Here is a 72,089-nt window from a genome sequence, read left to right on the forward strand (position 1 = left end):
CCAGTCCCCTATAGCCCTTTCCTCCATTCTGCACACCAGCCCAAACTGTTCCTGTGTTACCTGACCTATTGTGAGGATGGAGGACCACTTCCCAGAGAAACCGATCCCGTCTGTGGGATCCTAGGCTCTTCTGGATAATCCGTCTTTCATCGCTTCTGGAGAACTATACATTTCTCTCTCTCTCTCTTTTTTCCCCCTTTACCTTTCTATTTTTTATTTTTTTAAAAGATTTTATTTATTTATTCAACAGAGTTAGAGACAGCCAGCGAGAGAGGGAACACAAGCAGGGGGAGTGGGAGAGGAAGAAGCAGGCTCATAGCGGAGGAGCCTGATGTGGGGCTCGATCCCATAACGCCGGGATCACGCCCTGAGCCGAAGGCAGATGCTTAACCGCTGTGCCACCCAGGCGCCCCCCCTTTACCTTTTTAAAGTATATAATGCTTTTGAGTAGGTTCAACTTCAAAAATGACAAAAGCACAGAGAGTAAAACCGCTGGCTCACCTCTGTTCCTCGTCTGCCCACCTCTTCACTCCTTCCTCATTAGAGAGGTTGGAGTACCCGGGTAGAGCCTGCTTTTCCAGATGGCTGCTCAGTGGTCTCAACTCCATTTTCTCCACGGATTTAAGAGGCTCTCATAATGTCCTGTATATTTGGGTCTGTTTCTGGATTTTGTCTTCTGTTTCACCGTATGTCTATTTCTCTGCCAGGATCACTGAGAAAGGACAGGCAGCAGCTCTTCAAGCCCAGGGGAAGGTGTGTTGCCTTTCTCTTCCTCCCCGTGTTCTTTGGTCCTCCTTTCATACTTAATGCTGATACTAATGATAATTTTCTTCATAGTGATGTCTGCAGTAGATACAGTTCTCCCCATTTGATGGATGAAGACAATGAGGAACGGAGAGGTTGAAGTCACTTCCTCAAGGCCACATAGCTGGTAGGCGGAAGAGTATCGGGAGTCCTGAGACAGACATCTACCTACTAAGCTCTCTGTACTCTTTTTCAGAATATTATTAGTATAATCAATACTAATAGCTACTGTTTGTTACGAGCTATCTCTGGGCATTGTGCTGAATACTTGAATTCTGTGCGTATCGTGTCTCATTGAACTGACTCTCCATAATAACTCCACAAGGTAGATATGACCACCAGATTTGCACACATGGGAAATTGAGGCCCCAAAGGGTTATTGAAGTTGCTAAAGGCCCCCTGGCTGGTATGTGCTGCTCTGGGGACCACTGTCTACAGTTATGCTTTACCGACTCTGGATTTTCACATTCATGATCAAGTGTTCTTTCATATTCCTTTGCCATCACTTTCATATTCCTTTGTCAGTCACCAGACCTCAGGCAGTTTCCGAAGGCACAGAGGAAGGGATGCACAGGTGTGTAGGGCTCCTTACAGCTCTCTCCTCTGAATTCCTGAAGTGGGTCCACTCTCCTCATATTTTTGGACACAATTTTGCTTTCGTAGGCTATGAAACTCTATCAGACAACACACAAACTCTCAGAGCAGGGTCTTTGTGTTCTAAGGAAATCAGTAAATGTGTTGGTGTTGAGAAGGCAGATATGGAAGTCCACTTAGGTTAAAAAAAAAAAAAAAGCTAATGGAGGATCTCAAAACCCCAACAGTGAAATTCAGACTTGATGGCACAGGTAGTGAGGAGCCTTGGAAGATTCCTGAGTGAAGACATCAGACATAAAAGTGGTCATTAAGGGAAAATAGTCAGGGCATAAGCTCTCTGAATAATCCCTGCACAGAAAGTAAAGAACCAGGACAACTAAACCCAGTTAACCTTATTTATAGAGGCTTTGATCTTCAGGGCACTTTGCTTTGTCCATCTGATCCAAACACTGTATCATATGAATGTCCCAATACCCCATTATTTTCCTCTGTGGCTTTGAGGGTCTTTGTGTCCTGAGTCTAGGAGGACAGGGCAAGGCTTTTTCTTTTAGACCAATCTCTTTATCGCAAAGACTGGGAAGAACCTTGGGCAGACTACAGAACCCTTATCTCAGATGACAGTGTCCTTCTCGGTCTGGCTCTTGCCTTATCTCTCTGGCCATCATCTTCCATCTTTTCTTGCTATGCCTGCATCCAAACTGAGCACTTTCAGTCCCCAAATGTGCCATGCCCCATTTTGCTCCTGGAATAGCTTTGCCCTTGCTTGTCTAACTCCTCCTCTTCCTGAAGGCTTGGCTGAGATGCCACCTCCTTACAGACGTTTCCTTGGGCCCTGTAGGGTGGGTTGGGTGCTCCTTCTGTGTCTCCTGACTGCATCCTGCCATTTTCTGGTCATTTCTGCTGCCTCTGTGATGGTTGAATAGCTTACTTGTTCCCCTGGATTCAGAGCTCCTAAGGGGAAAGGGCTGCTTCTCAGTTGTCCCTGGGCCTGGCACATAGCAGCTGTCCAGAAAATCTTGGCACATGAATAATGAAGGAACATTGCCATGGGCCAGCTGTCCCCATCTGTTGCACCAACTGACTAGTTGGTGGCTCTCAGCAACATTAATCTCCTTGTCATCCCAACAGGAAAACCTTTGCTCCTAACTGAGGAGCAAAGGAACTCTTTTCTTCCTAAGAAGACCTTTTCTTCTGCATTCCTGACCTCATGACTTCCTAAGTCCTGGCTTTCCCAAGAGCCCCCATCTCCCTGGCACCACCAGCAGTATCCCTCACAGCCTCCTTTCTGTGGGCCAGAAAATCAAAAAGCAGTACTTCCATTGACCATGTGACTTCCTGAAGATACCAGACTACTCTGAAAAGACTCTGCCTTTGACCAAACCTGAGTTAGGCTCCTATGAGCCCGCCTCTTGACTAAGCCTAGAACTTGGGCTGTGTCCTTGGCCTGCTTAGTCCACTTTTAGCAAGAATCCTGTGGAGCCGGTTTAGCAAAAATCCCCCTACCTTCCTGTCTGATCATCCTTAGTATCTGATCAAGTTCTTTATCCCCCACCTTTGATCTTATCATCCTGGCCTGCCTTCAATAAGAATCCTGTTAGGTGGGTTTAGCAAGGATCTCCCTCACCCTTGATGTTTCCTCTTAGAGCTCTTCCATCCACTGACCCAACCCTGCTGCTTTGCTCTAAATCCCCACTTGTACTTGGTGTTGAGCCCCATCTCCCTCCCCTACTACAAAACCCCTTGCAATGGTCCCTCTTGAAAAAGTTTTCCTTACTGCCTTTACCAAGCATCACGGATCTTTTTTCCTTAGTAGCATCCCCACTCCCCATCCTGACCTTGTAAACCTCTGTTCTTGGGCTTCAGTCTTCTCAGGCCCCGAAAGTCACTTCTTCCTGATGCCCACTGCCCTCACTTCTCCTCCTCCTCATAATAGCACCTCAGACTTTATTCTCCCTCTACCTTAATTACTCCCTTCTTTAACCTCTGTGATCTCTCAGCATTTGTCTTTCCTCCCTTTCTATTTTCTCCCCAAGCTGGGACCTGTCCACCCACTTCTTCAATATAGATTTTTCCAAATTTGCGTTTTTAACCGTCTGCTCCTCTCATTCTGTGCACATTGCCGCTCTGGTGAGTGACTCCCAAGGCCTCAAATGAATATTGTCTCAAGGTGGTTAGAAATGCTTAGAAAATGCTCATGGGTTATCTTGGAGTCCAAACAGGAAGTGTTATCAGGTATCAGCACAGCCTGCCCCCCAACACCAGGATTCCTCATCCCTTGGGGTGGTAGGCTGCACCTCAGGTATCTCCCAGAGTGCGTCTGAATGAATGGAGGGGGGTCTGCTGACATGGCCCACAGTCCTGCTCTGAGCCCATCCACCACTTGCCCCACTCTGGACATCCTTCTGGGCAGCCAGTTACAAGGACCACCACCTCCCATTGAAGGCCTAAGAAGCAGTGGGAAGAGCTGGCATTTCGGGTGCCTAGGTTAGAGTTGGAAGAGTCAGCGTCCCAGGAGCCCAAGGAGCGGGGCTTGCTCTCGAAGGTGTGGGCCAATGTGTCCTGGTGCCACAGCTCCAAGTATCTTCACATATGCTGGATAATTATTCTTGAAGCTTCTACACCCCTGTGGTGACATCCAAGCCAGTTGTAAGCCGATTGTTCTAATAGTTCCTGTACATTTTGAAATAGACATATCATCATTATTTTGAAATACTTGGCATGAAAAATTTGATTGAATTTGGAATTTGTTTATATTACCACAAAAATGTCACAATTACTTGTCAATGAAGGAAGAGTTATTAGATTTATTCCAACATGATTTTTCAATGTAGATTTTTGGATGGTTGTAAAAATGATTTAAAAATTTGTATTACCTCCTTGTGTAAACAGAGTTTCTTGTTGATGGAGATCATCAAGAATTTGAGGGGATTATTATTAAAAAGTGTTCTTCCAGAGTTACACGTAACAGTTTCCAACCTGTTCCCCCCCAAGAGAATGGGCAGAGGTTATGAAAAGTTTGTTGATCGACACAGATTCAAGTGTTTCACTTCAATACTTGAAAACATTTATTTGGAAGTTTTATATAAATTCAGGATTTAATACCTTTCTGAAAATTTTGTATGTCATTTTTCCTATATTTAAATAAACAAAGTGTAAATGACTTTTTTCCCCATTAAAATCTAAATTTCAGTTTAGTCCAGGGCATGATATAAATGCTATCATTTTCTCTGTATGTTCTCAGATAAAAAATGTTGGGAATTTTTAAAAGCAACTTTATTGAGGTATAATTTACATGTTAAACTACTCACCCATTTTAAGTGCGCAACTGATGATTTTTAGTAAATTTACTGAGTTGTGCAACCGTTGGCATCCGTTTTTAGAACATTTCACCCAATAAGATGGGATGCTAGTTTTGAAAGATGGTGAATGAGACCAAAAGGCATTCCTGGGGAGGACAGACCTTTGGGTCCTGAGCAGCCCATGGGCAAGTGTGAGGGTGCCAAATTCCTAGGAGAAGCACCCCCGAAGGACAGGGAAGACCAAGAAAATGGCTTTTGCTCTGGGGGTGGGGGTTGGGGGTGGTTTGTGGCTTAGCTGAAATACTGCTGCCTCCAGCAGGGTGCCCCAGCTCACACAGCAGGCTGCTGCTTCCTTTCCAGGTCTCCAGTGTACACCTTTTACAGCCAAAGTACTGGTGGAATTTTGGTTTGTGGATCTGCTGTCCCTGTTAGATTGTGCGTGTTCCCCAGCCCCACCTTTGTGTCCCCATAACTTAGCCCCATCTCTGGCACAGAGAAGAAACTCACAGTCACTGTTTTCCCAATAAATAAGGGCTCTCCAGCTCTTTATCCTCCCCTCCCAGGTTGCGGGAGCTGACCAGGGGCACATGGGGGAGATTCCCCAGCAAACAGTGACCAGAGCAGCATCAGGCTGTCTCAGCGGGTGGGAGGACAGAGAGCCCGCAGGTCCGGCCGCTGCCGCCCTGGGTTCTTGTCTCGCTCTGCTCTGACCATTTGTCCCTCTGTGCTGTCAGTTGCACCTTTCAGCTGTTTGTCTCCTCCCAGATGAGGCTGCCGGGTGACATGCTGTCTCAGTTGCCTTCCAGCTACAAAGCCGCATGATGGCCATGGTGCATCCTTGCCCTAGTGTCTGTGGAGCTGTCCTCATATGAAGGGGCCATTTTGGGGGAGCAAGGGAGACAATGACAGGGGCTGTAGCCCCTGGCTCTGCCTGGGGACTCGGCACCGTAGCATTTGCTGGAACTGCTACAGCCGGTCTCCAGATGCCAGTGAAGGCAGCACAGAGACAAATTGCCTTTGCCACGTCAAGAAGCAGGTCTACGGGCAAGATGGCTTCTTGGGGCCCAAGGAGAATGAAGAGGTGTAAAGCAAGCACATCAAGCTGTTTTGGGGGGACTTACCAGCTGCCCAGGCCTGCAACCCCCTTTTTAAAAGCAGAGTTACTTTACTAATAATACAGCTCCTTTATTCTTTATCACTGGACTCTCACCTCTACTCCATGTTTCCCTTCGGTGTTCTCCCGCTCACTGACCCATTTATCCTCTCTTAAGAACTTCCACTTGAAGCTGACAGAAAATACGGCTGTGATGCCATGGGAAAGCTTCCTGGTGGAGGCCTGAGCTGGCAGAGCGCTTGCAGCCAGGACAGAGAACCCTCCCTAAACTATTTTTTGTTGACTGGTGCCTCAAGTGGGTTTCTGGGTTGGGGGTGGGAGCTGCTTCTTGGCACCCAGTTGAAGGGATTTTAGGCTTTCTGGTGTCTTCTCCAGGCTCCAGTGCTGGCCCCTTGGTGTTGTGGCAGCAGAGGCAGCCCCAAGGGGAGGCAGTCAGTGTCCCCCCCCTGCCCCCCCGCAGCTCTCTGGGCATTACAGGGCCAGTCTGGGCTTCCTGGGACTGATCAGACCTGACTGTGGTTTTCCTGTCTAATCATGTTGTTAATTAACATCACAAATCTTCGCAGCTGGTGGCTGCTTTTTGTTTCTCATCCCCTCCTCCTCCCTTCTGTACACCAATTAGTGCAAAAGCAGGGAGCAAATCTTTAAGCATTGATTTGCCTTTGTAGTAATGATTATTTTGGGAACAACCCAACCCCCTCCAAGCAGATAAACTCCCCCCACACCCTGAGTTTGAACCACATGCTTCCTTCCTCATAGATTTCTGGCTTTGCTAGGCCAGGACGGAGAACCCAATTATTGAAGAGAATAGTACCACATTTGTGTCCTCTGGTTTTAAAAGACAAATGGGACTGTGAGGAGAGAAGGGGAGAGCACACCTCCAGAGGATGTGGCTCATTTAAAGGTGTTGGCTTGTTTTTTCAAAAAGTCAGTTCCTTGAAGGTGGAAACCTAGTCTGGCCAAATGTCAAGTGAAACAGTGTGAAAAAGCCTCCACTAGCACCTCTCTGTTTATCAAGTGGTTCGTGTCTCAGACGCCTCAGCTCCTGCTGGTGTATCAGACCTTCATGGGTCAGGGACCAGTGCGTGTCTGTGCCGTGAGAATTGTGTGCGGCCCCAGCCTGGAGAGGGATCCAAGGACAGAGGGCAGGTGCCCCTCCAGTGGTCCAGGGACAGGCAGGCCTTGAACCCCGACTCTGGGTCCTCACTAGGGCACTTGCCACAATAGACCTCCATAGTTAGGTAGTCCCCTGGAAAGGCTATAGGGTCACATGGCAAAAGAAAAGGAGTATATGGCCTTGTGCTCACTAGGCAGCGTTTAGAATAGACAGTGGTGTGTTTGAGGGGGTTTCCTCAGTTGTGTCTTTTTACCTCCCCAGTACTCCCTTCCAGCCTTGCGGGATCATCTCCTTGTTTCTCCTCCATGCTCACTCCTTTCCCAAACACACAGACATATGACCTTAATCCTTTCATGCTCTGCCCGTCTCTTCTCACCATGTTCTATCTTGTGGGGGGATTGTGAGGGCCTGGGCTCTGTGTGGGAGCGCATGGTAATCACTTACCATGTCTGCCAGGGTGGGGGTGAGGGCTGCCAGGCAAGTGATGTATTTACCACCCCCATCCTTTTTCGTTTTTAAATTTTTAATTGTGGTAAAATAAACAGAACATAAAATTTATTATCTTCACCATGTTTAAGTGTGCAGTTCGGTGGTGTTAAGTTTAGTCATACTGTCCTACAATCTGTCTCCAGAACTTGATCACCTTGCAAAGCTGAAACTCTGTATCTATTAAACATCCCCTTATCCTCCCCTCCACCAGCCCCTGCTAACCACCGTTCCGCTTTCTGTTTCTATGAGCTCACTATTCCAGATAAGTGGAACCATACAGTATCTGTCTTTTTGTGTCTGGATTATTTTACTTAATGCGGTATTTTCAGGTTTCATCCATGTGATAGCATGTGTCAGAATTTCCTTCCTTCTTAAGGCCTAATGATATTCCGTTCTATGTATATACTACGTTTTATTGATCCACTCATCTATCAGTGGACATATGGGTTACTTCCACCTTTTGGCTATTGTGAATGATGCTGCTGTGAACATGGGTAGACAGATTTTTTCCAACAACTCAGTGATCCAATTTAGTGTTTTTCAACTTTGTTTACAGTAGAACCACTTGCAGAGCTTTTTAAAAATACCGTTCTTTGAACCATCACCCCAATCGAATCAAATGTCGTGAAGAGTCCATAGATCAAAAATCAAAGGTATTTGTTAAAAATGAAGATTCTCTCGGGGCGCCTGGGTGGCGCAGTCATTAAGCATCTGCCTTCGGCTCAGGGCGTGATCCCAGAGTTCTGGGATCGAGCCCCACATCAGGCTCCTCCGCTGTGAGCCTGCTTCTTCCTCTCCCACTCCCCCTGCTTGTGTTGCCTCTCTCACTGGCTGTCTCTATCTCTGTCAAATAAATAAATAAAATCTTAAAAAAAAATGAAGATTCTCTGGAGATTGTGATTCACTTGGTCTGGGATGTGGCCCAGAAATCGGTACTTTTGGGAAAGAGCCTCAGGATATTTTCATGATGGTATTTTAGAAATGACTGTCTAAACCATCAATTAAAGGCTCTTAACCTTCACGTAGACTTATCCCTTGGTCATAAATGGTGTCAGACTGTTCTCTAGTTATCTTATGTATCTTGGTCTTATAGCCCCAACTGGATTGTAAATTCATAAAATTGTAGAATTTCTGAATTCAAAGGGGCCACAGAGACCAGATAATCTGTTCCACCAAGGCTACACCTTAGTTGATTTTAGGACTGGGTCTAGAAGCAGTTTGAAATTCCCTCCACTCAATAGTAATTTAAAATTTTTGTTTTTCCACAGTGCCAGTGCAAGCCAGCATGTTATTTTTAAGAAAGACAGGGTGTGACTACTGTTGTTTTTGTGAAAGTTTGGGTGCTTACATTTATACTTTCTGCTGCTCTGAGCAACCCATCAATCAGTGATTGGGACAGCGTCATGATGTGTAAGGGATTGAGTGAAAACACGATCTCAGTTGCACCTATCATTAGCACATCCTAACTTTTAGGCCGGTTCAAGTCCACATTGGCTTTGAGACCCTGGACCACTATGGACGTAATTTTACTTTCTTCCTTGAGTCATGAAGCATAAGAACTTGCATTAATTGAGCATTGAGTATTCACCAGCTGCTATTCTAGATGGATTCCATGGATTATTTGATAGGCCCGTGAGGAAACGAGAGCTTGGAAAAGTTCAATGGCTTGTACAGAGTGACTTGCTAGCATGTGACAGGACTTGGATTGAAGTCAGGCTGATTTCTCAGCTCATTCTCTTAATCACTGTGCTATTTCACATTGATGGCAAGAGATGAAGTAAGTCAAATGGTTAGCAGGGTGTTTAGTCCATTACGGAAGCTCAGTAAATTGGCCATCATCATCATTATCGCAATAGCAACTAAACCTTATATAGCTCTTGTTATGTGCCAGGCATGTTTTATGCACTTAACACATATCTATTTGCAAAATAATCCTTTGAAGCCATACAATTATAACATTTTATAGATGAGGAAACTGAGGCACAAAAAGTTCTATTAGTAAGTAGCAGAGGTGAGATTGAACTAGAGTATGGCTCCAAACTTAATGCCATAACCAGTACCCTGTGTGCCTTCCATGTGGTAAATGTGAAATACAACTACTACTAATGATTAATAATAAAACCCTCAAATTTCTTTCAACACGGTATTTTTCTACATGCTTTCCTTGTAGGCATTCCCTGAAGATAAAAATAAATATGATAATATAGTCAGGTGTCCTTTTTATGTCTCCCCTTTCTGCCCTTTCAAAGTTCTTATGCAATTCAATCTGATACTATTTCACGGCATCTGATTTCTTAGTTATTTTGGGAATAACCTCTGGGGAAGGGGCATTCATGGGGCCATTACATTTTTTAAGTTGGAAGGAACCTTTGGGCTCTTCTAGGGCAGAAGTCTCTAAAATAGAGTGCTTGCACCCTGCGGGATGCACAAAGTCATCCTTTGGAGTTGGAGAAGAAAATATTAATGTAAAACCAAAGAAATTAAGGGCCGTGGTGATTTTCCTGTCATGAAGTTCAGTGGACACCTACCTGCTAGACGGTAGCGTAGTGACTCTGGCTCCAGCTGTCCCTGCTGACCCTCCTTTCTTGAATATTCACCTCCCTTAGCTGAGTGAGGTCACACTCTTGTCGCTTTTCTCCTCTCTCTCTCTTTCTCTGGCTGCCCCTCAGTCTCCTTTGCAGGTTTCCTATTTCAGGAATTTAAAAAAAATTTTTAAGTTAATATACGGCTTGACATGGCATTCTTACTTGCTCTAGGCACCAGAAGGCCATGGTTCTTGTATAGAATGTACCCTGTCTGAGACAAAGGTGGAGAGTCTATCGCATGGACGAAGCTGGCTTCCCTGTTTTATTTCCTTTCAGCATATTGATGTCTGCTGTTAGAGGTTAAATTGGGTCCCACAAGAAGATTTGTTGAGCTCCTAATCCCCTAGTACCTCAGAAGGTGATTTATTCTGAAATAGGGTCATTGTAGATGCCATTAGTTACATTAGGTGAGGTCGTACTGAATTAGCATGGGCTCTCAATCCAATATGGCTGCCATCCCCATAAGAAGAGAAGACACAGAGAGAGAGAGACATTTGGAGGAAAGACAGCCCCACGTGATGGCAGGGGCATATATTGGAATGAAGCATTTGCAAGCCAAGGAATGCCAGGATTGCCGGCAAACACCAGCAGCTAGAAGATTTAGGGAAAGATTCTCCCCTACAGGTTTCAGAGGGAGTGTGGCACCACTGACACCTTGATTTCAGATTTCCAGCCTCCAGAACTGTGAAAGAATAAATTTCTGTTGTTTCAAGCCATCCAGTTGGTGGAACCTTGTCATGGCAGCTACAGGAGACAAATACATGTGCCCACATAGGTAGATTTATGAATTCTATTTCCCTGTTTAAATGAAACTATCCCTCACCAAATGGACACTCCACAAAGACACCACCATTTGAAGATAACACCTCCGATGCAATGCAGGGGACCACAGGGACAGGGCAGCACTGCCCCCTCCATCAACCGCCATCGTGAGGGAAAAACGAAGACCATTACATTTAACTTGTAAGAAGTCGGCTAAAAATGTCTTGAAATATTAGATATTTGGTCTATAGATTACCATCTACTATAATTATGATAGATCAATCTTACCCCAATTCATATTTGCCTTGAGGTATAGCTAATGATAGTATCAAGTTATTATGATCAATAGGACGTTTAATATTCCTTACTTCATCTTTCTCTCATCCTTTTAAATATTTTACTTTTATGTCTTTTCATAATGTGTGCAGTATTTCTTCATTAAGATGCACATTTCTGCCTTATAAATGAGAGGATAAATAAAAGCGTATATATTGGCAGTATGTATTCGTACCTATTTTTTTATTGATGGGGTACATGATCAATTCAACACCTCCCCCACTTTTATGCCTGATGAAACAGATTCCAGGGTGGTTATGTGAATTGAGTCACCCAAGGTCAGGACCTGAACTGGATTCTTCTGACTCCAGGCCAGGATTAAGCCCCTATACCATTTTCTCTCCTGCAGAGATTTAGAGAGTTGCACACTCTGCCCTATTTCAACATCATGAGGCCTTGAGCCATTTTGAGTAAAATGCTCCTGGTTAGCAAGCCTTGTAGGGAGTAGAGGTGTCCCTGCAGGGTCAGGAAAATGTGGGCTTACATTCTGGCTCTGCCACCCAATAGCTGTGTGACCTGGAGCAAGTACCTTAACCTCTCTGATCTTTACATTCCTCACTGATAAGATGCGGATATTTGTGTTTATGGCATAGGATTGTTTTTAAAGAATAAATTAGATAATGTTTTCAAAGTGTAAATTACATGCTCCTTAAGGTTTAGTTGTAATAGTTGATGTTGCGGTTGAGATTATGAAGATGCAGGAGGGTAGAGTTCTGTCTCGTATATGGGGGGGCGTTCCTGGAGGACCAGTGGATGAGCCCCACGTCCAGATGTGAATCTGCTTTGCCTGGTTAGGCATGCGGCATGGGGTGTAGCAAGCAGCGGAGACCAGTTTCTGTGGTCATCTCTCCTCTTTCCCACTGCTGCTGCCCTCCTCACCTCCATCGGGTCTTCCGGCCTCCATTCACTGGGCACACTTAGCCGTCGCCGCACGCAGTCTCACCAGGGCACTCCACTGCCTGAGCGCTTTCGTGGTTCCCTGTTGCCCTCGGGATTCAGCTGGGCTCTGCCCACCTCTTCAGCCTCATTTCTAGCCTCTTCTCACCATACTTCCAACATTTTGGTCATATGTGGGGAGACCTCTGGTTGATTGTCCAGATGGTATATACTTGGGAGGAAAGAGGATGCCCTCAGTTATTACCCCGGGAAAACAAGAACTCTCTCATGAAAACCGGGAGGTTCAGTCAACCCAAGTCATACTGAACCTTCAGATATGCTTTGTGTTCTTTCATCCGTAGACCCTTGTTTCGACGTCCCCTCTTTGCCTGTTTGCGACCTCCAGCCCCCTGTGCGTTCTTCTAACAGTCTGTACCTTGTCCCTGTAGCATGTAAAGCACTCCATTAAAATTTTTTAAAGCTTTTTTTCTTTAATTGAAGTATAATTGACATACAATATTATATTAGTTGCAGTTGTACAACATAGTGATTTGACATTTATATACATTACAAAATGCTCATCAAAGTTAGTGTGCTTACCATGTGTCACCACACAAAGTCATTACTCTCTTATTGACTATACTCCCACTGCTGTACTTTCTATCCCTGTGACTTATTTCATACCTGGAAATTTGTACCTCTTAGTCCCCTTCACCTGCTTCACCCATCCCCCTACCCCTCACCCTCTGGCAGCCACCAGTTTGTTCTCTGCATCTTGAGTCTTTTTGGTTTTGTTTGCTCCTTTGTTTGTTCATTTGCTTTGGTTTTTAGGTTCCACATATAAGTAAAACCATATGGTGTTTGTCTTCTTCTGACTGACTTACTTCACTTAGAATAATACCCTCTTGGTCCATCCATGTTGTCACAGAATGGCAAGAGTTCCTTCTCATCACTCCATTTTAATTGTCTGTATTTTCAACCTCACCTGAGAGAAAAAATGAAGTCAGTTTGGATTTAATGATTCTACCACTCCCTAAACTGTTTTCTCCTGGACGACCCTGCCCTTTTTGAAATAAGAGACAGTAGGTTTGAGGCTCAGACTCATAGTGTAAGTGACAGAATCTTGCCAGAAAGTTAAAACGTCATGCTATTTTCATTTTATCTATTGATGTTTATCTTCTTTTTATAACAAGTAATGCCGATTTTCTATTTGTGCTAGTGATACAACGTTTTCTTTCAAAATTAACTAATTGAAGTAAAAGAAAATGAGCCAATGGAAATAAAAGCATTAAATTAATAATAGCCCAGTTGATCTATGAATACGGAGAAATTTCATGACAGCCAGTACATCTCCTCAAATACGAACATTCTTCTGTCATAAGACAATAAACACCATTATCACACCTCATGAAATTAGTATAATGCAACGTATGTAACTTCTGATATATTCTAAATATTGACATTTAAAAATAGATCACTTATATTATTCTTATGAAATCACTTATATTATTCTTATGAATTTATCCAATGGAATCTAGATACCATGGGACTTCTATACCTGTTATTGTCTATTTGAGAACACATAAACACACTCTTCCGTAGCATTCGAACATGTTGCATCTTTACTTTCTTTCTTTGAGTTTCTATTCTGCTGACTCCACAAAGTCTTACCGTAATGTAAATTTTTTATGCTTCAAAGTTTTTTATTGAGTGTTCCAGCATGTTCTTGTAAAACCAAAATTTCACTGGCTAAAACTGAATTCTTCCTTTATAGCCTGTGATAATAAAGCCCTAAGTATTAACAAAATCTTCTTGATTAAGTAATCATTATAATTATTAGCAATACACAAATACACCATTAGTATGCTATTGACCATAATATCATGGCAACATCACAATTTCAATATTAGTCATAAAATGTAAAAAAAAATTTGAAACATATCTGCTAAATGATGTAATGGGGTCTTTAACAAATAGTTCATGTATTCCTGGTTGACTATAACTTATTGCCAGAAAGAGACAGGGAAGCATCAGTTCTCTTCCCATTTTTTATAGTTGTAAATCAAATAATTCATATGTTATGGAAGATTTATTATATCAGTTTGAATTTTTGTGCGTATATAACAACAATCAAATAGTGATACAGCACAATACTTCTTCAATGATTTTAGTAATGATATATCATTTGACAATGCAGTTAAGTTTCCTTTCAATTTTATTAAAAGCAAAGAATTGGAGACAGCCTGAATTGCAAAAGATTTCTTATCCAGTTGTTAGACTTATTCACTCTCCTGATTTCTTGGAATTAGAGTGAAAAGTATTAATCCTGATCAAATTATACTTATACTTATTTTTTCAATGAAAGGTATCATCTTTAACCCAATATATTTGTAAATGATTGAGAAAATAAAACATTGGTCAATACAACACAACTTCACCAATGAAACATTTTATATCAAATGCAAAAGCTTTGAATGTATTTATGTGGAACCATAAATTTAATTTATGGAAAAGGTCCACCATGGTCAAGGCCATCCGCCAAATCTATTTGCTTCCAGTCAGAAAACATCGGACTTCATTTTCCGGTTCTGGTAGACATCTCTGTGATCCTGCTCTCACTTCTGGTTTTAATTCCAAGAAAGAGAAGTGGGATCTGAAGGTTTGCTAGGAGTTTACTGCCTGGTGACGTAAGGCCTGTGCCAGATTCTCTGCTTTGCTCCGGGTCTCAGGAGCATTGTTTTCTTTGATGCAAGTGGGGGATAGAAGAGGAGAGGACGTTAAGTAGGGGTTCTGAATAGTTGAATTCAGAACTTCCTAACGTGGCCAAAATACCTTGTTTTTAATGCTACTGTTGGCCCTTAACAGAACATGCCTACCACTGGGGGGAACGAGTGGCCCTGCTGGGTGCCTTGCACTCACATCTCCTACTTTGCCTTTGGTTCGGTCCTGCTCAGGAACACCTGGGCCAAGTCCTGTGGGGGGAGTCAGGCCGGGTGGAAGGGCTGGTGTTCGTAGAGAGCCATGGGTGGCGGTAGCAGGGAGGTGGCAGAGAGGACCAACAGACCGCCAGGAAGCCTCTGCTATAGAAGGGGCCACAGGAGCTCCGTGTTAGCAAGAGTGGAGATTGGGAGTGGGAAATCCAGAATTTGATTTCCTTAAAATTATCCATGGTTGTGGACCCCTTGGAGAGGTTTCTAGTTGCCTCCAAGCTGGGGTGCACTTAACCCCTATGCTCCCTGGAACATACAGAAGTGTCTGTGTCCCCAGCCATGGCTCTTTCTACAACACCCCACTGCCTCAGGGCCATTGCACTTGCCATTCCTTTTGCACATAATGCTGTTCCCAAGCCATATTTGCATGGCATATTCCTGCATCTTCTGTAAGTTTTAACTTAAGTGTCTTGGTGAACCTTTCCCTGCCTATCCCATTTTTAAATTGTACCCACCCACACTTGGTATCTCCTTCTTTGTTGTGTTTTCTTCATTGAACAATTACCTTCCAACATGTTCTATAATTATTTGTTTATTGTCTGTCATCCCACACCAGAATATAAACTCCATGCTGTCAGGGATTTTTCTAAGTTTAGCTAGCCATCATAGGCAATGAGCTAATGTTTTTGGTGAAATGAGCAAACTACCACAATAAATCTTCATCTAGAGGTCACAAATCCAATTTCCCATGAGGAAAAGGCAGGAAGTGTCATGAGTGGAGTGGGGATGATGGCAAACCAGAGAGCTCCTGTCACCATCTAAAGAGCACAGCCACTCCTTGGCATTGCCATGTGACATTGTGGTTTTAATTTTGATTTTTCAAGAAAAACCTGAAATTGAAATTTTGGGGTGGGAAGGTGAAATCTGATTTTTACATCTGAGAAAAAAAATTTTAATTGAAAAATGAGTGTACAGTACAATGTGAACAAATGGTTCAAGTGGCACCTGCTTATGACCTCTCTTGACCCAAACTAGAACATGTCTTGGGGATGGACAGAAGGGAGACATCAGAAGAGTGCCTTCTTGTCCTTCCATGTGTCCCTGCACAGCTGAGAGAGAGGAACATGCTTGGGGTTTACCTCACCTTAAAAGCCAAGAGATTAATCGAAGAGCTGGTTCAGGGAGGTTCAGAATAGATTATTGCACACCAGAAGTTTCCCAAACATAATAGAAAGTCTTGCTCTCCGAAGGAAGCAACTTAGGAGGTGCCTCAACAGGCCTTTTGTGAAAACCACTCCTTCCCCACACAGCCTTGGCCCAATCTCAATGAGGTGTTCATGGTCTGATTAAGGACTTACACATAAGACCTGAAATCATGAAACTTATAGAAGACAAGAGGAAAAAAAACAACCCTCCTTGACCTGGATCTTGGTAATGATTTCTTAGATATGACACCTAAAGCACAAACAACAAAATAAAAAATGAACAGGCAGGACTATGTCAACCCAAAAAGCTTGGGCACAGCAAAGGGAACAACAGTACAATGAGAAGACAACCTTATGGAATGGGAAAAAATACTTGTGAACCGTATGTCTGATAAGTGTTTGGTGATCACTGTCCCCGCTCTGAGCCTCACTTCTTCATATGAAAAAGCCAAGTTTGAGCAAGGTGATTTCCAAAGTCCAGCTCAGCTCTAACATCCAGCGGTGCGACAGCAAAACCCTTCTCTTAGGAAAAGCAGGCCAATGCGGTTGCGCTCACGGAAATAGAGAACCTTTTTTATGATTTCTCCGAGGAGAATGGAATTTGAGAAAGCTGGCTTTCCCTCCAGACTTCTCCCAGAAGGGAAAGAAAGTTCGGCTGGGGATTGACAGCGGAAGCGTGCACACTCTTGCTCTCTGTGGGCTGAATTTCCGATGTACCCGGGTGCAGATGGGTCAGAAATGAATGGAATTGGCAGAGTTGATTGCTATCTTTTTTATTACTGTTCAGTGTTTGATTTCTGCTATGACCCCGGCAGATGACAACAGATCGCCGGGCTTGACCAGGAGTAGATTATTTCTTATCTGATCATTCTTTGTGTGTATTTCGGGTGACTGAAGGTTTTTAATATTGAAAAGTCAAACAGCATGGACTGTTTCATCCACTGTCAGCTTAGCCTGTTATTTATAGGCCCATTCCCTTAAGTTTTCAATTCTTAAAAAAAAAAAAATCAGCCATCAGCAGCTCAGCCTGATAATGTCAGAAGATGGAACTTGGAGATAAATGTACACCCTCCATGGTGCTGGGGTAGCTTCTGGGCAGCACTGGGTTTGACACACAGTCTAATTTTTGTGCCTTATGTGGTCTTCATGAGAAACATCCATCACCAGGGGCAAGTGTGATTGGACCATGTCATGCCAAGGGTTTGGCCCTAGCAGGGAACTAAGTGCCTGGAGGGATTTGTTCCACAACTAGAAAGTTCTTAAAAATGTGTAGAGCGTTATTTTTGAGATTTCCATGACTTAGTTGGAAGTGTTAAAAATATTTCTGTTTTCTGGGGGATGATTGGGAGCTAAGGACCCAGCGTTTACATTCAGGAGGTAGGCTGGAGATGTCGCCGGGGAAGGTGGCAACAAAGGGGGAAAAGATATCAAGGTGAAGGGTCTGGGATTTTACCCGACTTACTAGCCTGCTGCGGTTTTATGGATGCTGGTGGACTCCTGGTTCAGAGACAAAGGAGTTTGTTGCCTCACACAATAGCGGTAGCCTGAGTATCACGGTTGTGCCAGTTTCCTGAACCCCATTCCCACCGGGTGATATGGAGAGGCCCAGGTGACACCCACAGATGCAGGGAATTTTGTTACAGGAGAGGCACCCTGAGTTTAGGGGGCCTGAATCTTTTATAGTGGGAAACAAGCCTGCTCGCCCTTAGCTCTGGAGGGAGACATTATCTACGGGCAAGCCAACTTACCCTTTGTTCTGCAGAGACATACTATTGCTGTATTATTTTTCTCCTCGTACTCCTCCTCCTCCTCCTTCTTCTTTTTCTCCTATCTCTGTTTTCTAAGACTGTTCTCTGTATAAATGTCCTGGAGAAAATAATCTGGGAAAAAAGCAGTCAGTGCCTCCCCTTGCAACATGTGCAGAAACCCAAGAGATGCATGGAAAATTTGCTTCCACCAGGAACAAAGGTCTGTTTTTGCCCTAAGGTTGCAATTTCTCCCTTCCTGCCTCAGGTGAGTTCACCCCTGGCTTTGGATCCTAGTATTTTTTCCTCTCTAGTTTCTAAGTAAATCCGGGCAGACAGATTCCTGCCTAAGCTTAAGGTCTGATTCAAACTCTTTCTGGGGCCAAGACTGAGAACTGTAAAGTCCTGTTTGTTTTATGACCATTGTATCTTTTTTTCTTTTTGTGTTCTTTGCAGTGCAATTGGAAATGTTAATTCCATATCATCTTTGAAGTCGATGGGACTGTGGGTTGTTACCTCAGTCAGTCCGTGTTGATTGAGGCAGATTTTACATTTTAGACCATTAAGTTTCTGAAGAATCAAGTGCCTGGTTCAAAATCGTTCCATAAAGATGTGCTGGAACCATGATTCCAAGTCAGGTCTATGAAAATGGGTAGTCCCTGTCGTTTTCCTCATAATTAGAGTTTAGGGGATATTTTCAGACTGGCTTCACCAAGAAAGGTTGAGAAAAGATGAGTGAGAATATCCTTCTGAAGCTTCAGCAATTTTTTTTAAAAAAGATTATTTATAGATTTATTTATTTGAGAGAGAAAAAGAGAGAGTGGCAGAGGGAGAAGCAGGCTTCCCACTGAGCAGGGAGCCCGATGTAGGGCTCGATCCCAGGACCCAGAGATCATGACCTGAGCTGAAGGCAGACGCTTCACCACCCAAGCCACCCAGGAGCCCCTGGCTTCAGCAATTTTTAAGAAAGCCATGTTGAAAGAGATTGCTGGTTGCCTACTCAGTATCCTTTCTCACCTTTTATGGGATAGGGCTTCTGTATATTTGAACGGGCAATTTGCCCTACTTTATTTTTTATTTTTTTATATTAATTTTTTATTATATTATGTTAGTCACCATACAGAACATCCCTAGTTTTTGATGTAAAGTTCCATGATTCATTACTTGCGTATAACACCCAGTGCACCATGCAATATGTGCCCTCCTTAATACCCATCACCGGCCTATCCCAATCGCCCACCCCCCCTCCCCTCTGAAGCCCTCAGTTTGTTTCTCAGAGTCCATAGTCGCTCATGGTTCATTCCCCCTTCTGTTTACCCTAGCTTTCTTCTTCCCTTTCTTCTCCTACCGATCTTCCTACTTCTTATGTTCCATAAATGAGTGAAACCATATGATAATTGTCTTTCTCTGCTCCACTTAAAAAAAAAAAAACTTCATTTGCTATCTTTCCTGCAGGTTGGGGCGGTCAATGAGGTGTGGGTAGAAGTAACTTCCAGCAGTTTTTTTTAAGAACACTCACTTGCTGTTGGGAGACCCTTCCCTTTTCCCTGTCCCTCTGTCCTACCTGGAACATGGTTGGGATGACTAGAGCCACTGAGATGATCTGTGATCCTAAGGACACCTCATACATGGAAGCATGAGTTAAAGGTAGAGCAGAAGCAGAGCAGGAGCCTGGACCGCTGTGAACGTCATGGAGCCACCCTACCAGCCCTGGAGTCCCTACCTCTGGACCTCCTTATTGTGAGAGAGAATAACTGCCTCCCCCTCCCCCTTTTGGGCCATTGTATTTTTGGATAGCAGAGGCATGTACCTCCTTGCAGATATTAGGTGCTTATTGATCCCTAATTGTAATCTCTGAGTGTTCATTGTATCTCGTCGGGTTTTTTAAGTTACAAGTAACACAAACGTTGGCTAATACTAGCATAAAAAGACTAATCATGTTTTAGGAAGCTTATGGGGTTGCTCTCAAGAGTGAAGTGAGAGCTGAAGAACTGGGCTGGAGCATGTGGGCACCAGATGGCTCTGGAAGACCTTGGTAACAGGTTTTGCTCATTGATCTCGTCAGTGAACCCCAAGTCCTTGCCAGATCTTGTGTCCCTCAACCAAGCTTCAGCATCTGAGGGAGGCAAGTATTTGATCGGCTGAGCCAAGGTGACATGACTGTCCCGGGCGAAGGTCACATGACCACCCTGTACCGCGTTGGTGAGAGGAAGAGCAGAGTGGAGGGAACCTCCAGAGACCCATCCAGCTCCCATTATTGGGGGTTAGGCACCTGGGTTTCTTGTCCCACAGGATTGTATCCAGTGGGGGCAGAGGCCAGTCCCTACAGGGCAGTCAGAGGGCTCCTGGGAAGCACAGAGGATTTAGACTTTCCTGGGATGAGGTGAGTTGGTTAAGATAAAAGGCAAAGATGGTGATGCCATGAAAACCTTGGGGATGAGCAGTTCCTGACAGGTCTGCCCTCCTGAGGGACACAGGCTTACAATAATAGCCCTGCCTCTGAGGAGGCCAAATGCTTCCTGTCGAAGCACAAAGGAGCTCTTTTAATCTCCAGTTTATGTAGCTGTAAGAGCTGTTTCATGGTAAAAACACTAACACATCCATTTCCTTGGCTGCCTGTTCTTTCCTTAATCGGGTTGCAGTTTCTAATTCACACTCATTAACCCACCTGCAGCGATTACAGGTCTTTGCAGATCTCCCTAAGTGGGGGCAAGTCATCCTGTCCACCACCCACCCCGTGGTGGGAAATCAGAACTCTAAAAAGATCAAGTGCTGTTCCCCGAGCCGTGGGGTGTGATGATAGGGCCGTGAGGTAAAAGCAAATTACAGTCTGCCGTTAAGGTGGACGGAGGTCATCAGTTAAGTAATGGTTGCTGAGGAGAGCTGGCCTCTGTGTGAAGGTGTTCATGGATGTGATGCTCTAGCCTCAGAGATTCTAACCATGCATAGAATATTAGTGAAATATAGCTGGAATGAAGAAACTCAGAAACTTGGACTCTTAAGGCCCCCACCAGACTTTGGTTTCTTGTCGCAACCATGTTTAATACATATCACTGTGGAAAGCTATCAGGAGGAAAGCAAAAGCTGAAGTCTCTCCCATGCTTAAAATTCTCCAGTGGCTTCCCAGAGTCAGTCAAATAAAATCCAACCTCCTCATTCTGGCTATGAGATCTTTTATGATCTGACCCTGCCTTCCCATGTGCTCTCCTTTTCCTCTCTGATTCTACCTGCTGCTTCGGTCACTTTAGTGTTCTTTCAAAAGTACTGGAAGTAGGTTCTTGCCCCTTCGCATTTGCTCCCTGGGAATGCTCTGTCCCAGGACTGTGCTTGGCTGACTCCTCCTTGCCATTCAGGTCTCAGCTTAGATGTCATCTGCCCTCTGGGACCCCAGAGCCCTCCTGCCTGGCTTCCATTCTTGGCTCTATCATGTGCTTCCTGTGCCAGATTCAGCAAACACTGAACTGCTCGACATCTGCCCAGCTGCAAACGGGGATGGTGATATCCTTATAAAGTTGTTGTGCCCTTGATAGAAGTTAATATAAAGGAAGCCCTTAAGACATTGCCTGGGGCACAGTCGGTGCTACATGAAGTGTTGGAGTCATTTTTAGAGGACCCTCCACCACTCTGAGTCACTCTGTCACCGAATCTGGTTTGTTTTCTTTGTAGCACTAATCACTGTTTGAAATTACTTTATTTGCCCATTTATAGTCTCTTTCTTCCAGGCTATCGCCAGGGCGAGTAACTGGAACAACACAGAACTCCTTCGGTAAGGGAGGATGGTCAATGGCATTCTCCCATCCGCCCCACCCCCTGGTCCCGGTGTCTCACCCCATGCAGCGAAGCATCGGGACCTCATCAGTAGTTCTCCTGTGTATCCCAGTCACACACGGGGCCTGTGAAAACTAAAGGTGCCAAATAGAACTACTGTATGATTCAGCAATCCCACTTCTGGGTGTTTACCCAAAAGAATTGAAAGTAGGGTCTTAAAGAGATGTTTGCACGCCCGTATTCATAGCAGCATTATTCGCAGTAGCTAAAGGGTAGAAGCAGCCCATCCGTCCACTGACAGGTGAATGGGTGAACAAACTGAGGCATCTACCCACAGTGGAATGTAAGTCAGGCTCCAAGAAGGAAGTGCTGTCACATGCTGCAACAGGAACCAACCTGGAGCGCACTATGCTAAGTGACGTAAGCCAGACCCAAGCAGACAAACACTGCGTGGTTGTATGTATACGAGGTATCTAAAGTAGTGAATATACTTCACTCTGTAAACCGTACACTTAAAAGTGGTTACGGTGGCTCTCATCCCACAACCTGCCCGAGCCTTGAGCATGCACTGTAAACACTAAGAAATCCATGCTCACCTAGTTCAGGCTTTGGAATGATTCCGTAGACGTGAGATAAACTTTCCAGGACATGATTATCTGGAAGGGGTGCTGCCAACTCATCTTCCTCGAAGACCATAATTCTCGTGTCACCTGGAGAAGGACAGCAATTGGGGTTGTTAATGGAGCCACTGAGCTTTCCTAATTCCTGGAAAACAGCAGAGTAGGAACAGTTGTGTTCCAAACTTCCCATGTGTGAACGTATTTCCCTAGGTCACCTTGGCCTGTGGGGCTTTGTATGGTCTCAGTTCTTGTCAGCAAAACAGAAATCTCTCAATAATCCTAACACAGGAAGAATGTCACGTCAGATTTCCCAGTGTCTTCCAGTTGGTACAAGTGGTTCCTGGTGGCCTTCACAAATGTCCCCATTGGTCCCTGGTTTTCAGGGTTAGAACTAGAATATATGGGATCTTTGTGGGAATTAGGAAACATCCCCACGTCTAGATTTACCTAGGCAAAGTGGGTTTTCCTGCAGGCCAGAGTCCTGAGTCAGGACACCTGGCAAGGGAAACAGAACGCAGGCTGCGTGTCCCCTCCCCCACTCATGGGGCTGGTGCAGTTGATAGAAAGGATACTTTCATAACCGGCCGCCCCAGGGGTATAAGTATGCACTATACTTCACGGGATGTTTAAAAAAAATTAGTTAAGGTGGTAAATTTTATGGGATTTGATTTTTATCACAAAAAAATAAATGATGCTTGACCTAGATTTTGGATGAATAGATTGGAGTGGGTGGGGTATTTACATTTTATTTATTTTTTTATTTAATTTTTTTTATTATATTATGTTAGTCATAATATAATGGAGTGGGTGGGGTATTTACATTTTAAAAATCTCCCTGGAAGATTCTGTCTCCCACACCGCACTTTAGTAACTACTGGGCCACGCAGTCATTAAAGATGCGGCTGTGGTGTGTGCACCGTCCCTGGTATAAAGCTCTAATCATATGGAGGAAAAAATGACCCGCAGATCCTCCTCGTGGGTTCTCTTTAATTTTGTCTAATTAGTCTGCCGCTGCTCTGTATTCCCATCCCTTGCAGCCCTCGTGGAGAGTGATAATCCGCCAGCGGAGGGCATTTGGAGCCCGCCCACCGGCGTGCTGTCCCCGCAGTGTCCACAAGGTGGCAGGCCAGGCACTTGGATTGGGGCAGACAGGGGACCGCGTAGCAGGCAGCCTGTCGCGCCCGGGGAGTTCGCTCAGGGGTGTGAGGGATCCCTGCCTTTGCAGGTTTGGGGGTGCCCGGAGGAGGTGTTGGTGGGGTTCCTGCTGATGCCCAGGCTAGAACTGAAGCCGGCGGGTCAGTTTCCCGGAGCCGGCGAGCGTTCGTGCTCAAGGGAAGGTGAGCAAGCCCCCTCCCCCGTCCCTACCCACGTGTCTTCAGGAGAAATTTTCGCAAGCTGTTCTGTTTTTTGTTTTTGTTTTTCTTTCCCTGAAGGAGTGCGATGTTTTGGTGATATTTCCTTTACAATAATTAAAAGGCCTGAGGCAGAGAAGGAGATGTTCTGTGTTTGAAAACTCCTAAGTGATGGGGGGAGGGTGACTCCATTTAACACGCACTATCTGTTGGATATTTAATAGGCATCTTAAAATTATTGATTTGCTGAGCCTTGACCTAGCAGGGGGTCACAGTCCACAGCAGTAAATAACTCAGTGAGTGGTTTGGTGACACATTGAGATGAAAAGTGGAGGACTTCTCCCTGTGATTTTAACGTGCTGTTGGTTCCAATCTTAAGCCAGGACTATGGCTTTCGGCGGGTACAAAGTGTTTGCAAGTGAAGAGAAAAATGACAGGAAGCAGTGCCTGTGCAGCCCCAAAAGTTCAGGCTTGGGGTTCCCTGGCTGTAGGCGTGGGCAGGGATTAGGGGTTTGGGACAAGTCCCTCACCCTGTCTAAGGCTCCTTTCCTCCTGTGTGTCCTGGGGATGAAAAACACTGGCATCATGGGCTGTGGTGAGGAGTCAATGAAGTGCGGATTCACTGGTTCACTCAAGGCCAATGTGCCAGGCACAAACTAGGTACTGAGGCTTCCAAGACAAGACACAGTCCCTTACCTGGGGCCTGGGTGGCTCAGACGGTTAAGCAACTGCCTTTGGCTAGGGTCATGATCCTGGAGTTCCAGGCTGGAGTCCCGAGTCCTGCTCCCTGCTCTATGGGGAGCCTGCTTCTCCCTCTCCCTCTGTCCCCTGGCTTGTGCTCTCTCTATCCCAAATAAATAAATAAAATCTTTAAAAAAAAAAAAAAAGACGCAGTGCCTTACAGTCCATTGGTGGGACGGATATGTCTAGGACTGTCCTCAGTGCAGCAGAAGCACACTAACAGGTTCCCATGGGGTGCCCTGGCTAAAGGGTGTTCCGGAAGGGAGCAGAGAGGGACAGATGTAGCAAGCAGAGGTAGCAGATTTACCATGGGGGTGGGGGGTGGGGGTCCAGCCCAACCACACTTGTAGTTTGGAATGTATAGTGTTTGCCATCACATTTTTTCTAAAAATGGAATTCTCTACCACCGTTTGAAAGTGGAGTGATTTCACTTGGAATTCCATGTTTCCAGCTTCCCTGAGAAGATGAAGATTTGGCTACACTGAACTAGTTTTACGGCACGAAACAGTGATTTAAAATGAAATAGTGGCTGCCTTCTCTCTCTCTTTTTTTTTTAAGATTTTATTTATTTGAGAGAGAGAGTGAGAGCATGAGCAGGGGGAGGGGAGAGAACAGGGGAAGGGGAGGGGCAGAGGGAGAGGGAGAAGCAGACTCCATGCTGAGCAGAGAGCAGGATGCAGGGCTGGATCCTAGGAGTCTGGGATCATGACCTGAGCTGAAGGCAGGTGCCTAACTGAGCCACCCAGGTGCCCCACAAAGTAGCTGCTGCTTTCTTTAGACGGTGTGCCCCACAGTCTCCACCACACCCTATTGCACACCCAACTCAATTCACTTTCTTGTTCACTTTCCATCCCTAATCCTATGGACATGGGAATGGAGTGTGCAAGCTATAGAACAGTGGAACATTTTGGGTACTTAATACCTGCTATTTCCTTTCCTTCTTGAGGGCTGAGCTGGCCTCACAGGCTGTTCCCTCAACAGTGGCAGACCCCTAGGAAGGGCTCAACAAAAGAATGAAGGAAAGAGAACACTTGGAGCCACAGATGTAAAGTCAGGATTTAGTCCACTGGGGTTTCTGTTTTGTTTTGGGGGTCCTGTTACATTCGAAGTGAAGTCCTGGCCATAGGCAGGGGCCCCTGGAATGTCTGGGAGTCCGGCTGAAGTTACAGTTTATGCTCAGGCCTTTGACTGTCAGCCACGCTTGGCTCATTTAAGAGAACCGCATGCAAATCCCTCTCCAAAGTACCATTTCCCCACAAATAATAGAGGCCTATTGTTGGTGGGACTGTCAGCCTGCAGTCCTGTAATAATAGCATTTTCATGAAGGAAAATCACATCCCCACTGTGAGCACAGCTGAGAACATGAAACCTACTATTGAGACATTCTGGTTAAAATGAAGCATTATCCTGTAAGATGTGCCTGCCCGTGGGGGTCTTTGGGAAGCCAGGTGAGAGGTCCTGCTGGAAATGAGTAGGTAAAAAACATGTCCATCTGAAGATGATTAATCGCAATCATTGGGCTGTTAGGAAGCCCTGGCCTCCCCTTCCTGGCAGGAGGTGAGAGTGGATAATTCATGTCACAAAAGAAGGAGCAGAGGGAGACCGGTGGCTGTGCGGGTGGCTAAGAGAAGAGGGGTGGGGGTGGAGGGGGGAGGAGGCTGCATTGTTAGATCCAGACTTGAAAACTCAGGGGAATGGCCACCTTCAGGGGCTCCTTCCTTTTAGGGGCTCGGGGCGGGGGGGCATTTGTAGGGGACAGCGGGTTGANTGTAGGTGACAGCGGGTTGATGCAGGTTCCCACCATCTTTCAGGAACCAAGAGATGCAGAGACAGCTGTGAGCAGGGGGGGACCACGGGGTCCTCTATCCTCAGATGCTTAACTACATTTTATCCTCATTGCATTAAAAAAACACTTTTATTTTGCAAAATGTCAAATACAGTCAAGAATATAGAGAATAGGGACGCCTGGTGGCTCAATTGGTTGAGCATCCAACTCTTGATTTCAGCTCAGGTCCTCATCTCAGGGTCATGGGCTTGAGCCCGCACTCAGCCTGCTCAGCCCGAAGTCTGCTTGTCCCTCTCCATCCCCCTCTGCTCCTCCTCCTCTCCCTCATGCAGGTGCTCTCTCTCTCTTTCAAATAAATAAATAAATAAATAAATAAATAAATAAATAAATAAATAAATAAATAAATAAGAATAAGAATAAGAATCTTAAAAAACAATACAGAGAATAGTATAAGCTCTTGGTTCCTGCATATTGGAGTCATTTAGGGATCTTTTGAAAATCCCAATGCTGAGGCACCCTCCCAGACCATTTAACTCCCTGTCTCGGGTTGGAACGCAGGTATCAGCATTTTTGATGCTCCCTGGCTAGTTCCCATGTACTGACAAGTCTGGGAACCTCTGGTGTCCTTGTCACCTGGCTTCCACAGTTATCAACAGGTGGCCAGTCTCGCCGATCTTGTCCTCCTTGTGTCCTAGATCTCCAATTCCCCATCACCTTCAGGTTATTTTAAAGCAAATACCAGACTTCTGTGATTTCATCTTACATGCTTCAGTATGCATTAAGAACTTAAAAATCCATAGTCGCAAAAACTTTATCACTCCAAAAATGTTAACAGCGATTCCTTAGTATCATCTAATGGTCTCTGTTTGCTCAGTTTAGCTTTTGAGACACTTATTTCTCTCCTTTTGCTTTGATTTTAATTTGATTCCAAAGGGATAAATAATATTTGCCCCCCCCTGCCCACGTCTGTGGGGAGGGGGCGCCCACAGAGGCAGAAATGCTCATATATTCTTTCAGCACTGTGTTAGGTGCTTGGGGACTGGGTCTGTCATTGTCACCTTCTATCCTATTCTGTTTAGCACAGAGCGTGGCACACGGTAGAGAATCAAGATATATTTAGGTCAGCTACAAAAGTGTTCTGTTTTTGTTACCATTGCTGATCTGTTGGCTCCGGATATCCAATACCACTTTTGAATCTCATATGCATAAACTTTCCACGTTGTACCTTTTTACTTGAGGATCTGTGAACATTTTTAAAAATAATTTTCACAATAGCATCATGTGGGTTCCCAAGATGAGAGGAAACAGCATTGCAGAGTTAAATCTCAGTAGCGGAGAGAGCAAAGGCAGCCCCAGTAGTTGAAATGCAAACCTGCATGTGAGCCTCCTTGCAGCTGGGAGGTTCCGCATGCTCTTGCTATTGCATTCTTTCAAAGGTGAGCTAACATGCAGCAGAAATTGACTGGTTTGAAGCTGACCTTCTTTTATTTTCTTTGCTCAGCCTGTAAGTGAAACACTTAGAAACAAAACAATAGAATGTCCAAGAATGCAACTAACATAGCCAGGGAAGAAAGTGAGATCTCTTTGATACACGTATTTTTTAATGGAATATTTTTCAACTTATCACACTAATATATTTGTTACAGAAAATTTGAAGAAAATAGGATAAAAGTATGAAGAAAGGAAAATCACCCATATCTCACCATCCAGAGGTAATTATTGTCTACCAGAGACAACTGACCATTTTGGTGTATTTCCTTCTAATCTTTTTTTTTTTTTTTCTTTTCTATGCCTGTATTTCCTATAGACTCTATTTTCTGATTTGACTGAAGTTATTGTTAACTTCTTTATTTAAATGCATTTAGGACTTTATGCTTTTAAAAGCAATTTTTAATTTGTTTCCTCTTTTGTTTCTCATTATAATTCTATAAAAGATATGGGGAAGATGTTATTCTCTTTACAAGCGAGAAATCAAGGTCCAGAAGGTTAAGTGATTTTCCTCAAGGTCACACAAACGGCCCAGGACTCTCATTTGTAATCCAGGGGTCTTTGTGCCTGATTGCAGACCTCCCTGTGCTTAGAGGCATGACTCATCAGTGCGATAGCCCTAGGATTATTCCTTTTTTTTTTTTTTTTTTAAGATTTCATTTATTTATTTTACAGAGAGAGAGTAAGGGGGGGTGAGGGGCAGAGGGAGAGGAAGATAATCTCTAGCCGACTCCATGCTGAGCTCAGAGCTCAACTCAGGGCTTGATCCCAAGACCCTGAGATAGGGGCCTGAGCCGAAACCGAGAGTCGGTCTATTAATCAACTGACCCATCCAGGTGCCCCTAGCCCTAGGATTATTGATGGTGGGGGACTGACTGTGACCGCTTTCCCGGTCTCCAGAGGACTTAAGTCAGAGGGTAAAGAACCACGCACCCCCTGTACAGTCTAATTGTGGACGCAGGAGGGAGGGTATAGGAGATGACGTGCCATTGCTTGTGGGGCAGTCCAACCCGCATTCCAGATAATGTACTGCGTTAGGCACTTTTTGGCTGTACCATACATCATGACCTTTGACTTCCAAATGATCCACTGTGCACCCTTCTAAGGGAGGCTGCCTGCCATCCCTTCTGCTGCCTCAGCTGCCAGGCTTAGTGCCAGGCCTAGCCTGTGCCCCACCCACCCCGTACCTGTAGCCTGGGCTGGGGCCTGGCACAAGCATGCCCGGGCCACAGTACATTATGATTATCATCTGGCCTAAAAAGATGAGTGAGAGCAACCAGATGTTCTGTCTTGGGAACCTGAGCTCCCAAACGTGAAGAGGATACCAGGGACCTGCTGAGGCAGAGAGCGGGACAGAGCCATGGCCAAAGCCACGTGTAAAATGAGATTATGAGGGAGTGGAAAATGCAAATACATTAGCAGACAGAAAAGAACTGTGTGGGCACACAGTGAATCCAATGCCAGAGAGGAGCCCCCAACTTCCTGTTCTCGGGGTTTCTCAGGTCCAGCCCCTGTGTCTCTGACAATCACTTTCCTCACCCACCCCTTCCCTGGAGGTGACTTGCTTGGCTCTCTTTGGCCTTGCAACTGAAACGAAGCAGCCTGTCCCCCCAGCCACAGATCCACAGCCTGACAGACCGGAAGAGAGCTTTGGGGAGGCCCCCCCTTGCCCTCCCCATTTTGCAGATGGGCGCGCTGACGCTGCAGAGACAGAGAACTTGCCCCTGGCCAGCGGGTCTCCTGACTCCAGTCCGGGTTCCCTTCTGTCTCCAGGCCACATGCTTCCTCGAATTCTCCTTGCATCTCAGACATAACATGAAGCTAGAGGGCTGGGCTCATATGTTTATATGCATGTCTTCCACTTCCTTTTGCTTTGTTGCTGAACACTGAGTATGTGCTCCATAAAAACTTGTTGAATGGAACTGGGGGATACTTGAGGTTTGGGTCAGTGGTGGAGGTGGCCATGGATGAAAGCTCTCCTGACTGAGGGATAGGTGGGTGTCTGGGATAAGTTTGAGCCAGGCCCCCTTGGCTCCTGTGAGGTCACTAGTCTTTCGGGCTGGAGGTGACTCTTTATCCTGTGGATTTGCCACAGCAAAACCGAACAAAGGGGACGGTTTCTTCTGTCTCTGATGGTCGGAATCTGTCACCAGCAACTGTGTATCCAAGAGGAAGCCGGTGCAGAGACTGCGTGCACATCTGATTGGACTGGACAAAATGGACGTGGTGCATTTACTGGTGGTTTGGAGTCCCCAAATCATTTTTTCAACAATATAACCAGGATTTGACTTGAGCGGAGTAGGAGGGATGGGAAGAATAGTTCAAAGTGGTATTTTGAACTGAAGTTGTGTAAGTCTTCATTCTTCAGCAAATATTCGTTGAGTGCCCATTCTCTACTAGGCGTTATTCCAGATGCTGAGAATATGGCAGGAGTCCAGACTTACAAAAATCCTTGCTTTCCTGGAGCTTACATTCTGTTGGCATTACGACGTTGGTTAGAGGAAATGGAGCGCGTCTTAGTTTGTCAGGGCTGCAAAAACAAGGTACCAAAGACCGCGTGCTTACACAACATAAATTTATGGTCTCACAGTCACAGAGGTTAGAAATCCGCAAGCAAGGTGTCAGCAGGATTGGTTCCTTCTGAGGCCTCTCTCCTTGGCTTATAGATGGCCGTGGTCTCTCCTGTGTCTTCATGTTGTCTTTTCTCTGTGTCTCTGTCCAAATTTCCTCTTCTTATTTTTTTTTAATGATTTTTTAAATTATATTATGTTAATCACCATACAGTACATCCCCGGATTCCGATGTAAAGTTCGATGCTTCATTAGTTGCGTATAACACACAGTGCACCATGCAATACGTGCCCTCCTTACTACCCATCACCAGTCTATCCCATTCCCCCACCCCCTCCCCTCTGAAGTCTTCAGTTTGTTTCTCATAGTCCATAGTCTCTCATGTTTCATTCCCCCTTCTGATTACCCCCCTTTTCTTTATCCCTTTCTTCCCCTACCGATCATCCTAGTTCTTATGTTCCATAGATGAGAGAAATCATATGATAATTGTCTTTCTCTGCTTGACTTATTTCACTTAGCATTATCTCCTCCAGTGCCGTCCATGTTGCAGCAAATGTTGAGAATTCGTTCTTTCTGATAGCTGAGTAATATTCCATTGTATATATGGACCACAGCTTCTTAATCCAGTCATCTGTTGAAGGGCATCTCGGCTCCTTCCATGATTTGGCTATTGTGGACAATGCAGCTATGAACATTGGGGTGCATATGGCCCTTCTCTTTACTACGTCTGTATCTTTGGGGTAAACACCCAGTAGTGCAATGGCTGGGTCATAGGGTAGTTCAATTTTTAACTTTTTAAGGGACCTCCACACTGTTTTCCAGAGTGGCTGTACCAACTTGCATTCCCACCAACAATGTAGGAGGGATCCCCTTTCTCCACATCCTCTCCAACAATTGTTGTTTCTTGCCTTGTCTATCTTTGCCATTCTAACTGGCGTAAGGTGGTATCTCAGTGTGGTTTTGATTTGAATTTCCCTGATGGCTAATGATTTTGAACATTTTTTCATGTGTCTGTTAGCCATTTGTATGTCTTCATTGGAAAAGTGTCTGTTCATATCTTCTGCCCATTTTATGATTTGTTTATTTGTTTCTCGTGTATTGAGTTTGAGAAGTTCTTTGTAGATCTTGGATACCAGTCCTTTATCTGTGGTGTCCTTTGCAAATATATTCTCCCATTCCGTGGGCTGTCTCTTAGTTTTTTTGACTGTTTCCTTGGCTGTGCAGAAGCTCTTTATCCTGATAAAGTCCCATAAGTTCATTTTATCTTTTATTTCTCTTGCCTTTGGAGATGTGTCGTGAAAAAGGTTGCTCTGGCCGATGTCATAGAAGTTGTTGCCTATGTTCTCCTCTAGAATTTTGATGGATTCCTGTCTCACATTGAGGTCTTTCATCCATTTGGAGTTTATTTTTGTGTATGGTGTGAGAGAGTGGTCAAGTTTCATTCTTTTGCATGTAGCTGTCCAATTTTCCCAGCACCATTTATTGAAGAGACTGTCTTTTTTCCACCGGATGTTTTTTCCTGCTTTATCAAAGATTAGTTGCCCAAAGAGCCGAGGGTCCATTTCTGGGTTCTCTATTCTGTTCCATTGGTCGATGTGTCTGTTTTTGTGCCAGTACCATGCTGTCTTTGTGATCACAGCTTTGTAGTACAGCTCGAAATCCGGCATTGTGATGCCCCCAGCTTTGTTTTTCCTTTTCAACAGTTCCTTGGAGATTCGGGGCCTTTTCTGGTTCCATACAAATTTAAGGACTATTTGTTCCAGTTCTTTGAAAAATGTCCTCGGTATTTTGATCGGGATAGCATTGAAAGTGTAGATTGCTCTGGGTAGTATGGACATTTTAACTATGTTAATTCTTCCAATCCATGAGCATGGAATATTTTTCCATCTTTTTATGTCTTCCTCAATATCTTTCAAAAGTGATCTATAGTTTCTAGCATATAGGTCCTTTACGTCTCTGGTTAAGTTAATTCCAAGGTAACGCATGGTTTTTGGTGTTATTGTAAATGGGATGGATTCCCTAATTTCTCTTTCTTCAGTCTCGTTATTCGTGTATAGAAATGCAACTGATTTCTGGGCATTGATTTTGTATCCTGCCACCTTACTGAATTGTTCTATAACTTCTAATAGTTTGGGAGTGGATTCCTTTGGGTTTTCCATATAGAGTATCATGTCATCTGCAAAGAGAGACAGTTTGACTTCTTCTTTGCCGATTTGGATACCTTTGATCCCTTTTTGTCTTCTGATTGCTGTTGCAAGGACTTCTAGTACTATGTTGAATAATAGTGGCGAGAGTGGGCATCCTTGTCGTGTTCCTGATCTTAAGGGAAAGGCTTCCAGCTTTTCCCCATTGAGAATAATGCTTGCAGTAGGCTTTTCATAGATGGCTTTTATGAGATTGAGAAATGTACCCTCTATTCCTACACTCTGAAGGGTTTTAATCAGGAAAGGATGCTGTATTTTGTCAAATGCTTTTTCTGCATCAATTGAGAGGATCATATGGTTCTTGAGTCTTTTCTTGTTGATATGATGTATCACATTGATTGATTTGCGAGTGTTGAACCATGCTTGCATCCCAGGTATGAATCCCACTTGGTCATGATGGATAATCCTTTTAATGTACTGTTGGATTCTATTAGCAAGGATCTTGTTGAGGATTTTGGCATCCATATTCATTAGAGAAATCGGTCTGTAATTCTCCTTTTTGAGGGGGTCTTTGCCTGGTTTGGGGATCAAGGTAATATTAGCCTCATAGAATGAGTTTGGTAGCTTTCCTTCTGTTTCTATTTTTTGAAATAGCTTTAGGAGAATAGGTATTATTTCTTCTTTGAATGTTTGGTAGAATTCCCCAGGAAAACCGTCTGGGCCTGGAGTTTTATTATTTGGAAGGTTGTTTATCACTGACTCAATTTCTTCATAGTTAATTGGCCTATTTAAGAAATCTATTTCTTCCTGTTTCAGTCTTGGTAGTTTATAGGTTTCCAGGAAGGCCTCCATCTCTTCCAGATTGTTTAGTTTTTTGGCATATAGCTGTTGATAAAAGTTTCTAATAATCCTTGCAATTTCAATGGTGCTGGTCGTGACCTCTCCCTTTTCAGTCATAATTTTAATAATCTCAGTCCTTTCTCTTTGTTTTTGGACAAGTTTTGCCAGTGGTCTATCAATTTTATGGATTCTCTCAAAGAACCAGCTTCTAGTCCTGTTGATCTGCTCTACTGTGGTTCTGGTCTCTAATTCATTGATTTCTGCTCTAATCTTGGTCAACTCCTTCCTTGTCAGTGGGTTAGGCCTGTCCCTCTGTTGCTGTTCCAGTTTCTTGAGGTGAGAATATAGAAACTGCATTTTAGATTTTTCTATTCTTTTGAGTGAGGCTTGGATGGCTATGTATTTCCCCCTTAGGACTGCCTTTGCAGTATCCCATAGGTTTTGGACCGTTGTGTATTCATTCTCGTTGGTCTCCATAAATTGTTTAATTTGTTTTTTGATTTCCTGGTTTATCGAGTCATTCTTGAGCAGGATGGTTCTTAGCCTCCAAGTGTTTGAGTTTCTTCCAGGTTTTTCCTTGTGGTTGAGTTCCAATTTCAGAGCGTTGTGGTCTGAGAATATGCAGGGGATAATTTCAATCTTTTGGTATTGGCTGAGACCTGTTTTGTGTCCCAGAGCATGATCTATTCTTGAGAATGTTCCATGGGCATTTGAATAGAATGAGTATTCTTTGGTTCTGGGGTGTAGTGTTCTATATATATCTATGAGGTCCAACTCGTCGAGTATGGCATTCAAAGCCTTTGATTCTTTGCTTAGTTTTTGCCAGGGTGTTCTGTCTATTTCTGATAGTGGGGTGTTGAGGTCCCCTACTATTACTGTGTTCTTATCTATATGTCTCTTTATTTTGGTTAAGAGTTGGCTTGTGTATCTTGCTGCTCCCCTGTTGGGGGCATATATATTAATAATTGTCATATCCACTTGTTGAATACTTCCTTTAAGAATAATATAGTGCCCTTCTGTATCTCTCTCTATGGCCTCTAGTTTAAAATCCAGTCTATCTGATATGAGAATTGCTACTCCAGCTTTCTTTTGAGGTCCATTTGCGTGGAAGATGGTACTCCATCCCCTTACTCTAAGTCTGAATGCATCTTTGGGTTCAAAATGAGTCTCTTGTAGACAGCAAATGGATGGGTCATGTCTTTTTATCCAATCTGCAACCCTGTGGCGTTTTATGGGAGAGTTTAAGCCATTTAGATTGATAGAGATTATTGACAGATATGATTTTAATGATGCCATTTCTCTTTAAAGTCTTTGTATCGGTTGTGACTTGCTGCTCTGTATCACTCTTGGGGCCTTTTTACCTTTATAGAGCCCCCCTTAATATCTCCTGTAGGGCTGGTTTCGTGGTTACGAAATTGGTTAATGATTGGCGATTTTGGAACGTCTTTATTTCTCCATCAATTCTGAATGACAGCTTTGCTGGATAAAGGATCCTTGGCTGCATGTTTTTCTCTGAAAGAGCTTTAAAAATGCCCCCCCAAGCCTTTCTCTCATTCCAGGTCTCTGTAGACAGGTCTGACGTAATCCTGATACCTTTGCCTTGGTACGTGAGAAATTTCTTTGCCCTGGCCGCTTTCAATACTGTATCCTTGGATCTAATATTTGCGAATTGCACTATGACATGCCGTGGCGTAGGTTTGTCCTGGTTGAGCTTGGATGGGGTCCTCTCTGCCTCTTGGACACGAATGCTTGTTTCCCTTGCTAGATTAGGGAAGTTTTCAGCTACAATTTGTTCAAATATCTCTTCTAGACCTCTGTTTTTCTCCACCCCTTCAGGGATGCCGATGATTCTGACATTGGATCGTTTCATAGAGTCAGTAATCTCCCGTAATCTACATTCGTGGGCGTGGATTTTTTTAAGACCAGCTTCTATTTTCGTTTTTTCTTCTACTAACCCATCCTCCAATTCGCTAACGCGTTCCTCTGCCTCGGTGACCCTGGCCGTCAGAGCCTCTAGTTTTGACTGTATTTGGCCCACTGAGTTTTTAATTTCTGTCAGATTCGCTCTCATTTCTGCCCTTAGGGATTCTATATTCTCAGCAACGCTTTCTCTGATGCTTTTTTCAAGTTTACTCATCATCTTGACCATTGTTGCTCTGAATTCCATTTCTGATAATTGGGATACATCCATATGTATTAATTCTGTGGCCGAGGCCAATTCTGTGGCAGAGGCCACAGACTCATTATCTTTTCTTTGCTGGGGGGGACTTCTCCTTCTCGTCATTCTGATGAAGAGAGATTGCAGGGTTGTCCAGAGCCCAAGTGTTGACTGGGACCCAGGCCGTGCGCCCTTGTTTTATAGAGATCTTAGGGATGTGGGCTTCTTCCTTAAAGAGTTTATTTATTTATTTGAGAGAGAGAGAGACAGTCAGCAAGAAAGGGAACCCAAGCAGAGGAGTGGGAGAGGAAGAAGCAGGTTCCCGGTGGAGAAGCCCGATGAAGGACTCCTTACGGAGCGTTGTGATCACACCCTAATCCGAAGACAGGTGCTTGGTGACTGCGCCACTCAGGCGCTCCGGGTTGTGGGCTTCTTGATTTTTCAGCCTGCCTTCTGGGGGAGGGGCCTGCCTGCAGGTACTCAGAAAACCCTGTTTGGGTAGAGTCTCTGTGTCCCTTGCGAGGGGGGATGGGGATGGGCACCCTGTGAGCCGGTATTTCCGGGCTTTTGTTCTCTGGCGGCTTTCCCTGGCGGTTTGCTATGCCTCTTCTGAGAGAGCAGCAGCGGCTGAAATTCAGCCTCTGTCTCAGAACAGAGGGATCGCGGATCGTTCTCCACTGATGTTCTGGCCACTTTAACTCTGTTTCTGTTGGTGCTGCTCAACCCTGCAGCATCCCGGGCTGTGCGCCCCACACCCGGCGTCCCAGCCCTCACTTCCAGGGCCGGCACGTCTCTGTCCTTTGTGTTTCCAACCCCGCCCGCCGCCAGCCGCCCCGCGCGGGCTCCCGGAGCTCCCCGTCTCAGTCTGGTGTCTCACGGGTGCTGACCGCGAGTCCGCCTGCTCCCCCGTGCAGGTGGCCCTCCAGCCGCCAGCCGCCCCGCGGACGCTCCCGGAGCTCCCGGTCTCAGCCTCGATCCAGTGAGCACACCGGAGCTCCGGAGCTCCGTGAGATGCTTGGTGGTGCACGCTCCCGGCTCACGGACTCAGTCTGCCGTTTCCAGAGTGCGGGTCCGCGGTCCGCCCGCTCCCCGGTGCAGGTGGCCCGCCAGCCGCCCTGCGCGCGCGCTCCTGGAGCTCGCGTTCTAAGTCTGTTGTCTCGCGGGTGCCGTCCGCGAGTCCGCCTGCTCCCCCGTGCAGGTGGCCCGCCAACCGCCAGCCGTCCCGCGTGCGCTCCCGGAGCTCCCTTCTCAGCCTGCTGTCTCAAGCGTGCGGGTCCGCGGTCTGTCCGCTCCCCCTTGCAGGTGGCTACCGCTTCCCGGCGCCCTGACACGGCGGCTCCCTCCCCCTTCTGTTTAGCTTCCGATATCTGTGCGCGGTTTCACGGCTCCCCGCTTCGTACCTCGATACTCAGCGCTGGAGATGTTCATTTGTAGAGATCCAGATGTATCTTCCTGCGTCTCAGGCTGATTCCGTGGATGTTCCTGCTGGTCTGGTACCTATCCAGCTCAACTCAGGGGACCGGCTGAAAAAGGGGTCCCCTACTCCTCCGCCATCTTAACCTCTCCTTCAAATTTCCTCTTCTTAAAGGGACACTAGTCATATTGGATTAGGGCCCGCTTTGGTGACTCCATTTTTAATTTAATTAGCTCTTTAAAGACACCATCTGCAAATGAAGTCACATTCTGAGTGAGTCACATTTCATCATATAAGTTGAGGGAGGGACACAATTCAGCTCATAACATCTCATAAATAAAAAAGTGATTGATGCAGGATGACTCATTATATTTAAAGCATAAAGATTTGGTGTTGCTTTTCCAAATTGGGGAAGGGTTGCTTGTCCACCCATGATGCCGGTAGCCAGTAAGACTTGGAGGGAAGACTGACTTCAGGAAGCACAGTGATCTGGGCGGTGCACTGAGTTTTCCTACGTGAAACTACAGAGGCCGCATGAGAGTTGAACCACTGACCTGGACTGAATTACCGTGAGAGTCTAAACAACTAAGAAAGAAGCCCCGGCCTTTTGTATATATACATTTTTAGCATAGCTTGCTAGAAATAAGTGAATTTATTTTCATAAATGATGACTCAGGGAAAGGCTGCAATCATTCCACGCGAGAGCATTAAAGCTGTTTGTTTTCCCCCTTAATCACCTCCTATTTTCCTAGTGGGATTGGAGTCTGTGTGATTCCTGCTGTTTTATACACTTTGTTGCCGTGTGGCCGTTGGTTTCCCTTTTCGTTTATGCTTTTGTGGTTTTACTGAACAAACGATGTTATGTGTCATAATGAGTTCCTGGATCTCGACATGCTGAGCATAAATCTGCCAAATCTGGAACTGCTATGGAAGGTTCAGTTTGGCTTTTGACATCAGAAAAAGGTGCTGCAATAGTTGGTCAAGCACATGGGAGGAGGGCTCGGTCCTCTGGGGGCTTTGATGCAACAGATGCCTAGCCCGAGCAGTGGTGTGTGGGCTCGGTCCGTCTGTCAAATCGGAGAAACCATCCCATCTGCCACTCTGACAGCGGGGACTTCTCTCCTGGGCACTCGGGGACTAATTTGTTAGTGAAGAGCTTTGCAGGCCACTGAGTCCCAGGGGGAGTTGGTGGAGTAATAAGAAGGGTGCAGAATCTGTGTCAGGTTTGGGGTTTTTTTGGGGAGGGGGGTTTGTTTTGTTTTTTTTGCCAAAGCAGCCCATTGAAAAATGAAGGATTCAGATAAATAGGCGAAGCTGTTGGGCTGATTAGAGGCAAGGATAGGAAGAGAAGTTGTTTCTTTGTTTTTTTAAGTAGACTCCATGCCCAACCTGGGGCTTGAACTCACAGCCCTGAGATTAAGAGTTGCGTGCTCTACCAACTGAGCCAGCCAGGTGCCCAGGAAGAGAAGTTGTTGTGATTTCTTTGCTCTTCTTTTTTATTGTCTTAAAAAAAAAACAACCTGTAGGAACTTCTATTTTCATTGATCGATTCCCTCGTTCTGTATTTATTAATTTACTGAACATTTTTTGTATAACAGGGGCTGGGGTATAACATGATTCCTTCCTTCCAAAAGCCTCTGTTAGGGAGGTGATGTCGCCAAGATGGTGGCATAGGAGACCCTGCCCTCCATCCCTCCACAAAGATCAACAGACCACTATCCATGAGCAAAACCAGCCCGGGAGTGCTCTGCAGTCCACTTAAGAAACTTCAGCAACACAACACCTGAGAATAACCACACAGAAAGGGAAGGAAGAACAGCTTCATTTTGTCCACATCATCTTAGCCCCCAGGAGGAATCTACTCGGTGCCAAGAGAGAATCCCCACCTAGGAAGAGCTCCCCTCGCTGGAAAAGGGAGAGCAGGGTGTGTGGCCAGCTTCCCTAGGCTTCTAGGGCACTGCCCTGGGATTCACTTCAGTTTCACTCCACACAGACATCAGCAGACCTGAGAGTATAGAGAGAGCTGGGAACAAGGAAAAGGAGCCGAGGCTGCCAGTATCAGCCACAGAGCAGGAGAGACGGAGGTTCCCGGTGACCTGTTCTGAATAGGACCCCAGCAGATTTGCCACTGAAGAAACCAAAAGACCACCTGCAGATTTACTGGTTTTCACCCCACAGGTATTCGTCTTAGCTAAAGCCAGCAGCTGAGTCCCTCCCTGCTCTCTACATCTCCCCACAAGCTCCCATCCTCTGGAGCCTGGCATCTGTCCCAGCAGCCAGCCCCAGCCCCCGTGTTGCTCAAGTGCAAGATGACAGCCTAGACCCCCCTGGCTGACCTCACTGCTATGTGTGTACCTGGGGCTGGATCTTCCAGCCATGCACCTGCATGCTGCAGGCTGGACTCCTGTCACATGCCTTTATTGTTGAGTGCGAACCTGTGACGAGACCATGCCACTGTGAAAGGGCATGCTGACAGCCGAGGCCCCTGCAGCTGCTGAGTGTCTCCGGTTACTGGCCTGCACTATGGGGCTCAGCTGTGGCTAGCCCCCCGGCTCTGCACCTGTATGCCTCCTGTCCAACTCCTGGTACTGGTCTGCATTGCTGTGTACCTGTGGTGGGACCCGACAGCCATAGGAGTGGATACCGACAGTCAGCACCCCCGCAGCTGCTTGTCAGCCTGAAACTGGCCCTGACTCCTGTCACAGGCCTGCACTACTGGGTTCACTTGCAGCTAAGCCCCTTTAGCTGTACACCTGTGCACTGCTGGCCTGATCCTCATCACCAGCCTGCATTGCTGTGCGCACGCCCATGGTGAGAGCTTCCAGCCACAGGAGTACATGCTGACAGCCAGGGTCCTTGCAGCTGCTAGTGCGCCTACAGTTGACCCCTGTCCTTGCTGCCGGCCGCAGCCCTTACCATGATGTGTGTGTCTCTGACCCCTGCCATTATGCAGGCACCTGCAGCTGTCCCCCACAGCTGAGTGTGTGTGCACCACCACGCACAGCTGCTACCACTGCCAGCCATGGTTCCTAGTCGCTGGACCTGGAGGCACTGATGAGGCCCCCAGGAGCCTTTGTAGCCACTGTGGACCCCTACGCATGGGCCAAACACCACACATTTGTCAATGTTATGGATCCCAGGGGCCTGAACTGACAGCACATCTTTCCCGTCTAGACCCAGAGATGCCATGTGCCCTCTCCCCCCACCATCAGTGAAGTTTTAGGATATAAAATCAACATGCAAAAATCAGTAGCATTTCTATACACTAACCATGAACTATCTGAAAAAGAATTTAAAAATCCCGTTTATAATAAATCAAAAGCAATAAAATCCTTAGGAATAAATTGGCCAAGGAAGTGAACGATCTGTACCCTGAAAACTATAAGATGCTGATGAAAGAAATTGAAGGGAAGGTTATTCCATGTTTATGGTTTGAAAGACTTAATGTTAAAATGCCCATACTACCTGAAACCATCTATAGATTCAATGAAATCTCTACGAAATTTCCAATGGCATTTTTCTTTTTCTTTTTTTGTAAAAGATTTTATTTAATTATTTGAGAGAGAGAGAGCACAAAAAGAGAGGGAGAGGGAGAAGCAGACTCCCTGCTGAGCAGGGAGCCCAACGTGGGGCCCGATCCCAGGACCCTGGGATCCTGACCTGAGCCGAAGGAAGACTCTTAACCAACTGAGCCACCCAGACACCCTGGCATTTTTCAAATAAATAGAAAAACAATCCTAAAATTTGTATTGAACACAAAAGACTGAATAGCGAAAGCAATCTTGAGAAAGAACAAGGTGGGAGGTATCACACTTCATGATTTCAATCTATATTACAATACAAAGCTATAGGAATCAAAACAGTAAGGTATGTAAAAACAGACAAAGAGTCTGAAGGAAAGAATCGAGAGTCTAAAACTAAAGCCACACATATCTGGTCATCTAATCCATGACAAGAAGGAGCCAAGAATGCTCATTGGGGAAATGGTAGTCTTTTCAATAAATGATGTTGGTAAAACAGAATATTTACTTTCAAAAGAATGAAATTGGGCAGTTATCTTATGTCACTCATAAAAATTAACTCAAAATGGATTAAGGACTTCAGCGTTGACCTGAACCTGTACAACTCCTAGAAGAAAACATAGGGAAAAGGCTTCGTAACATAGTTCTTGGCAATGATTTTTTTGTGTATGTATAACACCAAAAGCACAAGCAACCAAAGCAAAAATCAGTAAAGAGACTATAGCAAATGAAATAGCATAGCATAGCATGGGGAGCAATCAGCAAAATGAAAAGGCAACCATTGGGTGGGAGAAGATATTTGCAAACCATATATCTGATAAGGGGTTAATATTATAAATATATAAAGGACTCCTGCAACTCAATAGCAAACAAACAAAAGGTGTTCAACATCACTCATCATCAGGGAAATGCAAATCAAAACCACAATGAGATATCACCTCATACCTGTTAGAATGGCTGTTCCAACAAGAGATAAATTCTTTTGAGGATGTTAACAAAAGGAAACCCTTGCACACTGTTGGTGGGAATGTAAATTGGTGCAGCCACTGTGGAAAATAGTATGGAGGTTCCTCAAAAAATTGCAGGATGGTCTAGCTATAGTATGGTCTAGCAATCCCAATTCTGGCAGTATATCCAAAGGAAATGAAATCACCATCTTGAAGAGATATCTGCTCTCCCATGTTCATGTTCACTGCATCATTATTCACAGTAGCCAAGACATGGAAACAATTGTCCATTGACAGAAGAATGGATAAAGAAAATGAGATATATATATATATATATATTCATATATATATATATATCTCAAATGTGATACACACATATGCACACAATGTAATATTATTCAGCCACAAAAAAGAAGGAAATCCCTATCATTTGTGATAATGGGAATGAACCTTGGGGGTATTATACAAAGTGAAATGAATCAGAGAGGGAAAAACAGGTACTTTATGATCCCACTTATATGTGAAATCTAAAAATGTTGATCTTATAGAAACAGATGAGACTGATGGTTATCAGGGACTGGAGCGTGGGAGTCACTAGGAGATGTTGGTCAAAAGGTACAAACTAAGATGGACATATTTTCGGGGATCTAACATACAGCAGGTGACTACAGTTAACACGTCCTATATTGTGTATCAGAAAGTTGCTATGAGCAGCTTTGTCCACAATAGCTAAATCGTGGAAGGAGCAGAGATGCCCTTCAACAGGTGACTGGATTAAGAAGCTGTGGTCCATATATACAATGGAATATTACTCAGCTATCAGAAAGAACGAATTCTCAACGTTTGCTGCAACATGGACGGCACTGGAGGAGATAATGCTAAGTGAAATAAGTCAAGCAGAGAAAGACAATTATCATATGATTTCTCTCATCTATGGAACATAAGAACTAGGATGATCGGCAGGGGAAGAAAGGGATAAAGAAAAGGGGGGTAATCAGAAGGGGGAATGAAACATGAGAGACTATGGCTATGAGAAACAAACTGTGGGCTACAGAGGGGAGGGGGGTGGGGGAATGGGATAAACTGGTGATGGGTAGTAAGGAGGGCACGTATTGCATGGTGCACTGGGTGTTATACACAACTAATGAAGCATCGAACTTTGCATCGGAATCCGGGGATGTACTGTATGGTGACTAACATAATATAAAAAAAAAATCATTATATATATAAAAAAAAAAGAAAGTTGCTATGAGAGTAAAACTTAGATTTTATCCAACTACCACCACAATAAAATAGTAATTATGTTTGAAGGAGGTATTAACTAACCTTATTGGGGTAAACATTCCTAATACAGAAGGATATCAAATAATCACACTGTACATCTTAAACAACACAGTGTTACATGTCAGATATCTCAATACAGCTAGAATTTTTTTTTAATTATACAACAACAAAAAAAGTCTGTGTTAGTCTAGGATAAAGACATAGACCCAAAGCATTATTAGGTTTGCAAAGATTTTATTAGGGCAAATACCTCACCTTTTCAGGTACCACGCTGAGCAATTTTTTTACTCCTCTGTTTCTCACTCAAAAATCCCCGCCGTGAGTCACGAAGTCCTATCATTCTGTGCCAGCTCATCTCTTGTAACCATTCCCCGAAATTCCCCAAGTTCAAGTCTCTTCTCTCTTGCCTGTGTGGTTCAGTAGCTTCCTAACTGGTTTCTGCACCTCTGATATCTTGCCTCTGTAGTTTGGCCTTCTCAGCCAGGCTTATCTTCCTCAAATACAGGTGGGATCCCTCCTCTATCCTCTTCGAATCTTCCCAGGGGCTCCTCATTGCTTGGTGTTTGGATTCCTCTGCCTGTTGATTCCCTTGTTCCCCCGCTGGCCCTGCCCCTTCTTCCATCACACCTGCCCAGACTCTGCCCTTGACAGCTGGGTAGCACGCCTTGTGCCTCTGTGCCTTGGCTCATGAGGCTTCTTCAGTCTGTAAGTCTCTCCCCTGCCTTCTCTCTTATATATTACATTTTTATTCTATAAGCCTTAGTCCAAGCTCCACCATCTTGGTGAAATCTTTGCTATGGAATCAGAATTACCTGTTCTTCTTTACTGTAATCTGTAGCTTTTCTTTAAGTTCTGCTGTGCTGTGGTGCTTACGTTCTTTGTCTCTCCAGACTGCAAGCTGTTGAGTAAAGCAGCTACCATATCTTATTTGTCTCTGTATATAGAATAGTCATGAGTGTGTATTAGCATGTGATTCTGCTCATGTATTAGGTGTTCACTGAGGGTTTACTGGGTGAACAATTATCATCAGACTATTGGATTTCTTTCTTTCTTTCTTTCTTTCTTTCTTTCTTTCTTTCTTTCTTTCTTTTCTTCCCCTCCCTCCCTCCCCTCTTTCCTCCCTCTCTCCTTTCTTTCCTCCCTTCTTTCTTTCTCTTCCTCCTTCCTTCCTTTCTTTTTTCTTTTCTTTCTTTTTCTTCCTTCCTTCCTTTCCTTCCTTCCCTTCCTTCCTTTCCTTCCTTCCCTTCCTTCCTTTCCTTCCTTCTTCCCTCCCTCCCTCCATCCTTTCTTTCTTTCTTTCTTTCTTTCTTTCTTTCTTTCTTTCATTCATTCATTCTTTCCCCTTCCTCCCTTCCTTTTAATGTAGAGTCCACACCCAGCATGGAGCCCAACATGGGGCTTGAACTCATGACCTGTAGATTAAGACCTGAGCTGAGACCAAGAGTTAGCCACTTTACTGACTGAACCAGCACCCCAGCCTATTGGATTTCTTCCCAGGGTGGTCCCACCATCAGCTTTAAGTCCCACCTGTCCAAAACAGAGATCATAATTCTGCCCACCCCAAAGCTGGCTCCGCTTCCCAACTTCCTTAGTCCTGTCAGTTACTATTGAGTACCTGGGACCCCAACACTCAGCCATCTTTGATTTTCTCTCTTTTCTCCTGTGATACCTGTTAATCTCTAGGCCTTGCAGATTTTACCCCAAATATGATAAACATCTGCTTTTTCATGTCTGATAAATCTGTTCCTTATCACTTCATGCTCAATTTATCTTGGTAGAATTTTATGTGGTCTCTTCAGGATTCCATCTTCATAGAAGTGTTTTAGGGTGGGTGTGTGCTGAGCCAGCCATAGAACAAAGAACACAGACAGAGCCCTTGAGGACCACGAAACATGTCTACATTTCAGTGAGCATAGTTAGGGCTTCACTGTCAAAAAGTAGTTTTCATAAATTTTTTTGTCTTATCACAAGAGCAACACGTGCTCAGTGCAGAAAAATTTTAAAATATCATCAGGAGAAAAGGAAGAAAATAAAAATGAGAGACAATCCCAGCACACATACGTTTTGGTGTAGCTCTCATATATATAGATATTTCGGTAGGCATGTATGTGTCGTATGTGTGTGCGAATGTTCCACAGGCTAGGGTTGCATTTAGCTCTAAGTGACAGAAGACCCAGCCACAATGTCTTAAATGAATGGATGTTTATTTGTCTCACCTAGCATGAGTTCCGCAGAGACAGCATAATTGCCAGGTTCAGTGGCTCATGATGTTAGTTCTGGATTCTCTGCAGTTCCCTTGGCCGCTTTTTAAGACCTAATGGTGGTTAAATGGCTGTGGTTCTGGCCATTTCCGCTGCATTTACCGTGGGGAAGGTAGAAGGCAAAAGGCCACACCTGGAGACGTTTGGCTGTGTTTCACCGGCCCGCGCTGTGTCACAGTCCGCTCCTAGCGCAAGCGAGACTGCGAAGGTGAACGTTTAGCTTTGACACCTTTATGGAACGGCAGGCAAACGGGAGAAGCCCGCAATTGGTGTTGGGCGCATTGAACTTCAGTGTCTATGGCAGAGACAAGGATGCGTTCAGTCTCGTTGTCTGTAGTTAGGATGATTTTCTTAGGATAATTTCTAAATGTATGGCTCAAAAGTTATAATCCGAAAAACAGGTTTAAAGAATTACTTCTCAACTGAGCTGATAGCAACGGTGATACATGGCTTTTATTCTGTATTAAACAAACCTGACTTCGGGATATAATCAAAGGTAGCCTTATTTTGTCTCTCATTGCCCCTTTAAATTTTATTGGGTAGGGGTGGGGGGATGAATTTCCCTTGCCTCTGATGACATTTGGGCAAGTCCCTGATTTTTCTGCTCACTCGTAGGCAGCAGACAATCCAACGGTTATGTCAGTTGCAAACATGTTTGAGAAATTAGGAATATCTAGATCCCCAAATTAATCAAATCTCTGAATTTAATGAATATGGGATTGTGTCCTTCCCACAGCTGGACAGTCACTGTGGCGACCCCTTGCCAGAGCAGAGGCATGGCCTTCTTCTTTTGTCTGCTCTTCTGTCTGTACCGTTACTGCCCTTACTGACCCCGGGTGCTCCAGGAAGGACGAGAGGAGGGGAGGGAGGCCAGGAGAGCTCTTCCTTGAACTGCTTTGTGTGTCCCACTCCCAGGCCTGGCAGATATTCTTAGCTGACTCTTTCTCATGGATGCTCTGGTGAGCTGCTTGGGAATGCCTCCTCCTGGGAGCCCCCCTGCTGCTCCCTTGATGCAGACCATGTCATTTCTCCCCTTCTGTGCTGCTCTCATTCTGGTTTTGTGATGTTTCTCCACATTTCTTCTTGCCCTTGGAGGCCTCACCCCCTCCCAGGTATCCTTTGGGGCAGGCTTTAAGGTGGACCCAGCCTGGCTTTCCCATGTGGTCCACATCCTGTTCTTGTAAACCCTGGGGGTGCAGGCCAGTCCCAGCTGTATGCTTTCTCCGGCTGCCACTTGCTCCCCAGTGTTCTCTACAGTACCCAGTGCCCCCCCCAAGTACTGGGATGGTCTTCATTGTCCTCGACTGGCCCCGTGGAAGCCCCCTCCCCAGGCTTGAGCTGACAGAAAGCACGTGGCAGCGGCGTGTGGGGCTCACTGTATCTTAATTGTTTCTTCAAAATACTCGCTTCGCAGATTCCCCCTTTCCTCTCCTCTCTCAAAATTTTAAGTTCCCAAAGCAGATAAAGGCCTCTGGGTGGGGAGCTCAGGAGCGGTGAAGTTGGTTCCTCACCATCTCCTGTCAGTTCTGCATTGGAGCCTTGTCTTCGTCTTTTCGGGCTGTTCCCACGGAATATCACGGACTTAATGGTGTGCAAACAACACAAACTTATATCTCCCAGTTATGAAGGACAGGAAGTGCCACAGTCGAGGTGCCAGCAGATTTAGGATCTGGTGAGGGACTGTGTTCTGGCTTATAGACGCTTGTCCTTTTTCTGTGTTCCCGTGGTGGAAGGGACAGGGGAGCTCTCTGGGGTGTCTTTTATAAGGAAACTAATCTCCTGTGTGTGGGCTCTGCTCTCATGACCTAATCACCTCCCCAAGGCCCCACTTCCCAACACCAGAGCATTATGGGTTAGGATATCAAGATCTGAATTGAGGGGAGACGTACATGTTCAGTCTCTAGCAGGGCTCTCCTACACTCAAGGTACTGTCTGAGATCTGTGATACCAGAGTCTTCAGATGAATGCAAATCTGGACAGCTGGTGAACCTCTCGTCAAGGCCTCCCTAAAGTTGAGACAAAGGAAGTTCTTGCTCTTTCTAGAACTGAAAAAATAAAAAGCCAGCAATTGTCCTGGTAGTCATAAGTATGTATCATGATTTACATAATCCGAATGGCTGGGAGAGCTGAGAACTGGCTCGTACAGGAGGTTAGGCAAATCCGTGCTAAGGAGTATAATGCTGCGAACTGTCACTGGCTATTTAAACTTCACAGGGAGTGCCTTCTGGAAGAGGCAGCTGGAATTGTTAAGTTCCCTCAGAGAATAGAGTGTGATGGCTTCTCACACTTAAGGCTGTCCAAAATGCAAATGCAGTGGCTGCCCGGGGTGGCCTAGTGCTGGAGGGGCTGCTGAAAGCCCAGTAGCAGGTCTCTGCATCACAGAGATGTGATCTGGCCACGACTTGGGTGGCCACGGTGGAATTTGGGGAACTTGCTTCACTGGACAGAAACGCTGCCTGCGGGATTCTGGCTGACTGTGTGCTGGGGACCTGGGGGAAGGGCAGTCTTTGTGGTGGGGGATGAAATGGGCTCCGTGTGGTAGCTCATATCCTGTTCCCTTGCTAGAAATCCTGTCCTGTTCTCCCTCCATCGAGGCGGCCTCGCCATCTTCAGATCCTTGGCTCTGACCCCTTCCTCCAGTAAGCCCTCCTGATCCGTGCCTGCAAACCGCCTCTCCTCGAGGCCCTGCAGCAGCGCTGCTCTTGCCTTCCTTGGTTGTTGCCATGGACCCTGCATGAGGGCATCTCTGCTGCTACCTTACCTGCCTTTTGGGAAGAGCTGACAATGCCCACATGAAAGGCAGGAGCCCAGGGCTCTTTCCTGAGATGCGCATTGTAAGAAGCCTCCCTGGGGCCAGGACCCCCTGCTGTGGGATTTGTCCTTGTTCAAGAATGGAGCCCTGTCCATTTCAGCTGGAAGGCTACTGCTCGTTCCTTTCATTTCTTTGCCTTCAACAGATGTTAACCGAGCACTGTCTATGTGCCAGGCCCATGGCTAGACCCCAGGACACTTTATTTAGAAAGAGTCCAGTTTTGGGGGAAGCCTGGAATGTGTGTAGATGTCATGAGGGGGAGAATTCCGTTCACTCAGGTCTAAGGTGCACTTTCTGTTAAGAGGAGCCCTCAGAGGCTCACGCTGGACTGCTCTCCCCCAGGGGTCGGCTGTGGCAAGGAGGGTCTCTCTCTCAGCTGAAGCAAGAGCGCTGGGGCGGAGAGGGCAGGTATCTTTAGGAATGGACAATATATCAGGGAGGGCGTGACAGCAGAGATTTTTGGCACTGGGAAGCTTTGAGGAGAAGGACGGATGTGCAGAGAGGATTTTTAGGAGCCTTTTCTGTGGATAGTGCAGTGTAATCCTTACCTCCTCCCAGCAGTGTCCTTTAAGGAAAACAGGGCAGATTTGGGGAATGGCGAGTACTTGGTGTGGCTGGGCTCAGAGCCCTTCAAAGTGGCTCTGGGGGTTGAGGTTAAGCAGGTGGCCTGGGCAGCTGGTCTCCACATCACAACCTGTGCTTCTCCCGATAGATAGATATCCTTTGGTTAGAATGTACTTTTAGCAAAATGTATGCATACTCAATAATTTTATTTCACTGTTTAATCTTTTTAATATATTCCATTAGCTGATATTATTTCCCTTTTTTGCTTTTTATCTATAGTTTTGATTGTAGTACTGTTCTTTTATGATGCAATCCTACCGTTTATCTTGGCTGTCTTTTATTGTTCTCACATTTTAAGTGCGTGTGGTTAAACGCCTCAAATTTATTTTCCAGGGGCGCCTGGGTGGCACAGCTGTTAAGCGTCTGCCTTCGGCTCAGGGCGTGATCCTGGCATTATGGGATCGAGCCCCACATCAGGCTCCTCCACTATGAGCCTGCTTCTTCCTCTCCCACTTACCCTGCTTGTGTTCCCTCTCTCGCTGGCTGTCTGTCAAATAAATAAAATCTTTAAAAAAATTATTTTCCAGCATTTTTCAGTTTTGCTGGTATTCACAGCATGTTTTAAGCTAATGTTTACTTATGGCTTTTACTTTTTTACTTTTCCAAGACTGTTTTTGTCCTTTTGGCTTATTTCATCTTATTTCTGTCATCGATAGCTGTGCTGATGTCTGGCCTCATGTCAGACCTGCCCGTTCATTTTCCTGCAGTCCCTGGCAGTGCTGTGGGCAGAGCAGGTGGCCCTAAATCTTTGAGAGAGAGTGCCTGAATGCATGATTCATTCGTGTCTAGTCAATCACCGGGTCCTGGCCATTGTACTTCCTGAACGTTTTAAATCCAGCACTTTATCCTCCCTGCCACCGTGTCAGTATAGGCCACCACAATCTCTCACTTGGGTCCCCATACGGCCTCCTAACGGCTTCCTGTCCCCTCTTCCCTTCTCTCCAATCTGTTCGCCACCCTGCAGCACAGTGGTATTTTTAAAATGTAGAAAGAAAAAAAAAAATACAAACACACTCCCATTTATTTTTGGCTAATGAGTTAGGATATATAACATTTTTTTAAAAATCGCAAGAAGACACGCTTCTGATTTAAAAAAGATTCATGTTCGTTTAAAAAACATTTCCACTCCGGAAAATTTCAGGCCTAGATGAAACGAGAGAGAATAGTATAATGAACGCCCATGTTCCCATCCTCTGACTTCAGCCACTGTCAGCCATTCACCATTTCCTCATCAACCTCCCTTTCTGTTTTTGATTTTGTATTTTGCTTTAGTGGCAACATTTTTGTATTTTTGTCAGTGTGATGATTCTTAAACACAGATGTGTACTTGTCACTGGCCTGCTGAAAGCCTTTCTGTGTCACTTGAGATCTGCGGGCTCAGGCGCTAACACCACAGTCTACACCCACTGGCCTTGGCTTATCAGCAGTCTCCTCTGTTTCCCCTCATCTCCTCCTCACTCCCTTACGGTCCCACGGAAGCCCTTGCTTTCCTCGAACTACCATCCACTCTCTCTGCTGGTAGGCCTGCACCCCTTCATCTGGGGTGTCTAGTTTCTCCCACCCCACCCCATACCCCGTATGGCTCTTGTTTTCTTTTTATATCTGAGATCCAGGCTTCAAGGTCCCGAGCTCCAGGAAGCCATCCTGACTCTCCTTCTCTGACTCTTTCCCCTGCTACCTTTTCCTCCTGCTGGAGAATTAATTCCACTCTTTTATGATTGCCTGTTTACATATTTATTTCCCTCCCAGTCTCTGAGCTCCTTGAGGGTAGAATGTTGATCCCCACCCCCTCACTTTTCATTATAGGAAAGAATGAACGAAGACGTATTTGATCTTGTCTTCCAGGATGTTCTGGCTGCCTGGGATTGGGATGCTCTTGACACCTCTCCGTTACCCATTCGCTGCGCATGTCACCATTCATGGTCATTCACATGTCACTGTGCATTGTGGTCAGCTCAGCCTGGGACAACTTTGGTGAATAGTGAGGGCAAGTCAAGGCATCCGTGGACCCACCCTCTCTGCTTTCCTGCCAGATCAGGGACTTTCTAGGTCATGAGAGTCTGTGCAGCGGCCAAAATGTAGATCTGCTTTGTGCCAGTGCCCCATCCTTGCCCGGGGATCCAGGGCCTGGGGTATATCTGGGTCTGCATACGCTGGGGGTGATGGGCTCTTCATATAATTGTCCAAGGCTGCCCTCTGGAAGTCGATCAGCAAGCCTGACAAGCAGCGCTCGGGGCTCCATGGCATTGCTTTTTGTTAGAGGCATAAACGTCGGACTGCTTGCCTGTTCGGCCTTTGTGTAAGAATAGAGCATGTTTCTTCCGTGGGCTGTATCTTATCCATTCGCCTTGCACACATTTATATCTGGATGGATTAGATGAGCTCAGTGAATGGTCTCTCTGCTTCTTGAAGATAGGGCAGAGTTTTACACCCACACGTAATCTCTGAGAATATTATCCAAAAACTGGGTCATCTATTGTAAAGGAAATAAGGTAGTAATTACATTTAACTGAAGTCCCGTACTGGTGGTTTCATTTTAGAGGGAGTGCGGCGCCCTAATTACTTATTGGTGAGGTTACACTGGCTGTGGGGTTTTGTTTTTTTTTTTTCCCTGAAAGCGGTAGTGGTAGGTTGTATTTAATAAGTTAGATGATGATTTCTGGGCTTGAATTTTTAACTGGCAGAGTCTCACCTTCGAGGGCAAGTTCTGTTTCCTTGTGCCCTTTCCAGGTCCACCTGATGGAAGGCAGTTCCCCTGCACAGTTGTTCAGCTCCGCCACCCAGGGGTAGCTTTTGGCACAAGAACCGTGTAGACAGACAAGACCAGGCTAAGAAAAGAAAGCAGCAATCTGGGGTGGGTTCTTTGCACGTATGCAGTCAGTTGTCACAGCTGGTTGGGATATAAGTGATCCACTGTCTCCCCCACTTTTTATTTTCTGATTGGAAAGGGTACAGAGAAGCAAGGCCTGTGGAAATCCAGCCCACTAATCAGGTGGCAGGGCTGGTAGGAGAACCCAGGTGTCAGGACTCACATTAAGGGAACTGCCACTTGTCACCTTTCCGTAGGGGAGCCTGAGGTCTGGACAGCTGGGGACAGTGGGACTCCAGCTGGAATTGGGTGCCCAGGAAATGCTGCGTGAGTGCATGCTGAGTGACGGGGTTGGAACGGTTTGGCTGCACCCACCATATGTGGATTATATGGCCTTCTCACATTTCTTCTAGACTTGAGATCCATTTAGATCACTCAGAGTGACCAGCCATCCATTTAGATCACCTGGGCAGCAGTCCCAAAGTGCTTGTGGATTACCACTTGGTTTCCACCTGCCCTTTACTCAGAGGTCTTTGACCAGAGGCCTCCTCCCTTACCCCTTCCTCTCCTTCCCCCATCTTCCTCACCCCTCCCTCCCCCTTTCCTTCCTCACTTTTCCCTCTCCCTCCCTCATCTCTCCCTCTTCCTCCCTCAACTCTCCCTCATCCCCCCATCTCTCCCTCACCCCTCCCCTCCCTTACTCCTCCCTCCTCCCTTCCTCCCTCTCCCTTTGCTTATCCAGTCCAGACAAATCAACTAAGTAAAGACCATTAAACTTCCCAGGGGTGCCTGTTCTTGTTTTCCTGTGGCTTCTTCACTGAGGGCTACTGTCATTAGTGTTTGTGAGGAAAACCTACTGTTAAACCTATAGCTTGCTATGTTTCTTTTAAAAAAAATTTTTTTTATTTGTTCGGGGGGCTCACCAATATGGTTCATTGACTTTTTCTTAAGTACTTTTCCTACTGACTGACTCCTCCTCGATGAAGTGGTTCAGGGGACTGGGAAGCCAGCCCGGTGAAGTTGTTGTGTGTCTTTGTGCGGAAGTCGCCAGCTTTGCGGTGGGAACCTTGCCAAGGAGAATGACACCGGGGTTGTGCTTCAAAGCCCCATCTTGGCTTGGTGCATGTGAGGTTCTGGTAAAGCTGGACAATTTTTACGAGCAAGGAAAAAAATCATAAACAGCAAAATAATAGCTCAGCTCTAGAGATTCCTTAAAGAGCAAAGAAGGACCACAGAGCACATCTGAGCTGGTTAATAAGGAAGCCAAGTACAATGGGTCCGTATATAACCTGCTCCCACGTTCTATCAATATATAATTACCACATATTTTCCAGTCTGCCCCTGAGAGATGTGGCAGGTAAAATAGATTGAGAAGAAAATAATGGTGCTTGCTGCACAATATATTAGATTGATACCTGTTAATACTGGAGCGGGCTCCTTGCAGGATGATTGGAAAGCCCGGGATGCTCTCGGTACAGACCGAGGGACTGTTTAAGCTCTTTGTTCTTTTAAATACCTCTGTACACGTGGGTCTGTGTAGCATGCAGAGCATGGAAATTTATTGACTCCCTGTCTTAGGGGTTGGAGGTCTTATCAAACTCAACCAGGGGAAACCTAGGGGTTATGTGGAAAAACGGTTTGTCTCCACTTCCCTCCCCTGCCCCCAGTGCCAGAGGCATTGTTGCAGGTTTTATCTCCTCTGTTGGGGTTGGTGGGGGCCTTGGGAGGGGCCCTGTGGTGCTGGAGTTGGGGTCATGCATTTATCACCAGACCAAAACAGACTCCGAGCTGTTTTTCCCCATTTTCTTCTTTCCTTAAAAAAAGGTGCGGGGGGTGGGGGGCGCCTGAGTGGCTCAGTTGGTTGGGCCGTGATCCTGGGGTCCAGGGATAGAGCCCCACATGGGGCCCCTTACTCAGCCAGGAGTCCACTTCTCCCTCTGCCCTTCCCCCTTGCTTGTGCACTCTCTCTCTCTCTCTCAAATAAATAAAATCTTTAAAAAAAAAAGAATATTTGGAAAATGTAAATACACGAAATACAAGTATAGTCGCCAAAAATCTATTTTTTCTCTTGCATATGACCTTTTGGTCTCATAAAAATAGTAGACATATGTATTTTTATAATTACCATTAGTGTACACATACTTTCTGAAATTTTGATCTTTTCCCCCACGTGCTACGTGACATTTCCCCCCTGCTTTTACCCAGTTTTCACGCTAGTCATCTTAAATTAAGGCTACCTAACCTCTCATCATGATGGTAAGTCAGAATTTAAGTTAGCACAGATATGTCTCATGAGATGCCCAGCACAATGACTCCTGTTTATTAATTCATTTGTTTGTTTCTTCATTTATCAAACTAACACTTATCAGCCATGGGTTCTGTGCCAGCATTAGTAAGACATAGTTCTTGCCTTTAAGGAGTCCCCAGGCTAGAGACAGGCAAACTAAGGATGAGCATTAAAAGAAAACAGTTTTTATACTCACAATACTTCTGACACCAAATGTGTGAGCAGTTTTCCTACACCAATCAGTTTCGGACTCTCTGGACACCAACTGGGTTTCCTACAAATCAATTCTGACACTACCCGGAGTTAGCAGGGACCCCACAGGTTAAGGGCTCCATTCCACAAGACTGCCCCCCCTTCAGATGCCAATCACGCAGGAGAAAGGTCTCCTGCGCTTCTGACCCACTAGCTGTAAATTGAAGGTTCCCCCACTCCCGTTTTCAGGCTGGATAATTTGCTATAATTGCTCACAGAACTCCAGGAAACGCTTTACTTACACTTACCAGTTTATTATAAAGGATACAACTCAGGAAGAGTCAGTTGGAAGAGATGCACAGGGAGAGGTGTGTGGCAAGGACTTGGAATTTGGAGCCCCCGACCCTCTACTGGCATAGCACCTTCCCAGCACCTCAGTGTGTTCACCAACCTGGAAAGCTCTCTGAACCCCGTGGTTTAGAGTTTTTATCGAGGTTCCATTATGTAGGCACAGTTACTTAAATCGGCGTCCACTGGCTCCATCTTTAGCGCTTCTCCCTTCCCCCTTCCCTGGGGATGCGGCTGAAAGTGCCAACCTTCTCATCACCTGGTTGATTCCTCTGGCAAACAGCTCCCAGCTGCCAGGAGTCCCCTCATTAGCATGAACTCAGGTGTTTGAAAGGGGCTTATTATGAATAACAAAGACACAAGTCTTACTGCTACCACTCAGGAAATTTCAAAGTTTTCAGGAGTTCTGAACCAGGGACGGAGACCAAATCTGCTCTTTCTTACTGTGTCACAATATCACAGCCATCCGGGTAGATGGATAGACTTGAGGACAGCGCTCGGTACTCCCTGTAGGCTTGGGTCTGTGGTGTAAAGCGTGGAGGAATTCTCCCACCTGGAGTCCTCAGAGAAGGTCTGGGGTGCTCGAGCTGGGCCTTGGCAGCAAGCGGGGTTTCAGCACACACAGGTCAGGGCAGCCTGTGAAGAGTGAGCGTGGCTCACTCCCACTAGGGTGACTGTGTGCTTTGTGATGCAAACGGGGACGCTCCTGAGGTGAAGGGGGGACAGCGGGTGCAATCCACGCCGGTTCCTGGCAAACCGGATGTGTGGAATCCTCATCAGAACCGAGGTGTGCTAGAGCTGGAGGAAGGGCAGGGTCCTCTTGTAACGTGCAGCGTCAAGGCCGCTGCCCTCCTCCTGACTGGTCAGAGCAGCCTGGGAATATGCATTTTAACAAGTGCCAGGTGTTTCCCTTGCAGTTCACGGGCTACATTCTTTTTAAATTTAGGAGCCTATTTAAGACTTCTCACTGTGGAAATCCTTGAGAGTACATACAAAAGCAGAATAAAGAATCCCATATGTGTTCATTCGGCCCCAATAATTAGCAATACATTTTCGTAATGTTTCATCTTATCTCTGTATCCTTTTTTCTGTGTACAATCTTTTTTAAGTTAGAGTATTTTAAAGCAATTTTCAGACATTATTTCACCCATATCCAACATGGACTTCTTTTTTACACAACCGCAATACCATTATCACACCTAACAAAATTCATGATAATCTTTAACATCCTCTCACACTCCGCTGTTGAAATTTCCCTAATTGTCTCAAAAATGTCTCTTCAGAGTTGGTTTGTTAATATCCAATAAAGACTCTCACTGTTTTTGGTGGTAACGCTTAAGTCTGAGGCTTTTTTTTTCTTCCCCCCCTCCACGTTTTTACTGAAATTCCAGCTAGTTAACGTATAGTGCAATATGAGTTTCAGGTGTCGAGTTTAGTGATTCATCACTTGCATACAACACCTCGTGCTCAGAGACTTTTTATTTTTTATTTATTTTTTTAAAAGATTTTTTAATTTCTTTATTCGACAGAGATAGAGACAGCCAGCGAGAGAGGGAACACAAGCAGGGGCAGTGGGAGAGGAAGAAACAGGCTCATAGAGGAAGAGCCTGACGTGGGGCTCGATCCCATAACGCCAGGATCATGCCCTGAGCCGAAGGCAGATGCTTAACCGCTGTGCCACCCAGGCGCCCCCAGAGACTACTTTTTAAACCTGTTCTGTATACTTATGGAAGAAATGGGCCATGTGTCATGCGCAGTTGCACAGATCACATCTTGAGGAACACGAATTTGGACCTTCTTATCTAAGTTATCAATAGTCTTTATTTCTGGAGAACTCTCCCTTGGACTTGGGGAGCCCCTTGCACAGCCTGGCAGCCATCAGGGGTGAGAGGACTTCGCCATATGGCGAACATTCATTTCATTGTTTATTCATTTTTTTCATCAGATAGTATTCCAATGTGGCGTTCACCCTCCAGGTTCAACGATGTAAAAGAAAGTTCCTGTCTTCCAGGAGTGCCCAAGTGCCATCGAACTGGGTCAGTGAGGACAGTAAGGAGTCCTGGATGCTGGGTCTTACCCACACAGGGGAGAGCAAGAAGGTATGGAGAACTAGATATCCATTCCCCCATCTTTATGTATTTATTACCTTTTGACTTCATCGTGACTTTTAAAACCATTTAAAAATGTTTATGGAAATTAAAATAATACACAGCTGAGTCAGTAGAGAGTTGACATTTTTCCTCCTGTCCCTTTTCATCTCAACTTTGGAAGTCATTGATATCAGCTGTGTGGTGTGTGTCCTTGAGCCACGTCTTGTAAGCGGAGAGGGCCTTCTGCAGGTGGCCACGGGGCGTGAGGGCTTTGGGAGGTTCTGGCTGAGGAGGATTCCCTTGATCCTGGGGGCAGTGGGGAGCCCCTGAAGGACGCCGAGCTGGAAGGAGGCATGCTCAGATGTGTGCTGACAGACCTCTGTGGCCAAGTGTAGCCCAGGAGAGATAAGGAGCACCTGAGCTAGGCAAGTAGCTGTAGGAATGGAGAGGGGACACATGTGACCAAGGGGGTGAGGAGTGTCCTTTCCTTACTGGGCACTCTCATGCTGGCCATCACCTCCCCTTGAGACGTTGTGCTAACCACAGGCGTCCACTTAGTTTGCTCCCGCAGCCCTTGGATGGGTTGGCAGAGGTTACTTAGAAGCACTGCTCTCAGCAGGTTTCTCAGTGGGGTGCAGGCCCAGCAGGGCCCATGATTATTAATTAGTGACAAAGGGGCATGGAGGGGGGAGTGGCAGCTTGTATGTGCCACTCTTGGCCCAGCTGCGGTGAAGGATGGTGGGGGGAGGGCCAGGTAGCTTGTGATACTCCAAGAGCGGAGGCAGCAGCATCAGGGATAAAAGCACAAGCTTTGGAGTTGGAAATATCTGGGTTCGAATTCTGGCTTTACCACCTGCGTGATCTTGGACCAGTGAATGAACTCTTCTGACCTCCAGCTTGTGCGTCTGTGAAGTGGGATGGATGAAACCTGCCTCCTCCAACCCTCAGGATCGCAAAATGAGAGGATATGCCCAGGGCACTTAGCACAGTGCCCGGCATGTAGTGAGGCTGTGTGTTATGGCATTATCTCATGAGTCCCTCCCAAGGCTGTGAAGCAGGATGGTGTTGAGGTCTCATGGCCTCAGAAGGAGCCTGCCAAGTTGTTGAAGGTCAGGTAGCCAGGGGCAGCTGGGAATGGTTCCTGGATAATGCTAACTTTCCTCCTTTCTTACCCCCCCTGATTGGCTGTTGCCCTGCTTTTTTACTTTTTATTCCCTCCATTTGATCTTTGATGTGCGTTTTAATGAAATTTCACCCAGGGCAGGGCCTGGCTGCAAGGCTTGCATTTCATATTTGTCTGCCTGTCAATCCATCAGGCCCGACAGAGATGGACACCCACCATGGGTCCCATTTAGCCCTTGGCCTGTTATGATCTATGCCGTGGTGCCCGAAGGGACACCGTATTTATAGCATCATGTGTGTTTGTCTCCTGACTTAACCTTGAAATGATGGCTTTAACTTATTTCGTTGACCATGCCTGGGGAGCAGTTTGATGATTTTTCACATCCCTTTTCCACCCTGTTCCATTTCTCTGCAAATGATACCTCTCTGTCTCCAGGGAAGAACTCTATCCTCTCCATTCACTCACACCCTGATTGGAAACACAGCCTGTGGGGGTGGCAGGCTATCTGGGAGTAGATGTGCCAGCAGTTCCTGGTCTGTTTTTCCTGAAGCAATTATGTGTGCACGGAATTGGGGACAGGAGGAACCACTAAATTGCCATCTTTTTCCTTGGGAAGGAGGGGTGTCTGCCTGGTAATATTAAATCACTTGCTGTGGCTCCTTGCATGATTTTTTTTTTTTTTGGTGTTCAACCTTTTCTAGGCTATTACATCAGGGTCCTTGTTAGACCTGTCCACTTATATGTTAGGATTTGCTGGGACAGGGTTTGGTGGCCCAGATGTAGTTAAAGGGGAAGATGGAGGGGTTGCACAGCACATTGTTTAGTGGCCTCTTTCTTATATATATTTTTAAGATAATGTGTTGGTATGATGGTTGTTAAGACTATGTTGAAAACACCTTTGGGAAGCAGTGTGAAATAAGCAATTGAAGCATCAATGGGCAGATGGTCAGGTGAGAAAAAGGGTCATCTATGGGAGACACCATTTTTATGTGCTGATTCACCCCACCAACCAAGGGTGCAGGTGTTACTTGCTGCTGGCTCGTGCTCCCCGCCCACCCCTTTGCAAGTAACTGTTCCTTGGTGGTCTTTTACCCGTGTGTTTTTCTAAGTGTTGAGACCCGGTCAGCTGATTTTGCCTTTCCTTTCACAGAAGCTTGACTTGCACCTGACATTTTATGTAATCTTCATGTGCTGGAGATGTACTGATAGACAGGGGGAGGAAGGGCATGGGGGCTGGGAGAGGTGGGAGATCCAGCTCTGAGTATTGACAGTATGATGTGGTGGTCTGTGCACATGGGCCACTACGTTTTGGGATTATATGTTACACGGCAGTGGATAACTATTCCAACGTCGGTTGAATAAGAGGATTTTCAGTCTCAGCCACACACCACCCAAATTCCTTCCTTTTTCAAGGTTGGTTCTCCTTGGCAGTGGGGTGGGTAGTAGTGGTGCTCGATCAGTCAGGATAGGGTAGGTTATGCTGCGGTAACAAATAACTGCTACATTTAAGTGGTATAATAACAAAGGTTAATATCTTTTCTTGCTTAGGCTGTGGGCCCTTGTAGGTCACAGAGATGGCTCTGCTTTTATTGCAAGTACTCAGGGCCCCAAGCTGACCGAGAAGCTGTTGCCTAGAAATGTGTTGGTCGTCACGTCAGAGGGAAAGCATTCTTGAGGATCTTGTACTGGTAATTAAATGGTTCGGCTTAGAAGTGAAGGTGATCACAAAATGCTATCCCCAAATATACTACTTTGGCATGAGGATTATTTTGAGCTCAAGGCACTTGAGAAACCAAAATAGAGGAGGAATTCTCTGCCCTCTCCCTTCCTGCCTGAAAGCAGGCATGCATTTCCCTTTGTGAAGGTATCCGTCTTTTTCTTTTCAACTCCTGAAGAGAGTAACTTTTAATCACTGTAGATGACTCTTCACAACAGAGCTGGTACTGACTCAGTCTGCATAATGGCCTTACTAAAAACACCTCACCTTCAGTTAGTCTTCCCCATATCTTTACCTTATCACAATTTACTATCCCTAAAAGCCCAAACATCCTTTCCTTTGTCTTGTTACTTTTCTACAATCTCTCAGCCTTTGTTAAAATGGTATATATGCTCTCAAGCCCAGTTACTTTTTTGGGTCTTCACTTGTTTTCTGTGCAGCACCTATCTTTGGTCAGTTTAACTTGCAGTCTTCAGGTACTAAACATACGAGGGTAGAGAAAAAATCTTTTTCCTCCCCTGAAGAAGTGACACATATCACGTCACTGACTACAGCTAGTCATATGGCCACACCTTGTGCTCACAAGTTTTACTAAGTGTTTTTTATATGTCAAGCACTATAGCAATTGCTTGGTATAAATTGTCTCCTTTGTCTTACCAACAACCTTATGAAGTAGATATTATTATCATCTCTCCCATTTTACAAAGAGGGAAACTGAAATACACAGAGGTTAAGTAACTTGCTGAAGTTAAGACAGTACGTGGTGGAACCTGGACTCATACCCCAAGCTCCATCGTTGGAGCTCAAGTTCCCGCCACCACAATTTGCTGCCTCTCTGATCGGAGGTAGAGCCATGAGAGTAGAGCCATGAGAATCACCGAAGATGGTCTGAAAACATTGAATCTCAATAGATGTATGGGTCAGCATCACCAAGGAAACTCCTTGGTTTCTGTGCAAACTTGCTGAATTTGTATGGGTCAGCATCACCAAGGGAAGTCCTTGGTTTCTGTGCAGACTTGCTGAATTTTCTGCCCAGAGGCCTTCCAGCTTCACATATAAAGTGGTAAGGGGAGTGTGGTGGGTGCTGGGATGGCCATTATCAAATCCAAAAAATATTTTATGTTGCCAAACTTGAAACAACAGCCTATCACATTTATCTAGGGCCTACTATGCACCATGCTTATTCTAAGTCCATTACATTTATTTAGTCCTCATAACACTCCAGGGACGTGTAGGTGCTATTATTATTCCCATTTTACTGATAGGGAAATGGAGCTGCAGAAAGGATAGGATACTCGCCTAGGATCACATGACTGGTAGGTGGAGGGCCCAGCAAACCTTCTGGAAAGGTATGGCATTGAAGAGTGTTCAGTGGATTAAATCCAGTGAATGGATTTTATTTTCTTGCCTAACCCTGTAACATGGTGTCAGATGATTTTTTGGAGGGGGATCAGCTTTTTTATTAGATGTGTTTGCTAATTTTTTGCTAATTTTTTAATGTAGAGCCTGAGGTACCAGTAAGATGGACAAGGAGGAATTTGGAGATATGGAGGGAAGTAGCCATTGAAGAAGACTCAAATTTTTAATAAAGGACACCTATTCTAGTGTTGAGAGATGGAGTGTTTTGAACATTTGTTGTCAACAAATTTTTTTTTTTTTTGGGTCAACAAATGTTTTTAAGAACTTGAATACATATGGTTCTCTTACATGTGTTAAATGGCCCCTTTCCTATCTTATTTACTTTACTTTGCCCTACCCATTAGGAAGGGGTGTACTGGGCACTGCGCAACCACAGCTGCCTCACTGCCCGGTTATCCTGAATTCTTATTTGATGGCTTTGGAATTAATGAAGTTGTTTATTGAAACATTTCAGAATTAAATAAAACTTGCAAGTACATGACAAAGAACTGTTCTTGTCCTGAACCACTGATAGTAAAGACTCTTTGCCCATGAATACTTGAGTTTGTTTTTCTAAAACAAGAATATTCTATCAGTGGCTCTCAAAGTTGCATCAGTATTTCCTATTAATATGTTAGAGATGCAAATTCTTGAGCCCCATTCCAGGCCCCCTGAATCAGAAATTCTGGAATGGAGTTCAGCTATCAGTATCTTAACAAATCTTCTAGATGATTCTGACCAACATTCAAGATTATATACCACATATTTTGTAGAGTATCCTATATTACCTCATCACAACCATACAAATCAGGGAATTAATACTGGTACATTACCATGATCTACTCCTCGCAGTCCATTTACATTCTGCCAGTGTCCCCAATTTTCATGTCCCTTATAGCGAAAGGATGACACCCAGACTCTCCCATTGCATTTATTTGTCATGTTCATTTAAAATACCCTTCAACTGGGAGTAGTGCCTTAATCTCTTTTGGATTTTCATAATCTTGACACCTTTGGAGATGATAGGCCAGTTATTTTGTAAAGTGTTCCTTGATTTGCATTTGTCTGACATTGCCTCATGATGACTCAGATTATGGACTCTTGCCAGATATCCCAAATGTGATGCTGAGTTTTTCTCATTGCATCCCATTAAGTGGTGCACAATTTCAGTTTATTCTATATCTGATGATGTTTACTCTAGCTACTTGATTAAAGTGATGTCCATCAGACTTCTCCATTATAAAGTTATTTTTTCTTTGTAATTAATAAGTATTTTGTGAAGAAAAATTTTGAGATTAGTTAAATTCACTGCTCTTTTTCAAACCCTTTCTCTCTTTCTTTCCTCCCCCCTCATTCCTTCCTTCCTCTTTCTTTCTTTCTTTCTTTCTTTCTTTCTTTCTTTCTTTCTTTCTTTCTTTCTTTCTTTCTCTTTCTCTCTCTCTCTCTCTCTTTCTTTCTTCCTTTATTTCTCTCTCTCTCTCTCTCTCTCTCTCTCTCTCTCTCTCTCTCCCCATCCATCCATCCATCCATCCATCCATCCATTTGTATGGGTATGGGACTCATAGATTTCTATTTTATTAATGGATTATAATCTATTATTATCTTTATTATGATGATCAAATTATCTTAGATTGGGCCAGTGGAAGCCCTTTCAGGGTCACTTCTTTGTCCTTTTGACACATCCCCATCATTTGTTGAGCCCTTCCATGCTTTCTGGTATAAGATGTTCCAGGCTTATCTTATGTTTTCTTTGCCATGAGCCCTGGAATCAGCCATTTCTCTAAGGAACCCTAGTTTCGTTTTGTTTTCATTTTGCCTTTCCTTGCCTTTCCCTGCCTTGCCTTTTTTCTTTTCCTTTCTTTTCTTTTCTTTTCTTTTCTTTTCTTTTCTTTTCTTTTCTTTTCTTTTCTTTTCCTTTCCTTTCTTTCCTTTCCTTTCCTTTCCTTTCCTTTCCTTTCCTTTCCTTTCCTTTCCTTTCTCTTCTCTTCTCTTCTCTTCTCTTCTCTTCTCTTCTCTTCTCTTCTCTTCTTTTTTTTTTTTTTCTGTGGCAAATAGTATTTAGAAATCAAGATCCGGGTACTAGATGTGCTCATTACTCCTGGGATGTCACTACTTCCAGGCCTACTCACTACACAGACTAGGGATTGTGTGCGTGTGTGTGTGTGCATTTATACTTATGTTTGTTTTAATATCTAGCTATACATACTGAAAACCATGAGTACACATTGATATCTTCAGTTCTAGTCCAACACCTAATTTTATTCTAGTTCTCTCCCTTTCTGTATTTGTAGCTCCTAGCTCTGATGGTGAGAGATCTGATTCCCACTATCTTTACTTTTTTATATATTTGATCAGCTTCCCTGTCTATATGATCAATTTCCCCTCACCACTGCTACCCTACTGCCTACACAGACACCATCCCCATCCTCTTTGGACTTTGACATATGTGTCTATACTTGCTGCTGCTCTAGGATGCACAGATGCCCCTCACCCAATCTGGGCTGTGATCCCCTTGTGGGCCACTTTCCTATACAGATGATCTCTGTACCCAGCTCAGACTCTGATGCTTTGTGCTGGGCTGCCCCTCACAAGTATCCCTGGATGATCTTCTCGCTTAGCTATAGCTCTGACACCCTGTGCTGCTGTCCTTCTTGCCCTACTCAGGCTCTGAAATTACACACTGGGCTGGACCACCAACCCTTCTCCATCTCTTATGAATGCCTTGCTCCTGCACCTGGCTTTCAACAAACCATCTAGGACTGTTTCCCTCCATCTTTTCCATCCTCTTTTCCCTCCCCTCCACATAAAGTTGCTTTCCTTTCCCTGGTAAGGTTCCAATACCTCACTCTGGGCCAGTGCAAGTTCCTCCTTCACCCAGCACTTTTGGATTGAATTGTTCAGAAAGGAATGGGAAGGGGAAGAAGAAGAAAACACACTCAGGTTTAAATGTAGTTTTAAAATCAAGGTTTTTTTTTTTTATCCATAATGCCAGTAGATTTACTTTTAGCATTTGTTTAGGCAGGGTACAAAGGCATTTCCATTTTTCTAAAAAGATTTTATTTATTTATTTTAGAGAAAGAGAGTGTGAGTGCATGAGCCAGGGGAGGGGTAGAGGGAGAGGCAGAGAATCCCAAGCAAACTCTGCACTTAGTGTGGAGCCTGACACAGGCTCAATCTCGCTACTGTGAGATGATGACCTGAGCTGAAACCAAGAGTTGGACACTTAACTGACTGAAGACCCCAAGGCATTTCCATTTTATCATAAAGCTTATGAGCTATATACTTCCTTAAAATAATAATGTCTTTATTATATATATCAGATTTGTAGAGACATTCCAAATGTTTTTCCTGCTCAGGGAAGATTTGGCTAATACGATAGGATAGAAGCTTTTTTTTTTTTTTTGTCTCTGAGAATCTTTGATTTTAAAATCTGTACAGTATTATTACTGTCATTATTTTTGTTGTTGATGTCATAGTTGGATTGTATCTGTGTGTTTCCTGCATGCTTCTCACCCTCACTAGACTCACTACTATCTCTGACTTGTGTCTGGAGAGGTTTTCCCTTCCCCAGTGCTCGGATCTGTGGTCTTCGGTCACCACTTCAGAAGAGGCAGCCACTAAGAGCTTAAAATGCAAAAGAAGCTGCTTATAAAATTGTCTGATGAAAGAGTTAGATGCAAGATTTGGAAGCAGGCTTACTGAATGAATTTTCCCATTTTTATAAGTTATGACTGAAATGGGAGAGAAGCGTGAGTAATTTGAAGGACTGAGGGAAGAGGAAAGAGTGGGAAACCCTCAAGCCTGGTTTGGAGGAGGAGGGATGGCATGACAGGTGGAGAACACCAGGGAATCCTGGGTTTGCTTACTCAGCTATCCATCTTGTTGTTATCATCAATAACCAGTGGTTGGCTTCTTGTAACCATGAATGTCTGGGTCAAAGTGACACTTGTGTGGGCCGTGGAGTTTCAGTCCAGTCTCTTTCCCTGCTGCAACCATAACTTGCTGCTGGTCATGGGCCACTGTATACCTTTGGGGATAGAGACTAGGGAAAATTCAGTCCTTGGGGGGTAGACATGGTGGTATGAAGAGAAACCCTTGTCTCTTGATCAAGATGGGGGCCAAGTGGTGTTTGGACAGAACCAGTGGGAAATTGTCCCTTGGGCCAAGACAGTGGTGAACTTGGACTCCCTGTTATATTATTGCTATTGTAGTACATGTATATAGAAATTAAAATATTAGTACAGAATGGTGTAGCATGAGTAATAAGATTCCCCCAACCTAATTCTGTTAATGTTATGAAAGCATAATTCTAAATAATAAACATAAATAGATGGTCCCTAAATTATGTGGCTTGACTTACGATTCTTTTGGTTTACAATGCTGTGAGAGTGATATGCATTCAGTAGAAACTGCACTTTGAATTTTGAATTTTTATCTTTTCCTGAGCTACTGATATATGTGGTAAGATACTTTCTCACCGTGCTGGACAGCAGCAGCAAACCGCAGCTTCCAGTCTGCCATGATCACCAGGGTAAACAACTGACAGACTTAGAACCATTCTGTACCACACAGCCATTTTGTTTTTCAGTACAGTATTCAATAAATTGTATGAAATATTCAACACTTTATTATAAAACAGGCTTTGTGTTTGATGAGTTTGCCCAGCTGTACACTAACATGAGTATTCTGAGTATGTTTAAGGTAGGCTAGGCTAAACTATGGATGTTTGGTAGGTTAGGTATATTAAATGATTTTTGACATGATATTTTCAATTTATGATGGGTTTATTGGGACGTAACCCCACTGTAAGTCAAGGAAGATCTGTACCTCAATTCATTGATTTATCAACTTTAGGTTGTATTTATTGACACTTTAGTAAAAACAAATGAAGATGAAATTCACTTCTATTATCCTTTTAATCTGATCTTTCTTCCTCCTGATTTCTAAAATGAATTTTCTAATTTCTTTTTTTTTTTAATTTTATTTTATTATATTGTGTTAATCACCATACAGTATATCCCCAGATTCCGATGTAAAGTTTGATGCTTCATTAGTTGCGTATAACACCCAGTGCACCATGCAATACGTGCCCTCCTTACTACCCATCACCAGTCTATCCCATTCCCCCACCCCCTCCCCTCTGAAGTCTTCAGTTTGTTTCTCATAGTCCATAGTCTCTCATGTTTCATTCCCCCTTCTGATTACCCCCCTTTTCTTTATCCCTTTCTTCCCCTACCGATCATCCTAGTTCTTATGTTCCATAGATGAGAGAAATCATATGATAATTGTCTTTCTCTGCTTGACTTATTTCACTTAGCATTATCTCCTCCAGTGCCGTCCATGTTGCAGCAAATGTTGAGAATTCGTTCTTTCTGATAGCTGAGTAATATTCCATTGTATATATGGACCACAGCTTCTTAATCCAGTCATCTGTTGAAGGGCATCTCGGCTCCTTCCATGATTTGGCTATTGTGGACAATGCAGCTATGAACATTGGGGTGCATATGGCCCTTCTCTTTACTACGTCTGTATCTTTGGGGTAAACACCCAGTAGTGCAATGGCTGGGTCATAGGGTAGTTCAATTTTTAACTTTTTAAGGGACCTCCACACTGTTTTCCAGAGTGGCTGTACCAACTTGCATTCCCACCAACAATGTAGGAGGGATCCCCTTTCTCCACATCCTCTCCAACAATTGTTGTTTCTTGCCTTGTCTATCTTTGCCATTCTAACTGGCGTAAGGTGGTATCTCAGTGTGGTTTTGATTTGAATTTCCCTGATGGCTAATGATTTTGAACATTTTTTCATGTGTCTGTTAGCCATTTGTATGTCTTCATTGGAAAAGTGTCTGTTCATATCTTCTGCCCATTTTATGATTTGTTTATTTGTTTCTCGTGTATTGAGTTTGAGAAGTTCTTTGTAGATCTTGGATACCAGTCCTTTATCTGTGGTGTCCTTTGCAAATATATTCTCCCATTCCGTGGGCTGTCTCTTAGTTTTTTTGACTGTTTCCTTGGCTGTGCAGAAGCTCTTTATCCTGATAAAGTCCCATAAGTTCATTTTATCTTTTATTTCTCTTGCCTTTGGCGATGTGTCGTGAAAAAGGTTGCTCTGGCCGATGTCATAGAAGTTGTTGCCTATGTTCTCCTCTAGAATTTTGATGGATTCCTGTCTCACATTGAGGTCTTTCATCCATTTGGAGTTTATTTTTGTGTATGGTGTGAGAGAGTGGTCAAGTTTCATTCTTTTGCATGTAGCTGTCCAATTTTCCCAGCACCATTTATTGAAGAGACTGTCTTTTTTCCACCGGATGTTTTTTCCTGCTTTATCAAAGATTAGTTGCCCAAAGAGCCGAGGGTCCATTTCTGGGTTCTCTATTCTGTTCCATTGGTCGATGTGTCTGTTTTTGTGCCAGTACCATGCTGTCTTTGTGATCACAGCTTTGTAGTACAGCTCGAAATCCGGCATTGTGATGCCCCCAGCTTTGTTTTTCCTTTTCAACAGTTCCTTGGAGATTCGGGGCCTTTTCTGGTTCCATACAAATTTAAGGACTATTTGTTCCAGTTCTTTGAAAAATGTCCTCGGTATTTTGATCGGGATAGCATTGAAAGTGTAGATTGCTCTGGGTAGTATGGACATTTTAACTATGTTAATTCTTCCAATCCATGAGCATGGAATATTTTTCCATCTTTTTATGTCTTCCTCAATATCTTTCAAAAGTGATCTATAGTTTCTAGGATATAGGTCCTTTACGTCTCTGGTTAAGTTAATTCCAAGGTAACGTATGGTTTTTGGTGTTATTGTAAATGGGATGGATTCCCTAATTTCTCTTTCTTCAGTCTCGTTATTCGTGTATAGAAATGCAACTGATTTCTGGGCATTGATTTTGTATCCTGCCACCTTACTGAATTGTTCTATAACTTCTAATAGTTTGGGAGTGGATTCCTTTGGGTTTTCCATATAGAGTATCATGTCATCTGCAAAGAGAGACAGTTTGACTTCTTCTTTGCCGATTTGGATACCTTTGATCCCTTTTTGTCTTCTGATTGCTGTTGCAAGGACTTCTAGTACTATGTTGAATAATAGTGGCGAGAGTGGGCATCCTTGTCGTGTTCCTGATCTTAAGGGAAAGGCTTCCAGCTTTTCCCCATTGAGAATAATGCTTGCAGTAGGCTTTTCATAGATGGCTTTTATGAGATTGAGAAATGTACCCTCTATTCCTACACTCTGAAGGGTTTTAATCAGGAAAGGATGCTGTATTTTGTCAAATGCTTTTTCTGCATCAATTGAGAGGATCATATGGTTCTTGAGTCTTTTCTTGTTGATATGATGTATCACATTGATTGATTTGCGAGTGTTGAACCATGCTTGCATCCCAGGTATGAATCCCACTTGGTCATGATGGATAATCCTTTTAATGTACTGTTGGATTCTATTAGCAAGGATCTTGTTGAGGATTTTGGCATCCATATTCATTAGAGAAATCGGTCTGTAATTCTCCTTTTTGAGGGGGTCTTTGCCTGGTTTGGGGATCAAGGTAATATTAGCCTCATAGAATGAGTTTGGTAGCTTTCCTTCTGTTTCTATTTTTTGAAATAGCTTTAGGAGAATAGGTATTATTTCTTCTTTGAATGTTTGGTAGAATTCCCCAGGAAAACCGTCTGGGCCTGGAGTTTTATTATTTGGAAGGTTGTTTATCACTGACTCAATTTCTTCATAGTTAATTGGCCTATTTAAGAAATCTATTTCTTCCTGTTTCAGTCTTGGTAGTTTATAGGTTTCCAGGAAGGCCTCCATCTCTTCCAGATTGTTTAGTTTTTTGGCATATAGCTGTTGATAAAAGTTTCTAATAATCCTTGCAATTTCAATGGTGCTGGTCGTGACCTCTCCCTTTTCAGTCATAATTTTAATAATCTCAGTCCTTTCTCTTTGTTTTTGGACAAGTTTTGCCAGTGGTCTGTCAATTTTATGGATTCTCTCAAAGAACCAGCTTCTAGTCCTGTTGATCTGCTGTACTGTGCTCCTGGTTTCTAATTCATTGATTTCTGCTCTAATCTTGGTCAACTCCTTCCTTGTCAGTGGGTTAGGCCTGTCCCTCTGTTGCTGTTCCAGTTTCTTGAGGTGAGAATATAGAAACTGCATTTTAGATTTTTCTATTCTTTTGAGTGAGGCTTGGATGGCTATGTATTTCCCCCTTAGGACTGCCTTTGCAGTATCCCATAGGTTTTGGACCGTTGTGTATTCATTCTCGTTGGTCTCCATAAATTGTTTAATTTGTTTTTTGATTTCCTGGTTTATCGAGTCATTCTTGAGCAGGATGGTTCTTAGCCTCCAAGTGTTTGAGTTTCTTCCAGGTTTTTCCTTGTGGTTGAGTTCCAATTTCAGAGCGTTGTGGTCTGAGAATATGCAGGGGATAATTTCAATCTTTTGGTATTGGCTGAGACCTGTTTTGTGTCCCAGAGCATGATCTATTCTTGAGAATGTTCCATGGGCATTTGAATAGAATGAGTATTCTTTGGTTCTGGGGTGTAGTGTTCTATATATATCTATGAGGTCCAACTCGTCGAGTATGGCATTCAAAGCCTTTGATTCTTTGCTTAGTTTTTGCCAGGGTGTTCTGTCTATTTCTGATAGTGGGGTGTTGAGGTCCCCTACTATTACTGTGTTCTTATCTATATGTCTCTTTATTTTGGTTAAGAGTTGGCTTGTGTATCTTGCTGCTCCCCTGTTGGGGGCATATATATTAATAATTGTCATATCCACTTGTTGAATACTTCCTTTAAGAATAATATAGTGCCCTTCTGTATCTCTCTCTATGGCCTCTAGTTTAAAATCCAGTCTATCTGATATGAGAATTGCTACTCCAGCTTTCTTTTGAGGTCCATTTGCGTGGAAGATGGTACTCCATCCCCTTACTCTAAGTCTGAATGCATCTTTGGGTTCAAAATGAGTCTCTTGTAGACAGCAAATGGATGGGTCATGTCTTTTTATCCAATCTGCAACCCTGTGGCGTTTTATGGGAGAGTTTAAGCCATTTAGATTGATAGAGATTATTGACAGATATGATTTTAATGATGCCATTTCTCTTTAAAGTCTTTGTATCGGTTGTGACTTGCTGCTCTGTATCACTCTTGGGGCCTTTTTACCTTTATAGAGCCCCCCTTAATATCTCCTGTAGGGCTGGTTTCGTGGTTACGAAATTGGTTAATGATTGGCGATTTTGGAACGTCTTTATTTCTCCATCAATTCTGAATGACAGCTTTGCTGGATAAAGGATCCTTGGCTGCATGTTTTTCTCTGAAAGAGCTTTAAAAATGCCCCCCCAAGCCTTTCTCTCATTCCAGGTCTCTGTAGACAGGTCTGACGTAATCCTGATACCTTTGCCTTGGTACGTGAGAAATTTCTTTGCCCTGGCCGCTTTCAATACTGTATCCTTGGATCTAATATTTGCGAATTGCACTATGACATGCCGTGGCGTAGGTTTGTCCTGGTTGAGCTTGGATGGGGTCCTCTCTGCCTCTTGGACACGAATGCTTGTTTCCCTTGCTAGATTAGGGAAGTTTTCAGCTACAATTTGTTCAAATATCTCTTCTAGACCTCTGTTTTTCTCCACCCCTTCAGGGATGCCGATGATTCTGACATTGGATCGTTTCATAGAGTCAGTAATCTCCCGTAATCTACATTCGTGGGCGTGGATTTTTTTAAGACCAGCTTCTATTTTCGTTTTTTCTTCTACTAACCCATCCTCCAATTCGCTAACGCGTTCCTCTGCCTCGGTGACCCTGGCCGTCAGAGCCTCTAGTTTTGACTGCATTTGGCTCATAGAATTTTTAATTTCTGTCAGATTCGCTCTCATTTCTGCCCTTAGGGATTCTATATTCTCAGCAACGCTTTCTCTGATGCTTTTTTCAAGTTTACTCATCATCTTGACCATTGTTGCTCTGAATTCCATTTCTGATAATTGGGATACATCCATATGTATTAATTCTGTGGCCGAGGCCAATTCTGTGGCAGAGGCCACAGACTCATTATCTTTTCTTTGCTGGGGGGGACTTCTCCTTCTCGTCATTCTGATGAAGAGAGATTGCAGGGTTGTCCAGAGCCCAAGTGTTGACTGGGACCCAGGCCGTGCGCCCTTGTTTTATAGAGATCTTAGGGATGTGGGCTTCTTCCTTAAAGAGTTTATTTATTTATTTGAGAGAGAGAGAGACAGTCAGCAAGAAAGGGAACCCAAGCAGAGGAGTGGGAGAGGAAGAAGCAGGTTCCCGGTGGAGAAGCCCGATGAAGGACTCCTTACGGAGCGTTGTGATCACACCCTAATCCGAAGACAGGTGCTTGGTGACTGCGCCACTCAGGCGCTCCGGGTTGTGGGCTTCTTGATTTTTCAGCCTGCCTTCTGGGGGAGGGGCCTGCCTGCAGGTACTCAGAAAACCCTGTTTGGGTAGAGTCTCTGTGTCCCTTGCGAGGGGGGATGGGGATGGGCACCCTGTGAGCCGGTATTTCCGGGCTTTTGTTCTCTGGCGGCTTTCCCTGGCGGTTTGCTATGCCTCTTCTGAGAGAGCAGCAGCGGCTGAAATTCAGCCTCTGTCTCAGAACAGAGGGATCGCGGATCGTTCTCCACTGATGTTCTGGCCACTTTAACTCTGTTTCTGTTGGTGCTGCTCAACCCTGCAGCATCCCGGGCTGTGCGCCCCACACCCGGCGTCCCAGCCCTCACTTCCAGGGCCGGCACGTCTCTGTCCTTTGTGTTTCCAACCCCGCCCGCCGCCAGCCGCCCCGCGCGGGCTCCCGGAGCTCCCCGTCTCAGTCTGGTGTCTCACGGGTGCTGACCGCGAGTCCGCCTGCTCCCCCGTGCAGGTGGCCCTCCAGCCGCCAGCCGCCCCGCGGACGCTCCCGGAGCTCCCGGTCTCAGCCTCGATCCAGTGAGCACACCGGAGCTCCGGAGCTCCGTGAGATGCTTGGTGGTGCACGCTCCCGGCTCACGGACTCAGTCTGCCGTTTCCAGAGTGCGGGTCCGCGGTCCGCCCGCTCCCCGGTGCAGGTGGCCCGCCAGCCGCCCTGCGCGCGCGCTCCTGGAGCTCGCGTTCTAAGTCTGTTGTCTCGCGGGTGCCGTCCGCGAGTCCGCCTGCTCCCCCGTGCAGGTGGCCCGCCAACCGCCAGCCGTCCCGCGTGCGCTCCCGGAGCTCCCTTCTCAGCCTGCTGTCTCAAGCGTGCGGGTCCGCGGTCTGTCCGCTCCCCCTTGTAGGTGGCTACCGCTTCCCGGCGCCCTGACACGGCGGCTCCCTCCCCCTTCTGTTTAGCTTCCGATATCTGTGCGCGGTTTCACGGCTCCCCGCTTCGTACCTCGATACTCAGCGCTGGAGATGTTCATTTGTAGAGATCCAGATGTATCTTCCTGCGTCTCAGGCTGATTCCGTGGATATTCCTGCTGGTCTGGTACCTATCCAGCTCAACTCAGGGGACCGGCTGAAAAAGGTGTCCCCTACTCCTCCGCCATCTTAACCTCCCTCCTCGAATTTTCTAATTTCTAATCTGTATGAGATATTTAGTGCCTCAACACTTTGTATTGTATTTTCTCCATCTACCTCCTAGCTGGTCAACCATCCCAGTACATTTTTATTGATAAGGTTTTGTAGCATTTATATTACATTTTAATTAAGTAAAACATCAAGATTCAGTAGCATCTGTAATATTTATTGTAGGACTACTTTGTATTATTACACCTTTAGAAAAGGATATGTAATATATCACTAAACTTGGGCCAAAGGAAGATACTCCAAGTTTCAAGGATTCTTTTAAAAATTATGCATATTTGGAATTCAGCTTTCTAAGAACATGTATTTGCTTTACTGAAAGTTTATAATTGCCTTCATTTTTTTTTTTCCTTGTTGACTGGACGAACATATGCCTTCTTCACCATATACCTAAACTCATTCAGCTT

The 72,089-nt window shown here is 44.9% G+C and overlaps 1 long non-coding RNA gene across 1 annotated transcript; it reads left to right on the forward strand.

The window, feature by feature from the left end:
* Window positions 1-23,448: 23,448 nt before the first annotated feature.
* On the forward strand, window positions 23,449-55,922 carry LOC117801066. The gene is made up of 3 exons (XR_004623452.1): window positions 23,449-23,581; window positions 27,770-27,835; window positions 55,834-55,922. It is a non-coding gene; the product is annotated as an uncharacterized LOC117801066 (long non-coding RNA).
* The last annotated feature ends 16,167 nt before the right edge of the window (window positions 55,923-72,089 follow it).

Source organism: Ailuropoda melanoleuca, chromosome 2, assembly GCF_002007445.2.
Source record: "Ailuropoda melanoleuca isolate Jingjing chromosome 2, ASM200744v2, whole genome shotgun sequence".
Taxonomy (NCBI): Eukaryota; Metazoa; Chordata; class Mammalia; order Carnivora; family Ursidae; genus Ailuropoda; species Ailuropoda melanoleuca.